A 65,633-nucleotide genomic window follows, 5' to 3' on the forward strand; every position below is an offset into this window, starting at 1 on the left:
TAGATTCTTTTCACTAGGCGATTTATTTTCAGTGATGTGACCTACGTAGCTGAATAGTAGATAGAAAATAGGTAGAATGGCTGAAAATTTCCATGCATAAAAATGTTACTGAGTAAGCTCTAAAAGGATAAAAGAATAAACACACAAAATTCAATCAGTGTAGCCTCATAAGCCTAAAATCTAATATATGTTATTTTAATAGAAATATCAGTATCAGTAAAGTAATATGTATTATTTGAAATATGTTTTAGAGAAGTGTATTGACATTGAATATGAACACATATGGTTAAGTATCAAAGACATACATAAATACTACTGCTCACAATTTTTAAATTACATATATTTCTCAAGTTATGATGAATTTATGCTGATAAACCTGTCCTAAGTTCAAAGTATATTTTCTCAAAACACTATCAATGAAGTCTAAATCATTTACCTTAGTATTAATAACTTGGTGACATAAATTTGCTGTGAAAATGACCCAATGAGATGTATTAATGTTAAGTAAAATTAAGAATCTAATATTTGTTCACAATTTATCTACTGTACAAAATTAAATGCTCTTCAAATAATGAGTATATTAGAAATTTGGCAGCAATCATTAAAACATTAATTGACTGCTTTTAAATCATGTGATTGTACCAAAAGAAAGACAACTATGTTATGGAAATTAATGAACAAGGTAGGTTTGGTGCAATTTGGTAAAACAGAAGTAATAAAGTTCTACAAATTATTATTTTAATAATACAGAAAATTTGGAAAAATACCTAAGCATAATGATCTACAATATTACTAGTCGTACTGAAGCAAAATAATATTATCTGCATATTTATAAAAGCATTTGATTTGATGGACATTTTTTGTCTCATTAAAATTTTGTGACCAGATTTAATTATGGTTATCAATAAAAATCTAAAATAAGATGCATCATATGAAATAACTGCTTTTCACTATGTATAATAACCATTTCAAGTAAGATAGTCCATATCTTATGTTAGAATAAATAATACCTCTGTTATTACTTGTATCTTGAACTGGAGAAAAAAATGTGGTAGAATTACATTATAATAACCATGTTTCTGCTGCATTTCTTGGGTGAATCATCATCATATAGATTAGCAAGACCCTTGATCTGGAAACAATGTGAAGTTAGTAGAAAATACTATCATGTCAGTGTTTTGGTTTTTTTCATCTGATTCAAAAGCTCAGACTAGCGAGGTTGTACAGGTGCCTAAGGTACTTGCCTTCCAAGCACCACCAAGAGTGATCCCTGAGTAAAGCTAGGAGTAAGTTCTGGGCATTACCAGTCGTGGCCCCAGAGCAAATAAAATTATGTCTACTTACAAAAGAAAGATTTAAATGAATTCAGAAACAAAGTTGGCTAAATGACAAAATCATGTTAAAATATTGTATATCCACCTGAAAATTAAACTACTTATATAAAAAGAGGTAAAGGAGAGGAAGCTTAGTAGAATATAATATCTTTTTTTTTTGCTTTTTGGGTCACACCCAGCGCTGCTCAGGGGTTACTCCTGGCTTTGCACTCAGGAATCACTCCTGGCGGTGCTTGGGGGACCATATGGGATGCCGGGGATCGAACCCGGGTCAGCCGCGTGCAAGGCAAACGCCCTACCCGCTGTGCTATCGCTCCGGCCCCAGAATATAATATCTTATGAGCCCCAAATGAAATAAATAACCATAGTTTTTACTGACTTCCAGCTCTAAGGAATCTATCACACTTTGACCCTTGACAAACTGTTGTAGAAGAATGGGAGGCAACCAATCATGGTTCCCAGAGTTCATCTTGGTGGGATTCCAGATCAGTGAGGAAACAGAAGTGCTCCTTTTCTACATCTTCTCCCTGCTTTACTTGTCTAACCTGCTGGCAAATGGCATGATCTTGGCACTTATTTGGTTAGACCCCAACTTACACACCCCTATGTATTTCTTCCTTTCTCACCTGGCCATCATCGACATAGCCTATGCTTCCAGTAACTTGCCCAAATTTCTGCAAAACTTAGTGATGCATAAAAAAACAATCCCCTATGTCTCGTGTGCTATGGAAATGATCTTGTATTTGGCTCTCGCTTCTACGGAATGCATGATCTTGTTGGCGATGTCTTACGACAGGTACGTGGCCATCTGCCACCCCCTCCAGTACACTCTCATCATGAGTTGGAGAAAGTGCACGGTCCTGGCCATCATTTCTTGGTTATGTGGTTTTTCAGTGGCCCTAGGAAATCTACTTTTCTTTCTGAGATTTCAGTTCTGTGGGTCTCTGCATGTGAACCACTTCTATTGTGAAATCCTAGCTGTCCTGAAGTTGGTCTGTGGTGACACGTGGATGAACAAAACGTATGTGCTTACTGGTGGTGTGTTCATCTTAATTGGACCTCTTTTCCTGATGCTGGTTTCTTATATGCACATCCTCTGGGCCATCCTGAAGATCCAGTCGAAAGAGGGTCGCAAAAAGGCCTTCTATACTTGTTCTTCCCATCTCTGCGTGGTTGGGTTCTACTTTGGCATAGCCATGATGTTCTACTTGGTTCCAGACAGTGGACAGCAAGATGAGCAAAAGAAGATCCTTTCCCTGTTTTATGACCTCTTTAATCCATTGCTGAATCCTCTTGTTTACAGCCTAAGGAATGCTCAGGTGAAGGCTGCCTTCAAGAAAGTCATACAGAGGCAGAGAACAATATAAAAGGGGACTGAACTATGATTCAGTTGATATTGCTGGTGTATTATGGGTTTTTTTTTTTACTAGAGCAATAAAACTGAAGGAAAATCCTCCAAATGGGCATGACTGATTATGAGTTACACATGAATATCACTAATAGGGTAGAAAAGTTGATTTTCCTGGAATTCCAGAAAGGAAAATCAACTTTTCTTACATGAGGAAATTCCTATATGAACACAGGATTTTTCTGCAGACAGGGTATAGGCTGTAGGAAGCAAGGTGATATTTTTAAACCGTTTAAAGAAAAACCATGAGATAAGAACCTGGTGGTGTGACCCAAAAGTCAAAAAGAAGAAAAAAGGAAAAAAATCAAGTCATCAAATCATGACAATATATTTTTAAAAAATCAGTGAAACTGGAGTAAGTCTGTAAGAGACAAAAAAAATTAACATGTACCTAAAAAATGCAGGATGTAGTTTTCAAATAAGAATAAGTAGTCATTTCCTACAAGCTATTTTAATTGATCTATGTTAAATGTCTCAATCAAAGGTTGAGATCAAATATACCCAATGTATTTAAGATACTAAGATACAGGTATATCTATACTAGGCTCATATTTATTGTAAGAGCACATGTAAGATGAAAGTGAAAGAATGAAAAAATAGATGTTACACTTAAAAACTGTTAAAAGACAGATAACTTATAATAGAAATAGTTTTCATTAAAACTATGTAGCATATATTATATATTAACCGATTATAGAAAACCCCAAATTTATGAAGCATAGAGTGACAACTGAAAAATGACATAAATAGCATCACAATATGGATATATCAACCTACTTTCAATAGTAAATTAAACAATGACATAGAAATATAATGGTAAACAAAGAACCTGAAGAACACATTAGAAAAACAGAGCCATACACAGATAATCAAACAACCAACAGAGTACAAGTTGTTCTAAAGTAGGCATGGGATATTTGCCAGGCTGATTCAAATATTAGACCACAACACAACTCTTCATAAATTAAAGATAAAATCTTACAATGCAACTTTTCTTAATGCATTAAGAAAACCAGAGATCAGTATCAGAAGGAAAAGTGGAATCTTTGAAAAAGTTAAATCTTTAACTATATAATGACATACTTTCAACAAATCAATAGGTCAAAGAAAAATTACTAAGCAAACTAAATAGTAACTGGAGAAACAAAGGAAGTAAATATGACATAAGATTCTGAAAAATTGCAAAAGCAAATTGTATCTAAAATAATCATCTAAAAGGGCTAGGTACTTTTCTAGAAACATGCAAAGTACACAAATGTATCATATTTAAATAAGAAATCTCAGTGCAATGTAACTATAAACAATATAGAAAAATAATCAAAAGCTCCTAAATATATAAACTCAGATATCACATATTTCTATTAAATCTCTCAATAGAATTTAATATAATCTTCAAATTTCCTTTCAAATTTAAAGAAAAGAAACATTTATGAATACTTTTTATGAAAGTGGGCTAGGTATCTTATGAAAACAAAATATATACACACAAAATATACAATACCTTAACAAATATTAATAATTATATTTAACAGGGGCTAAGGAAATAGTACACCAGATAAGATGATTGTCTTGCACACAACAGCCACTGGTTCGATCCCTGGAATCCAATGTGGTGTCTTGAGTTCCACCAGGAATAATCCCTGACTGAGAGTGAGGAATAAGCCCTAATCACAGCTGGGAGTGACTCCAAACAAACTAAAAATATACTCAACAAAATAATAGCAAACCAAATTCAACAACAATAAAACTATACGTCATATATTCTTGAATTCAAGGATAAGTCAACCGACAAATTATAGCCATTTTAATATACCACATTAACATAATTTAGAACAAAGTTTATAATATGGTCATCTTAAATGATGTAGAAAAGCAGTCATCCCGTTGTTCATCGATTTGCTCAAGTGACACAAGTAGAAAGTAACTGAGAAAATTGAACACCTCTCAATTTTAACAACAAAGCCAATATATATATATAAGAACAGTCCTGAAATGTAAAAGACCATTCATGGAAAAAATTACAGCTAACTTCATAATGATGAAAAAGTGAAAGTGTTTTCTATGATCAAGAAGGCAAGCTTTCCCACTATTTCCAATTCTATTAAACATAGAACTATGACTTTTAGCCAGAAAAATAAGTAAAATAATTCAAATTATATGGGGTAAAGCATCCATTTTTCCGACTCATAAAATTGACATTTGCCTACCTATACTAGCCTATTTAGTGAATTCAAATACATTTTCTCATCCAAAAATCAATCCAATAAGTACTTGCATTTCTAATAATTAACAAAAGAAAATTTGGAAAAATTTTCATTTACAAAACTGAAAAGAAAAAAAACACTTTAAGACATACGCTCAACCAGGAAAATTGAAATTTTTACACTGAAAAATGTTATTGATGAAATAATAGCATATAAGCAAATAAATAATTTCTCTGCACTCAAGGACAAGAATATCTGATGTTATAAAATGTCCTTATTTCCCAAGGTGGTCTACAGATTAAATGCAATCTCAATAAATGATTTATTTGCAGAAATAGAAAAAAATCCTATAATTCACATGGAATATTAGGCACTCCCAAACTGACAGAACAATTTTAGTAATAATTAAAAAAAACCACTTTCCGATCTGAAACCATAATAAAGGAGTATCACCAATATATCACACTTAGGTGAATTTTTAAACAATGCAAATTGTATGGTTTTGAATTTCATATAAAAATGTTTACAGTGCAGTCTTAATAGAAATAGTGTTATTATAAATTAAAAATAATCTATATTTCTAACGTAAAATATTTCATTGTTAGGAAAATGCTTATTATTATTTCAGATTTGCGCAGACCTAATATTTTGATGGCAAAATTCTTGACTGGAAGTCAAGCAAAATGATCACCATTGTTCAGGCTGCAATGGTTGTGGTCATGTCTCAATGTAAGACAACAACAAAGTTTGCTACATCCACTTGCAATTATTATTTATTACTTCCTTTCTTGAAAGATATCTCTGTAGCATATAATGTGTTTTTGAGTGTTTTTCCTGAGTTGATCAAAGACACAACAAAAGGTTATGTAATGCTACATAAAAAAGTTTGTGTAATGCTACAAAGTTTATGTAATGCTGAAAATCTTTTGTTTCATTTCAACCTGCTCATTGCATCTCTATCAGAGATAGATTCCATCTCAAGGAAAACTATCTTTGCTCTTCTACAACCAACCCCTCTTTCCTTCAAATTTCACTCTTTGTGGCATCTATAGACTTACAATGTGTTTCTTCAGAAGATTTGAAAATAAAAATTTCTCCTTTATCAGTTCATGAGCTGAAAAATGTCTCTATTAGTACGAGGGAAAAAAACCATTTTCTCCTTGTACATGAGAACTCAGAAGAGCATTGTCTGGGAGCAGTAATACTTTGAAGGGAACCTTTTATTCTGAGAATGATGAGAATTAGTAATGTACTTAGTATGTCCAGTAAACTATACTGTAAAGAGACAAGCTGTCTCTGGGCTTTATTGTTCCATTAATAGAGAAGTGATAGAGTAAACATAGCCTGAGTCTGAAGGACTTTAGAAGTTTGGGGACCATTAATTAGTAATGGCTCCAACTTTAAGTCAACAGCTGTGTTGCCCCTCATAGAGTTGGCCTGACCCTCAAAGCTTGGAAGCAACATTTCACTTTCACAACACTTTCTCAATATGATAAAGCCTTAGATAGCAACTTCTACCAACGTAAGGTTTGTCTTATATAACATTAATATTAATGCAGACAGTTAAGTAGTGTCTGTAGTATAATATTTTCTAATAGAAAAGTCAACATTCCCTTTTTTAGGATAAAATTCTTGGTACATTTTAGATCTATTTAGATTTTCCCCTTTAAGTTTTCTTAAATCTCTTCAATTTCACTAAATTTTACATCTATGGGTTTTATGTATTTTATATAAATTATAAAATATTTGCAAATAATTTTTAAAATAAAGTCTTATAAATAAGAGGGAAGACATGATAATTGCAAATAGATAAGAATAAAAGATAATATTTAGTGCAATGTATACTAGAGATGCCAGAATTGGACACTTACTACTATAAAGGAGAATAATCATCATATTAAATGCACTAAATGACTTCAATTTTTTTTATTTATGTTGTTATTTATTATGTTATTTATATTGTTCAAAATCAATCAATCACAAGTTGATTTTTGTTGACATATTTTCTGATAATTCCATTTCTTACCTTTTTAACTTTTGTTGAAACAAGCAATATGAAAATACATTTGTTATGTGTCTTCCAAAAAGCCAGGCTGCGGGGTGGAAGTGAACTGGGGAACATTGATAAAGGGCAGGTCACACTGGTGGTAGAATCATTCTTGGAACATTGTATACATGGAACAAGTCAATTATGAACAACTTTGTAAATCATGATATAAAAACTTAAAAGTAGATGCATGTAGCACTGCACTGTAGCAGTGTCATCCTGTTGTCCATTGATTTGCTCGAGCGGGCACCGGTAATGTCTCTATTTCGAAACAGCACAACGGGTAGGGTGTTTGCCTTGCATGCAGCCGACCCAGGTTCGATTCTTCAATCCCTCTTGGAGAGCCCAGCAAGCTACTGAGAGCATCCTGCCCACATGACAGAACCTGGCAAGCTACCCTTGGCGTATTCAATATGCCAAAAACAGTAACAACAAGATGTATGTAAAGAAATTGAAATAGATGCCTGTGAAACTGGAATCCACAGATATACTTATGCTCCGATGATCATTGCATCTTTATTAAAAAGCAGTCAAGATGTGCTCATTTGTGTAACATAATGTGAGACTGACACCCAAGGACAGTAGACACAAGGGCCAGGAATATTGCTCCATAGTTGGAAGCCTGCCTCATGAGTTGGGGGAGCAGGTAGTTGGAATAGAGAAGGGATCACTAAGTCAATGATGGTTGGAGGGATCATTTGGGATTGGAAATGTGTGCTGAGAGTAGATAAAGGACCAAACATGATAGCCCCTCAGTATCTATATTGCAAACATAATGCCTCGAAGTAGAGAAAGAGTATGGGGGAAGTTGTCTGCCATAGAGGCAGGGGAAGGGTTAATGGGGGGTGTACTAGGGACGTTGGTGATAGAGAATGTGCACTGGCGGAGGGATGGGTGTTCAATCATTGTATGACTTAAACTCAAACATGAAAGCTTTGTAATTATCTCATGATGATTCAATAAAAAAATTTTAAAAATAAAAAGCAGTCAAGATGCAACAAAAAGTAAATTGTCTGAAAATAGATGAGTTATGGTGTAGGTATGTGACACAAATTTTTTTCTCATAAAAATTGAGAGACTAAACAGTTTGAATTATTAAAATGGAAATGTAAAGATCTGTGTACTGTAATGCTATAATTTGTGCAGTGTCTCTCAGGATAATGACCCTTGAGATGTTTGCAAATCTGTTGGCTACGGTATGATGCCAAAAAGTGACCTTACTCTTGGCTAGAACATTTCCCCAAGGGAATAAATTTTTGCTCTCCTCCAGAGGGAGGATTCAAGACTTTTTCTCTTGCCTTATAGAGAAGGCAGATACATATAAGCAAGTATTCTTATTGTTCTGGGAATCATAGTTCTTTCTTAGCTGAGTTTTGATAAAAACTTTACTCCTGATGGTGTAACTTAGAACTCCAGAATCTGTTGAAAATCATAGTATGACAATTACTCTCAATCCAAAATTATCTGAATTGGTGTTTTTGAGCTTAACATTCACTTTTGAAGGGGCTTATCATAGTCAAAGAGATTTCTGGGGAAAGATCATTGCTGACAACTTTTAAAAGAGCAGAAACTTCTTTGTGCTCAGATTATTTCATTTCAGAGAACTGAGGCCAAAGAAGGAGGTAGCAGAAATTAGCATGGCTCTGTGGAGAGGAATGACATTCCTGGGTGAATTATCCTGAGTGCCCCACCCCTCACTCAAGAGAATCTGACAGATAGATGGAATCCATCCTCAAACCAGATCTAGAAGCTTCTGCCTGCTGAACTGTGGCAAGAATTTCTGATCCCATGAGTGTCTTTTCTCTATGGTATGGTGGAGTGGTGGCCATCCAACTCACACCAATTCTATTGTTTCACAAATATGATAGTAGGAGAGGCTGTCCATGTAGGCATTGCCTCTAAATAAAGGCAGCGATGAGGTTAAATGAAAGAAAAAAAATTTGTCTTCCTCACACAGATGAAGATATTGATAGAGTAACCTGGTACTGGAAAAGAACAACCTCATAACAATAGAGAAAAGTCTTTTCTTGCTGATCAGTGAAAAGGTAAGTTTACCAGAGTTACTCCTTATTGAAACTTCTGTAAACTATCATGAACTCCTAATTATAATTCACTGTCACTGACACAGTCATCCCGTTGTTCATCAATTTGTTTGAGCAGGTACCAGTAACGTCTCTCAATGTGAGACTTATTGTTACTGTTTTTGGCATATCAAATACGCCACCGGTAGGTTGTCAGGCTCTGCCGTGCGGGTGGGATACTCTCGGTAGCTTGCCGGGCTCTCCGAGAGGGGCTGAGGAATCAAACATGGGTCGGCTGCATGAAAGGCAAATGCCCTACCGCTGTGCTATTGCTCCAGCCCCCTGATTATAATTAGACACATAAATTACTGTATTAGTACAAATAGCCATTCTATCACAAAGTACACTACAGTGAGGACTATTGCTATTAACTGAAGAATAAATTAATAGCATACAAAGTTCCCTAGTTTCCTTGCAGGACTACCTGGCTAGAAAATTGCTCTTGCTGGCAGCAAATTAATGTTTTCTGTTTTATGTCCTGCTGATATTTTACAGACCTTATTGGGAAGAGGAAATTTGTTTTTGACTTAAAATTTTACTCAAACTATCAATGTTCCTTTATCTTATATATTTAATCTGTCACTACTATGATTATTTCAAAGTATATAATTGAAGTGGAAAGAAAAACTAGTTCAAACACTAAAATATGGCCTCTAAAGTGTAAAGAAAGACATGAATATACCCATTTGTATGCTACATTGTATACTATAGGTGAGTACTAAGTGTTATTAAAATAATGTTCATTTATATCCACCAGTTGAAATGTCTTTCAGATTTCTTTCAGACATAGTTTATAAAGGACCCCGCTTTCAAAATTGATGTTTCATTTAGGCTGATATCTTGTGAAAATTCAAAACATTGCTCTGTGAGTCTTCAAAAGAACCATATTTGGTTATTTTAATTTTACATAAATTATTTTTTCATTTTATAAACAATGTTGGGCTGGAGTGATAGCTCAGCAGGTAAGGCGTTTGCCTTGCACATGGCCGACCCAGGTTTTATTCCTCCGTCCCTCTCAGAGAGCCAGGCAAGCTCCCCGTGGCATATTCGATATGCCAAAACCAGTAACAAGTCTCACAATGGAGACATTACTGGTGTCCGCTCTAGTAAATCAATGAGCAATGGGATGACAGTGATAGTGACAGTGATAAAACAATGTTGCTGAGACTTACATATTAAGTATCTTTCAAAAGAGCAATAAGACCTAATTCACTCACATGCTGCCATTTTTTCTATGCCTTAATGCAATCCTTAACTTCAAGAGTACTCCAGTGTACCCTATAAAAACACTAGTTTTAGAGCACATGAACTTTTCATAGATTTTTCTATAAAGAAGCTTTCACATGGTTAATTGTAATGGTGGAGTAGAATATATGTCTTGCTCATATATAGATAAAGCCTGATAATAGAAGAAAAATTACTTGCATATGTAAGACTAGAGAGAAACCCCAACTCATGAAACTAATAATTTTTAGGGTTTATAATATAATTTCTGTATAGTTTTCAAAATTTTGACCCTTGAAAACTGTTTTGTGTGGATGGAGGATAATGTCAATGTATGTACACTCTGATATGTGTGCGAACATATGTATTCATAAACAATATATATGTCACAAGCTACTTTTATTTAGCAGAGATATGTTGGCAATACTCATCTAGCACTTTCCTTTGTAAGAGGACACATCAACATGTACATTACATATTACTCCTGAAACTCTTGAATTAAAAGATGCATGTCAGTTAAAAGACATGACAGGATAATATCCTACTTTACCTTTGAATTTGACTTAATTATTACACAGATACACATAGTGACATAATTGCTATTATCACAACCTAACCATATAAATTTATATAACTTTACATGAATCATTTTATATTTATGTGAAAAACCACATTCCATTAATCTACTCTAATTCCTCATGTAGAAAAGATCACTCCTAGTGGTAGAAATTTCTGAAAAGTGACAGACACATTTATGGTGTAGGTTATAGTAATAGTTTTTCAGGGCACAGTTATTCCAAACGCATCAGGTCATACACATTAAATACTTTGGCTTACTTCTGTTATCCCAACAACATAAAACTGAGAAAAGCTCTTCTTCATAGAACGGCTGTCAGTCAACTTTTTTCATGGAATAGCAGGAAAAAGTGAGTAGATGCTCACCTTCATTTTCATATCAGATTATGTGGGCATACAAGAAATTCCTCAAATAAGAAACTTAAAAACCTGTTGCTTTCAGAGTCCTGTGTTAGGCTAATGAGTGTGTAGACTAGAATTCTTGAATCATCTTTATGCATTTTTCTGCTCACTATATTTATGCATTAGAATTTACACTGTCCTAAAATTGGTATTTTCTACAACCGTGGTTACAGTTTCTCATCCTTCTCCTCACAGATATGATCCCAAACCCCAAAGTAGATACCAGAAGCTACAAGATAGAATCACTCCTATGTTTATGTGCTATACTTCTTTCTATCCACAGAGTTTTATTTCCAATAAGAGATTAACAAAATAACTCGTAATATAGTAGATCAATTTAATAATGTACTGTAGAATATCCCACCTGCACGGCAGAGCCTGGGAAGCTACCCGTGGCATACCCAATATGCCAAAAACAACAAGTCTCAGAATTGGAGACGTTACTAGTGCCCACTCGAGCAAATTGATGAACAACTGGATGACAGTGCTACAGTGCTATTATAGATGTTAGCCAATGTGATTTGGGTCTTTCTCACTTTTCCACATCTCTCCTAAGATCTTATCATGCATGACGTTTTCAGAGCAGTATTGACCATGGGAACCATACTATGCTTATTTGAAACTACACATACATTGACGCTACTATAGAATAATGTACTTTTAACATTAATATTTTCCATAAGCTTGAAAGACAAAGTATGAAATAAAACTATCATCAATCTTTTAAAAACTATATTAAATTATCTGAAAATGAAATTATCCGTGTAGAAAACAGGTAAACCATGAGTTATGCAAGTCATATTAGATATGTAGCATTTCATATTTTTTAACAGCAGGAATTGTTTTGAATAATGGCTAACTTACAATGATGATACATTTAGTGATATCTTTAAATTGACTGCATTAGGCTTTAAAGCAATTATTCAGAGCAATTACTATTTCCTGGATGACCCAAGAATTCCTGGATAAATACTATCTGGAAGATGGAATTCCTCTTGTGCCATGAATTGGAATTAAGAAAAAAGCATGTTCGAAATCCTCCTTAATAATGCACTCTAGGATGGATACTTCTCCTTGGTTTTCTTTGGAGCTCTGGCAATAAGAAATACTAGCCAATACTGGATACGGTTGTAATCAATTCTTTTAGAGCAGTGATTGTCAACTATTTTATACCTATTAACTGGTGATAACAGAATAATTCCCTGACCACTAAGATCGAAGCATAAAACAACATACACTGGTGTTTCTTTGCATTTATTTTTAAATTAATGCTATAAATCTAATGTTATAAAATGAAGAGAAAGTGGCAATAACTTTGTGAACTGGCAGGAAACATCTATGGAGCAAATCTGGTCCATGAAACCATGGTTGAAAGTAACTGTTGGAGAGTTACTAACTAGACTGCAAACAGAGTTAGATGAATATGGCCAGACAAAACCCTACCTCCATTGTGGTTATATGACACTTAAGTTTAATGAAGTCTCACTTTGTAGTCAGTTTTCTCATTTTTGGCTTTTAATATGAAACAATGATTAAAAGCAGCTTAAGAAAGTTCCTTTTAGAGCAGGTGTGGATAAGGTATATGAAAACATCAGAGCTGGTATGCTAAACTAAAATCCTAACGGTATGGTACATTGGAACATTATGGTAAGAGGGAACTTGTTACAGAGTCAGGGTTCTTAAATTATAAATTAAATTATGTGGAGAGATAGTAGAATCCACAGTGTACCTGCCTTGCATTTAGCGAACCCTGTTTTATCCTAAACAATGCAAAATGGATCTCTACGGTCAGAGCCAGTAGTGGCCCTGAAAAATTCCAGGGATGAACCCCCTCAAAATTACAGCTTTCTGTGATGTGGTATCTTCCAGGGATAATGTCATTGTTTGCTTTCTAGATGGATGCAAAGATTATATTAATTATATGAGAGAAATAATAGATGTATAACTATACAGATAAATTGATAATTTCCATGACTAAGAATTTGGTATAAAATATATGAAATGATATATGTACGAAATTTAATCACTTGAGCATTATTTTATACATCCTAGATAGAATATAATAAAACAACTAAAATATTAATATGAATATAATTGTATGTCTGTTTAAAGCATTTTATAGAAAATATATTGGCATGGAAAGTATATACTATGCTTCTATACGAAAGAAACAGTGATGTTGATACTATTTTAATTATATATAGAAGTATGTGTACAATATAATACAACATTATATAAACAAATATCAATTACCATGTTTACTATATAGTTTAAAATTTCAACATTTTAAAATATATATTTTTCAGATACTTTGAGAATGTAATGCAAAAATCTCTTGTGGGGCAGGTACCATTTTATTCAAGCAATAATTCAGACAGACAGAAGTTTAATCTTTAAATACAAAAAATTCAGTTAGTTGTGGTAACCTAAATATTTACAACACAGAGAAAATTAGAATATAATTCATTAGATTCTTGTATTATAGTGATTATAATTGACTTCTTTATTTTTTAATTAATTTATTTTTAATTACTGAATCACCGTGAGGGTACAGTTACAGATTTATACATTTTTGTGCTCTTGTTTCCCTCATACAAAGTTCAAGAACCTATCCCTTCACCAGTGCCCATTCTCCACCACCAATAAACCCAGCATCCCTCCTACCCTCCCCAATCCCATCTCCCCCCACCCCACCCTGCCACTGTGGCAGGGCATTTCCTTTTGTTCTCTCTCTCTCTAATTAGGTGTTGTGGTTTGCAATAGAGGTGTTGAGTGGCCACTGTGTTCAGTCTCTAGTCTACATTCAGCCCGCATCACCCTTCCCCCGCATGGCCTCCGACCGCATTATACTTGGTGATCCCTTCTCTGAGTTGCCCTCTCCCCAGAATGTGAGGCCAGCTTCCAAACCATGGAGTCAACCTCCTTGTACTTATTTCTACTATTCTCCTATTCTTGGGTGTTTAAAATGTTTAATTGAATCACCATGAGCTAGTTACAAATCTTTCTTTTGAGTTTTAGTCATACACCAAAATGTACCCAGTATCCCTACTCACCGTCTCACCCCTCCCATTGTATTTATGGTGGAGAATTTCCCTCCTTCTCTCTACTTATGGGTATTATGGTTTGTATTACAGATAGTGAGAGGCCATCATGTTTGGTTCACAATAGCCAGAATCTGGAAACAACCTGAGTGCCCTAGAACAGAAGACTGGTTAAAGAAACTTTGGTACATCTACACAATGGAATACTATGCAGCTGTTAGGAAAGATGAAATCATGAAATTTGCTTATAAATGGATGCTCATGGAGAGTATCATGAGAAGTGAAATGAGTCAGAAAGAGAGGGACAGACATAGAATGACTGCACTCACTTGTGGAATGTAAAATATCATAGTAGGAGACTAACACCCAAGGACAATAGAGATGAGGGCCAGAAAGTGCTCCATGGTTGGCAGCCTGCCTTATGAGCTGCGGGAGAAGGCAGCTGAAATAGAGAAGGGTGTCTAAGTCAATGGTGGCTGGAGAGATCACTCAGAATGGGAGATGTGTGCTGAAAGATTATAATATACTATTGCCTAAGAATAAACTGACATAATTTTGAGATATTTTCTGTAATAATAATGTTAACTTGGTGAAATATATTTAAGTCTGAAAGGACATTTAAATGTAGAAGTTTAAAAAGTAATTTTAAGAATTCAAATTTTTCTTTATACTTTATGTAGTATCCCAAGTTATGTGATTATCTCCAAATTAAATAGGATACTACAAATTAGCAATAGTTACATTAAAAATATTAATTATTGACTATTTAAGAATAATCAATTACTTACATTTAAAATGATTCTCCAGTGAATGGAATCAGGCCATTTGTGAAAATAATTGATGCTGTCCTAAGCTAATCATGTACAAGATGAGCATAAAACAAATTGTTTAGGCAGAAATAACATAGTGCCTAAAAGTTATTTATTTTATAATGCAGAGAGCTTGGAGATAACAACTCAGCCTAGTTATTACATCAATATCAATTGTATTTGGGCTAAATAATATTGCCTACATAGTAATGATAGCACTAATACCTTTCTTCACATTATGAAAAAGCTATAATTTGATATAAACATTGTCATTGGAAAATAAATTGAAAGAATATACACAAATTATAGTTTATGTCTTCACCATGTAGAATATGTACTAAGGCAAAGAAAAATTGAATCAATATATTAGTAGATATAAAATATGTTTTATTGAACTTAATTTTGGATCAGAGAGTAAGATAATGTTGTACATATAATAAAAATTATGTTGTTATAGTACTGTTTTAGGTAGTACTCTTAAAAGTAAAAAAAGTGTATATATTATTTTGAGAAATGATGACTTGAGAGATACAACAGTATAATGACTTACGTTTACTATATTGCTCAAAACCTTGACCAGAAAGTTCTGCAGGTAAGGCAAAATAAGGCCTTTCATGTAACCTATCAAGATTCAATCATTCATACGACATATGTGCCCAGAGCACAACCAGATATGATCCCCCACCAAAAAACCCAAAAATAAACAAATCTTAGAATATCTGTATATGAAGAAAAATACACATGATAAAACAAAGGTGAAATAAATTTGGTGAAATGTTTGTAGCATCATTTATATAGATGTAACAATGTGATGAATAAAGTACATAAAATAAAGTAACAAAAATAGCAGTGAAAGTAAAAAGAAATGATGGGAGAAATCTCTTAGATAAGCAGAATTCCACAAGTAGGCATTTGTATGTGCTTTAACATAAATAACTCGAACTCTCATTCACTTCCAGCTCTGATCCGACCATTCTGTCACACTTCAGCACTTAACCTGTCATTCAGGAATGGGAGGCAACCAGTCATGGTTTCCAGATTTCATCCTGGTGGGATTCCAGCTCAGTGCAAAACTGGAAGTGTTCTTGTTCTGTATCTTTTGCCTATTATACATGTCAAACTTGCTGGCAAATGGCATGATCTTGACACTCATCTGGCTGGACCCCAGGCTGCACTCGCCCATGTATTTCTTCCTGTCTCATCTGGCCGTCATTGACATATCCTATGCTTCCAGCAATTTGCCCAAATTGCTGGAGAACCTAATAAGACACAAGAAAACGATCTCCTTTGTCTCATGTGCTACGGAGATGGTCTTATATTTGGGTTTTGCATCTACAGAGTGCATGATCTTGGTGGTGATGTCCTATGATAGGTACGTGGCCATCTGTCACCCCCTCCAATACACTCTCATCATGAGCTGGACAAAGTGCAAGGTCCTGGCTATCATTTCCTGGTCCTGTGGGTTTTCTCTGGGCATAGGAAATCTTATTTTCTTTCTGAGAATTTCCTTCTGTGGGTCCCCAGAAGTAAACCACTTCTTGTGTGAAGTCCTGTCTGTCCTGAAAGCTGCCTGTGGTGATACTTGGATGAACAAACTGTATGTGTTTGCTGGCGGTGTGTTCATCATTTTTGGACCCCTTTCCTTAATGCTCGTATCCTATATGCGAATCCTCTGGGCCATCCTGAAGATCCAGTCGAAGGAGGGTCGCAAGAAAGCTTTCTCCACCTGTTCCTCCCACCTCTGCGTGGTTGGGTTCTACTTTGGAATAGGCATGACGGTGTATGTGGCCCCAGACAATGGTCAACAAGATGAGCAGAAGAAAATCATTTCTTTGTTTTATACCCTCTTCAATCCGTTGCTGAACCCTCTTGTCTACAGTCTGAGGAATGAGCAGGTGAAGGCTGGCTTCAAGAGAGTATTTCAGAAACAGAGGGCATTATAAAGTAAAGGAAGTTTTCGTAGGGTTTTATCCTTGAATAATATTTGCTGGAGCAATGCAGCTCAGTTCTAGGAGAAGAATAGTTTCAAATCAAATATTATCTAAGAGAAACATCAGCGGATGGTTGAAGAGGAAATCCAAGACTTTCTTTTCTGTTAACAACCCAATAGCTACCATGAGAACATCAGAAACCATTGGAGAGATTTCTAGACTCTGGACAAGCACAGCTTACAGAACAAATAGGGTCTAGTGGAAGGAGAAAAATCATGGCTTGTCACCTTCCCTCTGCATCACTTCCCAAGTCCACTGTGGTACGATCAAAAGAAAATCACCAACTTCCATCTCTTCCTAATGACCTAAGAAAAGAGAAACCATCTGTGGAATTCCATAGGCGTCTTATCATAGGAATGTATTTTGTCCTGACTAACAGAACACTGATGGAAAAGGCAGTGTCGATAAGATTGGGAACACTGAGATCAAAGAGAGCTGTGAACTCCAGGCTTTTCCAAAAGTAGGCATACCATCTCAACACCAGGGTAACGAGGGATTCACGATCCCTTAGAGCCTGTAACTAAATAACTGAACAAGCCTCTTTGGCAGGGGGGAGGAATGGGAAGGAGAAATGGGCCAAGCACAGAGGTATTTAGGGGTTACTTCTTAGTACTCAGGGATTTCTCCAGTTAAGTGCTCAACATGGTTCAGGGATCAAATCTGGACCTCCTGTAGGCAGAACATGTGCTCTGGCCCTTTGCACTCTCTCCCTGGTTCTGATAATACCTTTCACTGTAATCACTGTAATCACTGTCCCATTGCTCATCGATTTGTTCGAGCGGGCACCAGTAACGTCTCTCATTGGGAGACTTATTGTTACTGTTTTTGGCATATCCAATACGCACAGGTAGCTTGCCAGGCTCTGCCGCGCAGGTTCGATACTCTCGGTAGCTTGCCAGGCTCTCTGAGAGGGTCGGAGGAATCCAACTCAGTTCGGCCGCATGAAAGGCGAAAGCCCAACCGCTGTGCTATCACTCCAGAGAATATCTTTAAAATGCAGAAAATGCAAATATAAATACATAGATCCAGAGAAGCTGTATCCCTTGGAAAGCTTGGTGAGATCTCCACTTTCTCTAGCTGGGCTGAGTTCTAAAGCTTTTCAGCACTTAGTACACTTAATATAGACAAGGCGAGGCCACAGTATCCAAGCCCAAATATTGACCAACGATCATATGACATATGAAGAAGTGGGAAACATAGGCCACGTAAAGTGGCAAACTAAATGTTTAGAGTTCATTCCTAAAGAAATACGGATTTATGAATTATATGACAAATAATTTCAGATAGCCAGCCACTTAAACAATATTTATTGGCCCAAAAGAAAGCACACATAACTGACCAAATCAGGAAAATGAAGCATGGACAAAACTGAAATACCACAAACAGGTAAAATCTATTTTTAAAAAATAATACCAAATTTATGAAATGGAAAATAAATGGTGAGGTATAGAAACTATCTAGAGATTGAGGAAAACAACCGATAAAGACACATAATGGGGTGTATCAAAACAAATACCTATAAAACACTTATAACATCTAATTTAAAATGAAGATGGAAAGTTAACAACTTCATCAAACTCAAATTAGAAAAATACAAAACAAACTCAAAGTTAGCAGTAGGAATGAAATAAGTATTAGAACACAAATCACTGTTACTGTATCACTGTCATCCCGTTGTTCATCGATTTACTCGAGCGGGCACCAGTAATGTCTCCATTCATCCCAGCCCTGAGATTTTAGCAGCCTCTCCTTACTTGTTTTCCCCATCAATTGGAGGCTCTTTTCAGGGTCAGGGGAATGAGACCTGTTATTGTTACTGTATTTGGCATATGGAATACGCCACAGGGAGCTTGCCAGCTTGCCAGCTCTTCCGTGATCTTCCCTACTTCTACCAGGAGTAATTCCTGAGCACCACCCAAAATCCGAAACACACAGCTTGAATGATTATTACAGCAGGTAGGCCATCTTTCTTGCACGTGGCTGACTGAGGTTCAATTCCTGGCATCCCATGATTCCTGTGGTCTGGACCTGGCACATGATAAAGCTTTTCATTGTCTACACTGAATGTGAAATAACTGAGCAATTCTCATTATGCCATGAGTATGAAATTATTAAAGGCTCCCTTTTAACAGGTTTTAGTTAATCATTTCCTTTAGTTTTAAAATGATTTTTATTATGAATTTTATCTAAATAACAGATTAAATGCTATCTCAATTTTATCAGCTAAATCAATAATGTCCCCTTTCATTTCAGTGGCCATATTTTCGGTGCAATTTTGGATTCAGAGAAAAGTATCTCTGTGAGATACTTTTCAAGTGAGGACTCTCTCATCCTTTCTCACTCCTTATCCTTTTATTAATATTTTACATTATGTGTGGCACATTTGCTAAAATTGATAACCAAACATTAATGCATTATTAATAACTAAAGTATATAGTTTATAAGGACTGGAGCGATAGCACAGCGAGTAGGGTGTTTGCCTTGCATGCAGCCGACCTGGGTTCCATTCCTCCTTCTCTCTCTTGAGTGGTGGTATCTTGAACTAAAGGTTTTCAATTATTTGGGTGAAGACCAAGGAACATGATTTTGCCTGACTTTAGTTTAGTTGTTATTTAGTTGCAGGGCTCCAGAGAGAGAAGCAGAAGGGTTCCGGAGAGAGAGATTGGAAGAAGAGAGATAGGAAGGGAGATTGGTAGAGAGATCGAAAGAGCCCAGAGGAGAGATGACAGAGACAGAGAGAGGTTGACAGAGAGGGGTCGGAAGAGACCAGAAGAGAGACTACAGAGACAGAGTCAGAGGTAGAGAGACAGACAGAGGAGAGCACATACAGAAGCAGAGCACAAAGGAGGAGCCATCCCGATCTGGTCCATAAACATCGACTCGAGAGCACTGAACATGAGCAGTGAGAGAGAGCCGCCCGGAGAGCCCGCGAACACACATCACCCTTCCGTGCGTCTATATATTTTTTACACTTAACCTATTTACTCTGCTACTGAGAGGCCATTATTTTCTCAAGTAGTTCTACCAGTACTAAATTTCACATAGAAAAATTTCACAAAATCACAGTACACAACAAAAGTAAAATAAATGAGAGAAAGCCATTTCAGGACTGGCACCCATAGGAAATATGACAAGCTGTCAGGCAGTTCAGCCACATCTTTTGGTACTATTTTAAATCACCTTAATTACTATGAAATACCAGTATTTGCCAGACTAGAGCAATAGCACAGTGGGTACGTTGTTTGCCTTGCATACACCTGACCTGGGTTCGATTTCTGTCAGAGAGCCTGGCAAGCTACGGAGAGTATCCTGCCTGCACAGCAGAGCCTGGCAAGCTACCCATGGCGTATTCGATATGCCAAAAACAGTAACATCAAGTCTCACAATGGAAACATTGCTGGTGCCCGCTTGAGCAAATGATGAAAAACAGGACAACAGTGCGACAGTGCTACAGTGCTTAGTTGTTATTGTATCCTGTGACTTCATTGTCCTCATTGTCCATGACGCCTCTGCATTTCTTGATTTTAGATCACATATCATGGGATTTATGATATCAAATGACATTGGTAAATCATGACAACAATGTTAAAAAATAAAAGCATGTACGCATCTGGTGATTGACCAAAAGATTAGTAAATTAGTAAATCACTTCTATGTGTGTCAACTTTAGAAATAAAAGAATAGCAAGACCATTTCCTCATTTGGTCAAGATATCCATTCAATATGCCTCAGAGACCTGGGCCCTACGCAAGCAGGATGAGAATGCTATTAGGGTATCCCAAAGAGGAATCGAAAGAGCTATGCTGGGAATATCATATCTCACTGAATATCATATCTCACTTAAGTGAGAGAAGGGATCCAGAGTTCTGACCTCTGTCGACAGTCAAAAATCAGGGATGCTGTCTTGTTTGCCAAGGTATCAAAAATCAGATGGGTCGGTCATGTAATGTGATTCAGAGACGACCGCTGGACTAGAGCTGTAACCGACTGGATTCCACGGGACGTCAGAAGACCTCGTGGCCGCCCTCCAACTAGATGATCAGATTTCTTCGTAAAATCCCTGAATGAACGATTTGAGACTCTGTTCCTGGAGTGAGCAGGTATCATTGGGCTACACTAGCTCGCAACAGGGACAAATGGAGATGTTACTGGCGCCTGCTCGAGCAAATTGAAGATCAACGGGACTACAAGTGATACAAGTGATCCATTCAATATATAGCCCATGAATCTCTAAAAAATATTTCTTAATCTACAGAATTTTACTATTTTTCCAGCTCTACAATGTTTCAGGGAAAATTCTGTATCTCTGGGGCTGGAGTGATAGCACCGTGGGTAGGGCGTTTGCCTTGCACGCAGCCGGCCGGGGTTTGATATATTTACAAGTGTGAGTTATCTATAGCTACACAGAGCTATCCTCATCCTCCCAGTGTTTTTTTTTATAATAAGTTCCATAATATTTGTGTAATCAGGAGGCGACTGGGAATTCCCGTAGCTCTCTCTCACTACCTGCATTCAGTAGTCTTGGGTCACTCCCCCACAAGGGACAGACAATGCCATGGGCAGAAGAAGGAGACGAGGGCCAGGTTGGTTGGTCGTCAGTTGCCATTTATTCCATTCTCCCCACGCGCCTCTTCCAATCTCACTAAACCCCTCATTCCCGTCTCCTCCTGTCCTCCTTGCTCGTCTCTCTGCCTTGGTCTCTCTCTAGTCTCCCTCCAGCTCTCAGCATCCAGGGGTAGCAACCACACCTTGAGTTGCACAATCAACATACGAAAGCCCTTCCTGATTGCTGATCAGGCTCAAGGGCAAAATGCCACTTAGGGTTTTTTCTTTCCTTGCCTTAGTCCAACAATCATTTCATTAACATCGTAACATCTTAACTCTACTTCTTTTTTTTTTTCTGCTTTTTGGGTCACACCAGGAAATGCACAGGGGTCATTCCTGGCTCTGCACTCAGGAATGACCCCTGGCCGTGCTCAGAGGACCATGTGGGATGCTAGGATTCAAAACCGGGTAGGCCGCATGCAAGGCAAACGCCCTCCCTGCTGTGCTATCACTCCAGCTCCTTATTCTACTTCTTAGTACTAGTTATTTTGTATGGACACAGTAAGAGCGTGTTAGAGTCCAGAGTCAATCACCCCTCAAGGACAGGAAAGAGAACCAATAACGCAAATTACATAGCCAGGTTTATTGCTCCGGCTAGCTGGGGTCCAAGTATCCACCCCGTTCAGCCGGGGGGATTTAACAAAGACTCGAGCACTTGGTTCAGCAAGTTCTTATACTTTCATTTTGGCAAGTCAGCATTACTCAGCAAATTTCTATTACCTAGAGTACACATATCCTTTTGTTGTTGTTTTGGCCCGCAACATCCAGCCCATTCCCTGACAGTTACATTCCAGAGACCTAATCTCATTCCGGGGATGGAATCTTTGACACGAGAATCTGGTTTTTCTGCTTTTCTTGTTCCTGGAAGAGGCCTGAGTCACTCAGAGCCTGTCATGGCAGTTCTCTGGCTAAGCAGGTCCTAAGGAGACACATTAAGCATATAGGGTGGCTCTCCTGGGGGCACCTCACTATAGATCTCAGACTACAGTGCTCAAGCCAGATAAATTTTTCCTAACCCTAGTAGAGTCCTAATCTAGTTGTTAGGACTAGATTTTTGGATTGTGACAGAATTTGTCCAAGAGCATGCTTTTAACTTATAATTAAGTATTATGGCTCTTTGGCCTGGCCCATTTCAATGCCAGGGTAGCTCACAGCTTGCCCTGGGTCCATCCAGTCCCTCTTCACGACCCTGCTTTTGGGGTGCTAGGTAGTAAGGACAATTGAGGCTTAAGTCGAGAGAACAGATGCCTCAGAATGAATATTATTCAGAGTCAATTAACTCCCAAGTTACAAAAGCATAGCATTCACTGTATTCTTGTGTCCATACAAAAACAATATTACTCTGAATTAACTATGCAAAGGACTTAAGGAGAAGAAAAAAAACAGTATTTACAAGTTAACAGAGTCTGATTAGGAGATAACGGTCATTGACTATTTGGGGAAGCAGAGCACAAAGAAAGAGGTTACAAATGAACTCAGAGGAAAGGGAGCACTGTAATGGGAGTAATTCAATAACCCTAAGGTCATTGTAGCAAGGCAGAATGGACAAACCAATGTTATCCTACAAGTGTTGCAGTATCTTTGGCTGAATTCAGAGTGGTGTTCATAAAGGTGACAGTCTGAACAGCTGTCTCTCCATCTATTTGTTTTGTAATCAGTTTTTCACTCGTGCTAATTGTGGCCTCTTCCCTAATCACATTATGGAGCCCAAGGTCAAATGGAATCATGGTGCCCATGCTCTCAACCCAGCTAGGACGAATTCCTTGGAGAATTTTTTTGCTTGCCAACCCAGCTGCCTTGAATGCAAACTCAAAAAACTTGACTGTTCCTTCACCCACACCGAGATGACTACTACTTTCTAGGACATGCTTTGGAAATTGTTCATACCCAGAATGACCTCTCGTGTGAAGAGAACTCTTCTAGATATAGTTCTGGCTGATTCCTTAGTCAAGTTAGAGGCAGCCCCACATAAGCACTCATTTTCCTCTTCTAACAATTTCCTTATGACATAACACTTGGGTATAAAATCACTTTGCTCTTTCACACATCTTACCTCAAAGTACTAAGCTTTCTGTTTGCCTAATATCAGATAAATATGAGGCAAAAACTATAGAGCCTAGTTGTCACCACTGTAGCACTGCACTGTAGTACTGCCGTTCCTTTGTTCATCGATTTGCTCAAGGGGGCACCAGTAACATCTCCAAAGTGAGATTTGTTGTTACTGTTTTTGGCATATCGAATACGCCATGGGTAGTTTGCCAGGCTTGATTCCTCCGTCCCTCTCAAAGAGCCCAGCAAGCTACCGAGAGTATCCCACCTGCACGGCAGAGTCTGGCAAGCTACCCGTGGCGTATTCTATATACAAAAAACAGTAACAACAAATAACAGTAAGTCTCACAATGGAGACATTACTGGTGCCTGCTCGAGCAAATCACTGAGCAACGGGATGACAGTGCTACAACAGTGCAGTACAGTGCAGTCCCGATCATATTTTGTATCAGACTAATATTTTCTGTCTAAAAGTTGGAAGCATCTCCTCCTCTTTGACTTTTGGTTGTGTTTGAGAATGGGTACTATGTCACTGGATGTTGGGTAGAATTCACCAGTTGACCCATTTGATCCTGGCTTTCATTTGTTGAGAGAATTTTTATTACTATTTCCACTTATTTACATTTGACAAGTCTGTCCAGAGTTTTTTGTGTCTTCATGATTCAGTGTGGGTGGCAATACAAGTCAAGAACTTTTCCCATTCCTTTTAAGTTGTCTTATTTGTTGGCATACAAATGTTTGTAGTAGTCCAAGTCTTTCATAATCTTTTCTCTTTCCATGTTGTTTATTGCACTCTCATTCATAAGTTTGTTCTAGTCTTTTCTCTCTTCTTTCTAGTCAAAGTTGTGCATATTGTCCCCACTATACACACTGCTAAATAGCTCTTCATTTCGTCAACCTTCTGTATTTTGTTGTTATAGTTTCTACATTATTTCTGACATGATTTTATTATTTCTGTTCACCTACTGATCAGAATTTGTTTCTTTATATGCAGAGTTATCTTATGTGAGTTTTATATCTTTATTATTGAAATAAGCAAGTGTTTCTATAATCTTTCCTAGTGTGCTATTTTTTTTTATTTAATCACTGTGAGATACAGTTACAAAGCTTTCATGCTTGAGTTTCAGTCATACAATGATTGAACACCCATTCCTCCACCAGTGCACATTCTCCACCACCAATATCCCCAGTATCCCCCCACCTCACTCCTCCCCTCTGCTTCTATGGCAGACATGATTTCAGTACAGAATTTTCATTGATCTAAGATAAGTTTTTGTTTCCCCTTTGATTTGTTGATACCTAATAGTTGTTCAGTAACATGTTTAATCTCTCTTTTATCTTTATGTTTGTTATTAGTATTAGGCACTGTGATTTGCTATCAGTTAATAATGGGGTTTTGTGCATACAATGTTCCAGCAACACACTCTCCACCAGACTTCCTACTGCCTTCCCTGACTAACCTACACACTGTACCCCTCCATGGTAAGTTCTAGAAACAAGTTCTCAGACTCTGTTACCTTTGTTATTCCCCTTTTTATTTATATTCCACGTATGAGGAAAATAACTCTGAATCTGTATTTCTCCTTCTGTCTTCACTTATTGTTATACTCTCCAGATTTATCCATATACTAGAAATTGTAAAATTTTGTCTTTTCTTGTTGCTAAATTGTATTCTACTTGTGTATTTAGACCATAGTCTCTTTTTCCAGTTACCTTTTCTTGGACATAGATTATTTCCATACTTGGGCTATTGTAAATAGTGTTTCAATGAACGTAGGGGCACAAATGTCTTTCCTGAATAAGCTTTTTGGCCCTTGTGTAGAGACTAAGAAATACAATTGCTGAGTCCTGTGAAATCTCAATTCTTTCAGTTTTGTTTTGTTTGGGGGCCACACCTGCAATGCTCAGGACAGGAGTCACTTCCTTCTTAGGGGTCACTCCTAGGGGGCTAGGGGATTATATGGGATGCTGAGGACCAAACCCGGGTCCGCCACATGGAAAGTAAGCGCCCTACCCACTGGACTGTCCCTCTGTACCCTCAACTTCTTAATATATATGAGAAGTGGCTTTCCATACTGTTTTCCAAACTGATTGAACTAGTTGACATTCCCTTCAGTAGTGGATGAGGGATCCTTTTCTTCACTCTCTGATAAGCGGTCATCTAGACCTTGTTGTTCCATTAATAGAGCCCTGGTAGAGTGAAAATAGCATGATTCCTAAGGACTTTACAAATCTGGGAATCATCAATTAGTATTGGCTGCAACTTAGAATCAATCGCTGCATTAATCCTAGTGGAGCTGGCCTTTCCCTCAGAGTATGGAGCAGCAGGACTTTTCAATGCAAGTCTTAGGTAGTAGCTCCTCCCAGTAGGAGGCTGTTTGATCTGTACTGAACATCTGTTCAGTGCTGCCTCTTTCATTGATTATATTAGCTGAATTTTCTGGATAACTTGCTGTATGTGTTTTCTGTGCATTTCTATGGTTTCATTCCTTTACCCCATGAACTAACTTAAGCTGCTTCAAACTTCTACTGCTTACCTACCTCTCTCCGCCTACATATAGTTGAAAAGAGATAGATCAGTTCCTAGATTAGACTTTGGCTAAAGTGAATATTGTAGCTGATATAATATTTTATCTTGATCACTAAAAATGTCTTCATATCAGCAATAAGTCTTGTATTTCTCTGTGATTCATGGAGATTCCCTATTAATTTCCTTCAAAAGTTTTCCCTTGCATTTACAAACTGGCAAACTTTATCATCAAAAAGCTAGCTTTGAGCCTATCCCATTTTTAGAAATGCTTTCTTCACAAAGTTAATGACCTTTAGTTTGGATATAGAGTGAGAGAGTGGAACTCCTCCTTTCACTTGAATTAGAAGTCACTGCAGTGGTTCTTTGCTGGTTTCATCCAGGGTTAGGAATGGGATAGGATAAAGATGGAACACCTGGGTCATGGGACAATTTATTAAGTTTACCATCTTACATGTGTACAATTTGTGATGTCCCACAGCAATCATAATAGTGGCATCAAAGTTCTCTGATCACTCAAAAAATTCATAAAGAAAAAGTTTAAAGTATTGCAACAATGATCATTGGTGGAACAAAGACACAAAATGATACAATTCTTGAAATGGTGCTAATAGTCTTGCTGCGTTTAAGATTGACACAAACAGGCAATTTATTTTAAAAGATACAGTATAGGGGCTGGAGCAATAGCACAGCAGGTGGGGCATTTGCCTTGCATGCGGCTGACCCAGGTTTGAAGGCATCATATTATTACAACACCTAAAAGAAAAGTCAGGGAAAACCTGCCCATATTGGCTTTGGCAATGCTTTCTTGCATGTGATCTCCAAAGCATTGGCAACAAAAGCCAAAATAAAGCAAGAGGACAATATCAAACTCAAATATCCTACATCTCAATGTTAATAATCAAGACAGTAAGGAAACTGTCTTTGGAATGAGGGAAAGTATTTATAAGTCATACGTCTGCTGAGATTAGCATTAAGGCTGTGTAAATATATACAACTTCACATTACAAGCTTATTTCAGTAAGCAATTAGAGTCCCGAATGAATATTTTGATAAAGAATACATACAAATCGTCAACAGGCATAAAAAATCAAATCACAATGAAATAGATAAATTTATACCTACTAGGATGACAGATGGCAAAGAAAAAATAGGAAAGTTTTTCCTAGGGATTGAAGATAAGGAAGTCTATGAACTGTGGGTGGGGATATAAATTAGTAGTGCCATTAAGGGCAATATGGAAAATTCTCTAAAATAAATGAACAATATATAAATAAATATACACATATGTATACACACCAATAAAAGAGAAACTGGCATATACAGCTATGCCTCTTTGCCATGAATATTACATATTATCAAATTTAGTCAAGATACAACAAAAGTCAAGTTATCTGAAAATAGATTTGAGTGTTGGCATACATGTATATGTACATGTGTAATGCAAATTTTTTCTCATAAAATTTTGAGAGTTATAGAACAGTTTGAATTTGTAAAATGAAAATATAAAAATATTATGATATAAATAAATATAAAGATGCTGTAAAGCTACAATGTGTACTGCTGTAATAGCGTCTCTCAGGTTTATGACCCTTGAGATACTTGCAAATCTGTTGGATAGCGTATGATGCCAAAAAGTGACCTTACTTTTGGCTAGAATATTCCTCCAAGGAAAAGACTGATGAAATTTTTACTTTCCTCTAGAGAGAAGATTCAGGGATCTCTTTCTTTTATCTTATAAAGAAGGCAGATAAATATTAGCAAATGTTCCTAGCAGAGTTTCAAGAATACCTTTACTCCTAATGGTGCAATTCAGAACTGCAGAATCTGTTGAATACCTGCTCTCGACCTAAGATCAAAATCCTCTGAACTGGTATCTTAGTGCTTGTCACTCATTTTTGAAGGGGCTTATCATGGTAAAAGATATTTTTCAGAAAAGCCCATTGTTGATGGTTTCTGATATAGTAGAGACTTATTTGCACTCAGTTGATTTTCGACTCAAAGAATTGAGGCAGAACAACGTGGTATCAGAAGTTAGCATGGCTTCTCTGTGGAGAGGGATGACATTCCTGGGTGAACTATCCTGAGTCCCCCAGCCCTGACTCAAGAGAATCTGACAGATAGATGGAATCCATCCTCAAACCAGATCTAGCAGCTTCTGTCTGCTGAAGATTTCTGATCCCTTGTGTGTCTTGTCTTCTACAGTGTGATGGAGTGATGGTCATCTAAATTATACCAATTCTATTGTGTGGCAAATAATATGACAGTAGGAGAGGCTGTCCATGTAGGCATTGACTCTACATAAAGACAGTGATGAGGCAAAATGAATGGAAAAAAAGTCTTCCTCACACAGATGAAGACACTGATAGAGTAACCTATTACTGGAAAAGAACAATCTCATAACAATAGCAGAAAAGTCTTTTCCTTGCTGATTGGTGAAAGGTAAGTTTACCAGAGTAACTTCTTATTGAAACTTCATAAGATATCATAAACTCTTGATTATTACTAAACACATAAATTACTATATTGATACAAATATCACAAAATACACTATACTAAGGGCTATCACTATTAACTGAAGAATGAATTAATAGCATACAAAGTTTCCCAGTTCCGTTGCAAGACTTACCTAGTCAGAAAATTGCTCATGCTGGCAACAAATTAATGTTTTCTACTTTATTTCCTCCTAATATTTTACTGACACCATTGAGAAGAGAAAATTTCTCTTAGGTTATCTTAAAATTGTGTTCACTATTACAGTATTCCATTATTTACAAAATCTCATCTGTTATCACTACTACAATTATTTTATGGTACTTCAGTTGAAATAAAAATTACAGAAATGGAAATACAAAATTGTTTATTAATTCAAACACTAAATTATGATCTTTAAAACACAAATATGTAAATACACCTATTTACATGACCTATTGTAGATATTATAGATGCAGTACTTAATGTTACTAACTTAATGCTCATTTATATCAACCCTTCCAGATTTGATCATGTTGATAGAAACAGAATGCTATGAATGTCTCTCAGATTTGTTTCAGACAGATTATAATGAGCCCTGCTTTCAAATTTGATGTCTCACTTAAGCTGATATCTAGAGAAAATTTAAAATGTTGATCTGCATGTCTTAAAAAATCACTTTAGTTTATTCTAATTTCCTATAAATTCTTTTTTAATTAACACTGTCTCTGAAACTTGCACATATGTATCATTTCAAAAGAGGTATAAGACATGAGTTCACTCCTATGTTGCCATTTTTATGTCGATTTGATGCTTTACTTAACTTCAAGAGTATTCAAGGATACCCTAAGAATCACTGTATCTAGATTACATAAACTACTCATAGCATTTTCTGTAAAGCAACTTTCACATGTTTACTTGTTATGGTGGAGTACAACTCAGCTCTTGATCAATAGATAGGAACTGATGATAGAAAGCACACAAAAAAATACTCACATAGAAAGAGATTAGAGAGAAACTCAAACTTATAAACTGTAATATTTTTTAAGGAATCAATAACAATTTCTGTAACTCAAATTTTTGACCCTTGAAAAAGTTTTTGTGTGGATAGAGGGTAAAACCAACAGGTAACCTGCTATATATGCAAATATGTTTACCTATACAATATCATAAGTTGCTTATATTGAGCAGACATATGTTGACATTCCCTCTCATCTAGAATTATACTATTATAGGAGAAATAGGCATATACATGAAATATTACTCCTGAAACTTTTGAATTAAAGGAGTCATCTCAGTTAAAAAGTATGACAGGATCATACATAATTTCATGTTTGATTTATCATCAATATTAAACAACTCTACATAGTGAGAAAATAAATTTACTGTTATCACCACCAAACCCTATACATTTAGTTGGTGTCTTAAAAACCTCACCCTATGAGTCTACTTTGATTCTTAGCATGCAAAAGGTCACTCTTGGTGGTGAGAACTTTTGCAAAGTGACAGACTCATGCATGACATAGATTAGAGCAATAGTTTCATAGGACACAGTTATCTCCAAGTGCATCCAGTAAAATACAATAAATATGTATGGCTTAATTCTGTTACAACAACAACAAAAAGCAGAAAGCTGGTCTTCTTCATCGGCTGATGATCAACCACACCAAAATTCTTTGTTTTTGTCTTTGGATCATACTCGGCTTTGGTCAGGCTTACTCCTGCCTCTGCACGCAGGGTTTATTCCTGGTGATCTCAGAGAACCACATGGGATGCCCAGATTGAACACAGGTCAACTGCATGCAAAGCATGTGTCTTAACCACTGTATTTCTGGTCCCACAATTGAATTCTTGAATGATCCTTACATATTTTTCAGATCAAGATATTTCTGCTTTAGAGTTTATGCTTGCATACATTTCTCACTCCCCACAGTTTCACTGCCTTATCTACCATGACCTCAAACCTCAAGAGGATGCCTGAATTCACCGAGAGGACTGCACTAAGTATATATGATATATATTTTTTCTATACATGAGTAGCTTTGATAAAGTTTCATTATAATGATATAAGAGTTTGACAAAAAAGAGTTTTTGTCATATATATAACATATATAAACCATTATATATACCATATATACCATTATAGTATACCATTATTACATATATTATATATTATATATACCATATAATAATGGTATACTATAATGAATGTTAGTCAATGTGACTCTCTTTTCACTCTCTCCTCTAATATCTTATTATGTATACTATTTTCAGACCGGCACTGAGTACAGAAACGAGATTTTGAATAGTTGAAACTAAATTATTTGGAGACTACTATGGAATAGCATATTTTAATTTTATTTTTTCTTTTATTTTGTTCTATTGCAGGAGAACTTATTTTTGCATTTTTCTTTTAATTTTTTTAAGACATCATGATTTACACCATTGTCCATAATCCATTTGCTTCAGGAATACAATATTCTAACACCAATTTCACCACCGACGTGCCCCTTCTTCCACCCCTATCCCCAGCATGCCCCCTTGACAGACATATAACAAGCTTATTTCATATTCATTGCTCCAACAAAACTTAAAGGCAAATAAAATTATCAGAAAAATAAATCAATAAAAGTCAATTTGTGACACCTGATTGTTAAGTGATTTTAGCCCATGTAAATCAGACATCGATTCATTCTTGAAACTGGATACATTCCCTTAGCAAATTAAGAGTAGATTTACCTTTCCTAATCTTGTAGAGGGCAACTGTACACACATGGAGAGTGCCATACTCAATGCCACGTGTTGGGAAGTTTGTCTTGGACTTTAGAGAAGCTCTTTTAACGTTTCTTACAAAACTGGTTTCAAGTCTATGAAGTCCATAAGCTGTCGCCTCTCCATGAAGCTCTGCATTGTTCCTTCAAACTTGAATGATAATCTAGCTGGAGAGAGCATTTTTTCTACATTCTTTAAATTTAGGCACTATGGTTTATGAAGTAATTCATAGTTGAGTTTTAGACATACAATATTGCAACACCCATCTCAGCACCAGTGTCAACTTCCCTCCACCAGTGTCCCAGGTTCCCTCCCCTATCCCACCAGCCCACTGGCAACCCCACTCCCGCCTGCCCTCTTGACAGGCACCTTTCTAAGTTTGGTTGTTAACATTTGGATCTCTTGACTTTAGTCTTGAATAACATACTTTTAATACTAGTATTTTCCATAAATTTGGAAGACCGTCAAAAGTATTACATAAAACTAGTCATCATCAATCTTAAGAAAATAATCTAAGACTACTCTGTAGAAAATGGACAGACCATGACTGATGCAAGTCAGATCAGATATGCAGCATTTTATCTGTTTCATAACAATGGTAAGAATTATATTAAATATTTTAAAATTTGCCATGAACATATATATATATATATACTTAATGATATCTGTGAATTGGATTAGTCAGACTTTCAGTCATTCCACATAATTTAAGAGAGATTCCTATTACGTGGATGACCCAATCACTCTTCAAAATTATTATCTAGGAATCAGAAATTCTCCTTGGACTACACGTTGGAATTAAAAAGAAAACAGTGTTTGAAGCCAAAGGAGAAATGTACGTATTTTAGTCTGTATTAACATATTAAAAGATGCCTAAGAAGAAAATCCTCAATAGTGGTTTTTGACATAGCTGCTTCTCCCTGGTTTTATTTGAGGCACTGGTAGTAAGAAATACAGGTCAATCCTTTAGATTCATGCAGTAATTTTCAACCACTTCACCCGTGGGGACTGGAGGAAACAGAATAAATCCTTGGTCACAATGGCCGACATGTAGAACAATGACCATTAAAGTTTCTTGTATTCATTTATTCTTTGTATTCATATTAATGATAGCATAAAATATAGCTATCCTCACCTTAACAATAAGCACTAACTTTATATAAATGTGAACAATTAATGAAAAATGAATTTAAAAGAATATTCAAAGTAGAGTTGTTATCTCCACTATGTAGAATATAGATTAAGGCAAAGAAAATCTGAGTCAATATATTAGTGGAGATTAAAGTTATAATAGCACTATCATAGTACTGTCATCCCGTTGTTCATTGATTTGCTTGAGCGGGCACCAGTAATGTCTCCATTGTAAGACTTGTTGTTACTCTTTTTGGCATATCGAATATGCCACAAGTAGCTTGACAGGCTCTGCCATGCGGGCAGGATACTCTCGGTAGCTTGCAGGGCTTTCCAAGAGGGATGGATGAATCAAACCCGGTCGGCCGCATACAAGGCAAATGCCCTAACCACTGTGCTATCACTCCAGTGCAAAGTTATAATACTGTACTAAATTTGTGATCAGAGAGGAAGAAAATACTGTGTGGACAATTAAAAATTATGTTGTTAGAGTTTCTGTTTAGGTAGTAATCCTGAGGATAAAAAAAAGTGAATATCTTTGATTTTGGAAAAAAAAAGTAACAAAATATAAAACAGTGTGATGACTTAACTTTACTATTTATATTTCAAAACCTTAGAATATCTGGCCAAACAGATAGTTTATTGGGTAAGTAAGGCACTTGCCTTGCATGCAATTAATTAAGTTTTAATCCCTGGCAAAATGTATGTTTTCAGGAGCACTGCCTGATGTAAGCTCTCCTCCAAAAAAGAGCTTATTTGCATACAAAGAAAAGGACATGATAAAACAGTTAAAAAACAATTTAGCAAACTTTTTACAGGTTGCTTATATCTGTAATGACATGGTAAATATAGTAACTATAATAAAGTTTCTTTTTAAAATGACAACGAAAATAAAAGAAAATAGTGAGGAAAATCAGAGTTAAGCAGAATTCAGCAAACAAGCTCCTTCAGAGTTTGTTTTAACATAAATAACTCTAATTCTCATTTACCTCCAGTCCTGACCATTCTGTCACACTTCAGCCCTTAACCTGTCATTCAGGAATGGGAGGCAACCAGTCATGGTTTCCAGATTTCATCCTGGTAGGATTCCAACTCAGTGCAAAACTGGAAGTGTTCTTCTTCTGTATCTTTTGCCTATTATACATGTCAAACTTGTTGGCAAATGGCATGATCTTGGCTCTCATTTGGCTGGACCCCAGGCTGCACTCGCCCATGTATTTCTTCCTGTCTCATCTGGCCGTCATTGACATATCCTATGCTTCCAGCAATTTGCCCAAATTGCTAGAGAACCTAATAAGACACAAGAAAACGATCTCTTTTGTCTCGTGTGCCATGGAGATGGTCTTATATTTGGGCTTTGCTTCAACAGAGTGCATGATATTGGTGGTGATGTCCTATGATAGGTACGTGGCCATCTGTCACCCCCTCCAATACACTCTCATCATGAGCTGGACAAAGTGCAAGGTCCTGGCCATCATTTCCTGGTCCTGTGGGTTTTCTGTGGCCATAGGAAATCTAATTTTCTTCCTGAGACTTCCTTACTGTGGGTCCCAGAAGATAAACCACTTCTTATGTGAAATCCTAGCGGTCCTAAAAGTGGCCTGTGTTGACACTTCACTCAACAGAACATTTCTCTTTGCTGGAGGCGTGTTCATCTTAGTCGGACCCCTTTCCTTCATGCTGGTTTCCTATATGCACATCCTCGGGGCCATCCTGAAGATCCAGTCCAAGGAGGGTCGCAAGAAAGCTTTCTCCACCTGCTCCTCCCACCTCTGCGTGGTTGGGTTCTACTTTGGAATAGCCATGACGGTTTATCTGGTCCCAGACAATGGTCAGCATGATGAACAGAATAAAATCATTTCTCTGTTTTATACCCTATTCAATCCGTTGCTGAACCCTCTTGTCTACAGTCTGAGAAATGCTCAGGTGAAGGCTGCCATCAAGAGAGTATTGCAGAAACAGAGGGCATTATCAAGCAAACTTTCATAGGGTAGATATTTTTTTTCTTCAACATCATGCTTACTGGGACAATAAAACACAATTCCAGAAGGCATAATTACAGGTGAAGAGAAACATCAGCATGATGGTGAAATAAGGAATCCTAGATTTGCTGCTATGCTGAGATAACAACCAAATTTTTTCATGAAAACTTCAGAAACCAGCTATACCAACAATGCCAATTGCAAATACAGTCGATGGATCGATAAACTCATGGTTTGTAATCTCCCCTCTTCATTGCTTCCCTGGTTCAATATGGCATGATCAAGAGAAAACTGTCAACTTCTGTCTCCCTCATGAAGAAAGAACTGAGTAGATCATCTGTGAGTCATCATAGATGTTTTTCCTTAGAAATATTTTCTGTCTCACCTGCCCCAGAACACTGATGGGAATGGCAGTTTATAGCAATTGCTACAATAAAGGCAATCTGATTGCCGCCTTCAACCTCAATCTAGATGGGGTCAGTCATAGAGAAGGACACAAGGAGATGAGCAATTGCACAAGGACTGTCCAAGATTAGGGTAGCCTGGTAGCTATCAGTCAACTCCCAGAATGGCCATTTATTCAGTGTGTAGCATCTCATTGCTTCCCCGCTCTGGCTCTCAGCTCAGGATTCGTTGTTTAAGTAGACAGATTAAGGACAGTTCACAATTACATCAAAAGTCAATGGGGCAGGAGGCTGGAGCAATAGCACAGCGGGTAAGGTGTTTGCCTTGTACACGGCTGACCCAGGTTCGATTCCCAGCTTCAATTCCCAGCATCCCATATGGTCCCCCGAGCACTGCCAGGAGTAATTCCTGAGTGCATTAGCCGGCAGTAATCCCTGTGCAATGCCAGGTGTGAGCCAAAAAGAAAAAAAAAGTCAACGGGTACATTAAGAGCAGAGCTAAGATATTTCACACAGCCAAATGGCAGATATCTTTAAAGTACAGAGTAAAACCATGAAAATTTCTCATTCAATTTTTGCCTATGTTGTCCTCCTATTTAAAGATCCTGCAGTGTTTTATTCTATTCTTTCCTGGGCACATGTTTACTGGCCTCCTGGGCACACATCAGTTTGTCCGATAATTGTCTAAGACCTGAGCTGTTTTGGGGACTCCGTGCCAGGCTATTTTCACTCGAGGCACTCCAGAGAGGGGCAGGTGAGAACCCTTCCCGTGCCAAGGGACCCAGCCCCGGCAGCCGACCTCCACTACCCAACCGCCACCATGCTCCGGCCGCGCCTCACGCATGAACAAAGTCTCACGAACTCAGATAATGCGGAACTTTGTGACCTTGGACTCTGGACTCAATGGGACCCAGAAGCGGAGATCCTCTGCCTGCTGTCCCCCAATCCCCAGTGACCCAGGGATCACACCCCTAAGCCACACCCTGCCACACCCTGCCTCCTCATGGCCACCCTCCAGATCTCAACAGCTGCTCCTCCCAGACGGGAGTATAAAATGAGGGCCCCATAGCCATGCCACCTAACTCCATGCCAGGCTGTTTTCACTCAGGGTGCCCCGAGGGGTGGTAAGAACCCTCCCTGCTCCAAGGGACTCAGCCCCAGCAGCCAATCTCCACTACCCAACCTCGCTCCAGGCCACTTTCTGAACTGGATGGCCGCTTTGAGGCTGAGCGACACATTATAAGACACTTCCTACCCATTTTCCATAATTACCTCACCATATTTGATGGAGTTCAGACAGTAGGCAACAAATCATAGAGAGTTATATATATATAACTCTATATAAATATATATATTTATTCACCTCTCAGAGAGTCCGGCAAGCTACTGAGAGTGTCCCGCCCATGTGGGCAGAGCCTGGCAAACTACCCATGGCATATTCCATATGCCAAAAACAGTAACAATAGGTCTCATTCCCCTGACCCTGAAAGAGCCTCCAATCGTTGGGAAAGATGAGTAAGGAGGGGTTGCTACAATCTCAGGGCTGGGAGGAATAGAGAAGTTACTGGTGCCTGCTTGAGTAAATCGATGAACAACGGGATGACAGTGATATAGTGAAGCTGTTTTTGCCTAGTGGGTTCTATCAACCTGGATGCTTTGTTAGGGGACAGTTTCACACCGCAGTGTAGATCACAGGTTGCAAACTGAATGCAAATCGCTGAGCACTTCAACTTTTCACGAGAGCAAACACACAATCTCAAAGAAATACCAGGAGAACAACTGTTTACGGGTCCCAAAAATCCAGCAACATATTTAACTAAACAGACTTCCTTTTAGTGGGGGGAGGAGGAACGGTGATATTTAGGGTCTACTTCTGCCTTGAAACTCAAGAATTTCTCCAGTTGAGTGTTCAGTTGTAAAAAATATTAACATGCGCGTGAGGAAGGGTGATTGATGTGTGTTCGCAGGCTCACCGGGTGGCTCTCTCTCCCCGCCCACGTTAGGTGCTCTCGAGCCGCTGCATATGGGCTGGGTCAGGACAGCTGTTTGCAGTGGGCAGGTGAAGGAAGGACGAGGACCAAGCTGGTTGCTGATTAGTTGCTGGTTATTCAATCTCTTGTCTCTCCCATCTCACACTCTCTTCCTTCCTCGCCCCTCATCCCTCCATTCCAGCTCTCCGGATTCTCTCTCTGACTCTGACCTCTGGGTTCTGACTCTGCTTCTCTCCCGACGGCTCCCAAACTCTCTTGTTTTGAAAACTGCAGCTTTATGTGATAATTTGAAATCAGGGAAAATAATTCTTTCCTCTTGTTTTTGTTTTTTTCCTCAGGGTTATTTTGGCTTTTGTGTTCTATAATAAATTGAAGCCCTTTCCCCCACTACTTCGGTGAAAATGCCATTAGGATTTTTAAAATAATTTTATTGGCTCAGCCTTGCTCTTCAAGCCCCTGTTTTCTCTTTAACTGTATCTCATTTGCCTACCTCTGTTTCTTTGCTTGCCTGTTTCCCCTCTGGAGAAGCCTGTGTTCTCTCTCGAACACATGCGTCTCTTTTTCTCTCTTCTCACATCTTTCAAAAAATATATATTCAATTAAAAATGATCATGCTTCATGAAGGGAAAAAGAATCTTGTTGGAAGGGGGGCAGGAGTCACAGTTCTGTGGGTACGGTGATTGCCTTGCACGCAGCTGACCTGGGTCTAATATAGCAGTGACTTGCCATTTGCAATGATCTGTCTCTGTCTCCCAATGCTATATTTTCATAGTTCACTCCTATGTGAGCACTCTTAGTGGTTCAGTGAGGGGGGTACCCAGTATTGTAGACTTCCACTGGTGTCTTTATTTATTTATTTATTTATTTATTTTTGCTTTTTATGTCACACCCGGCAATGCTCATAGGTTACTCCTGGCTCTACACTCAGGAATTACCCCAGCGGTGCTCAGGGGACCATATGGGATGCTGGGAATCGAACCCGGGTTGGCTGCATGCAAGGCAAATGCTCTACCCACTGTGCTATTGTTCCAGCCCCTCCCTCCCTTGGTGTCTTGCGTGTGAAGCTATGTAATAGATACCTCATTGCAGCCATGCAGTAAATGATACCGGCAGTGGAAATTGAAGTCAGTGCTCTACTTGGTTCTCCTTGGATCTCTCTTACTTGGTTCTACTGTGGGGGCCACAGGAAGCTCAGGCAGGCCTCCCAGAACAACCATAACTCTGCCGGGGCAGGGACTGGGCTGGGCCTGCAAACTGGGGTCCTGTCATCCACAGCTCCAGATTAGCTGTGCAGGGTGTTTGTGTTCAAGGGGGTCTCTCCTGTTCGTTGAATGGGCTGCAGAAGCCACTGCATAGCCACAGGTTGACCACTGGGAAAACTATAGCATCACTCAAAACTCACATTCTATGCCTGCTCTCTCTTGCCTTGCTGAGATGCAAAAGCACATTTTTTTAAATTGGTCTGGGCCTAGGAGAGAGTGCAGTGTTTTGGCTGAATATCTCTTTGAACATAGCTTGCTGAGTATCTCTTTTGTCAGCATTTAAGACCAATACTGGACCCTCAATATATAGTTCCGTTTTGTGGAAATCAATTTTGATTTTTTTCACCCTGTGTAAGACAATGATCCACTGTGATTATAGGTGATAAATATTACAAACATAAATTTTTTCATTTTTGTCTTGTAGTACCTTAACTAGTGTCACTACTGATGAACTGTTAAGAGATTAGGTTTCTAATATTAATTTCCATATAGCATCACCTCAAATAAAGTCATGTTATAGCAGGGCAATAATAGGTTAACATTCGAAGGATTCTTAGTCCCATACATATAGCATTACTAATAAATTGTTGAATTAATAACAGTTATGATCTGACACATATGTTAAGGACACTGAGCTATTGACAATGTCTGAATAATTGAGGTATCTTTCTCCCAAATTATACCACAATAGTAATATATATATATATATACACACATATATATACATATATATGTGTGTATATATATATATATATATTGCTTTTTTGGGTCACACCAGGCAATGCACAGGGGTTACTCCTGGCTCTGCACTCAGGAATTACTCCTGGAAGTGTTCAGGGGACCATATGGGATGCTGGGAATCGAGCCTGGGTCAGCTGTGTGCAAGGCAAATGCCCTACTCACTGTGCTATTGCCCCAGCCTGGCAATCTACCTGTGGCGTATTGGATGTGCCAAAAACAGTAACAAATAAATCTCACAATTGAGAGACATTACTGGTGCCTGCTCGAACTAATCGATGAGCAATGGGATGAGAGTGACAGTGACAGTAATATGTTCCTATTATGATAGGTTGCCTATATCCACCCCCATCTCTGAAATTAGAATTTGGAGGCTTCACTTCACCAGATTAAAGACTTCACACAGTAAAGACTATCTTCTCTGACCTTTACAAAATTCATATCTTTCCCATCAGAACTTGACATATAGGAAAGAAAAATTCAAGAGTGATAAGGTGGAACCAAGATGGGCAAATAGGGGAAATCTGTGTAGCATTCTCCTATTCTCCCAAAATCTACAGCAAAACTGGGTTACATATAGAAAATTGTGACACTTCATCAAATCAGACTCTGGGAGCTGGAGAGACTCACCAGCAGAATAACCTTCCCATGGAGATTACCAAGCAGCAGTTTGGAGGAGAAAGTTAAATGTGCAACCCCATTTCCTTGTGGGAAATTGGGGGCGGGGATCAATGACCTCCGGAAGAGATCTCTTACGTGTGAAGATACCTGTCATTGTGTCCTAGTCATGGGGCTTAAGCAGCAGACCAGAACACCAACCCTACAATTCTACTTCTTTAACACCATACTGGGAGGCAAGAAGCTCGAAGACAAATAGGTGTCTGAATCAGCACAGAGATCTCTTGCAGGGGCTGGAGCTATAGTACAGGGGGTAGGCCGTTTGCCTTGCACATGGTTGGCCTAGGTTCAATTCCCAGCATCCCATATGGTCCCTTGAGCACCGCCAGAAGTAATTCCTGAGTGCAGAGCCAGGAGTAACCCCTGTGCATTGCATTACACAAAAAGCAAAAATAAATAAATAAATAAATATTTTTTTTTAAAGAGAGAGAGATCTCTTGCAGTATTCCTTGCATGGGAGTGTCATCTCTGATCTCTCTAAAAACAGAAATATCCAGAGACTGGAGAGATAGCACAGTAGGTAGGGCAGAGCATGTGGCCAATCTGGGTTCAATCCCCAGCATCCCATATGATCCCTCAAGCTTGAAAATGGACATAGTCCTTATTCCTCAAAGACCCTTCTTTATTTCCTATTAAGGAAATATTTGTGCACCATAAGTCTGACAAAGAATTAATAGACAAAATATATAAAACACTCACAAAACTAATAAAATGAGAATAACTGAATAGGTGCCTTTCCAAAGAATCCATATATATGGCTAACAGGCACGTGAAAATTCCTCAATAACCCGAATTCCTAGGGAAATTTAAACCAAAACAAAAGTGAGAAATCACCTCATACCATTGAAAATGACCTATATTTCCAAAATACAGAAGGTAACCAGAGAGATAGTAGTGTGTCTACACACTTGTTTTATACATGATTCACCCCAGTTTGATCCCTGGCAGTACCTATGGTCCCCTGAGGACTGCTAAATGTAATCCCTAAGTATGGAGCCAAGAGCAAGCCTGAGAGATCACCACTGTGTGTGTGTGTGTGGGGGGGGGAAATCCTAAAAATACAGAAGCAACAGTAATGACAGAGATGTGGAGGAAAGGGAACTCACTCTCATTGTTGGCTAGAAGGTCTATCGACTATGGAAAATAGCATGGAAATTTCTCCAAAAATAAGCAGAAGAGTAAATGACCATATGATCCAGTCCTTCAATGCTTGGTCTTTATCCTAAGGGGAAAAAATCACTGTATCACTGTCATCCCGTTGTTCATCGATTTGCTGGAGCGGGCACCAGGAACATCTCCATTGTGAGACTTGTTACTGTTTTTGGCATATCTAATATGCCATGGGTAGCTGCCAGGCTCTGCTATGCGGGTGAGATACCCTCGGTAGCTTTTCGGTTTATCCAAGAGGGATGGAGGAATCGAACCCAGGTCGGCCCCGTGCAAGGCAAATGCCCTACCCGCTGTGCTATCGCTCCAGCTTAAGAACAAAAAATACCAACTCAAAACAGTATGTATATATTGTGTATATATATATACAATATGTATATGTGTACATACATATATCCAGGGGCTGGAGCGATAACACAGTGGGTAGGGCGTTTTCCTTACACGCAGACATCCCGGGTTTGATTCCTCCGCCCCTCTTGGAGAGCCCGGCAAGCTACCGAGAGTATCTAGCCAGCACGGCAAAGCCTGGCAAGCTACCCGTGGTGTATTTGATATGCCAAAAACAGTAACAAATCTCACAATGGAGACGTTATTGGTGCCCGCTCGAGCAAATCGATGAGCACTGGAATGACAGTGACAGTGACGTATATCCAATGCAGTAGAATTTATAAGTCAAGATCTAGACACACAAGTATTGAATAACAGACAAGTGGATAAAGATGTGATATATCTACACAAAGAAATATAACTAAGATGTAAGAAAAGATGAAATTTGCCCATTTCCACAATGGAGCTGTAGAGCATCCTGACAAGTGAAATAAGTCAAAGAAGAATGACAAATACTGGATAATCTCAATGATGTGCTGGATATAAAGAAACAGATCAAAGAACAGACAACGACCAATGAAAATAAAGCCTTAACCACATAGCCTAGGTTATCTAAGTAGTGAAGTGTAAGTGAAGGGTTCTATGGACAGTGGTGAAGGGATATTGGTACCTTGGCGATGGGCATGCTGTGGTAACATTGAACCCCTAAAACATGTTTTAAAAATTGCACGCTGGTTAGTCAATGTTGTCTTAAGAAGTCAGAGCTAGGTAGTAAGAAAAATGCCAAAGTATGGGGCTGAAGAGATAACACAGCAATCGGGCACTAACATAGGTTTGATTCCCAACACCCTGTAGGTTCCCCAAGCTTCCAGGAGTGACCCCTGAGCATAGAGTCAGGAGTAATCCCTGGACACCACCAGGTGTGGACCCAAAACCTAAATGGACAAAAGCAAAAGCAAACTTCGCTTGTACTTTGTGCCTCATCCGTTCTTCTATCAAAGAAGTCTCCATGCCCTAAGTCATGCAGGAGCCTCTAGTATGGACGCATCTCCAGATTTGTGCTCAAGGACATTGGGTGTCTGTGACTGAAAAAAAAAATAGCTCATGATTAAGACCCTGAAATTTAAATCTGTTTTCCTACCAACTTTAAATAATGGAAAATCAGACGGCATTAAATAAATACAAATACAAGAGAATGTGAGGATTCTGTTTCATATTCAAACAGGCACAAATCTTTGCCTCTCCCAAGTGCCTTTGGAATGGTTAGGAAGAACATTTTAAAATCATAAAACTGTGCATGTAGGTAGCGGCACCATTTGTGTGGTCCCAAACTATGATTTTACGTGTATATACGTCCTCTTAGTTACAAGGGGACTCCACGTTCTTAACCTCTAAGAGACCTTGCTCTTTGGCGTCCTGAGAAACAGAAATTGAGACTTCCTATTGTTCTCCTCCCAGAAGGATAAGGATGGCTGTGTTCTTGCTCTCTGCAGGGAGCGCGCTATTGCATTTGAGACCTTCTGTCTCATGCCCTGTGCAGACACCTTATGTTAATTGGCAAGGTACCCTGTGGAGTTGAGACAGTAATAAAACCTTCTCTTCAAAGGCAGCTTGGAAAGTCAGAATCTTTCCTTGACAGTTCTCTGATGAGTCGGGTGTTCAATCCCATGAGTAAATGCAGCCATGCCAAATATTCCTGCTTTTCCTGCGTGAAGATGTGTTGAGGTCTTCATACTACAATCATCTCTTGACATAGATTTTTTGAAACTGATTATGTGAGTTCTTTTCAAACATATGTAAGCATTTTAATTCCTGTTGGCTTTTAGGGCCAGCTTTAAATATGCAGAAGAAGATATCTTATTAATAAAAACTTTTTGTCCCTTAATATTTTTTATAACAAGCTACCTAAGTAAAATTTGCTATTAATTAAATGTACCAAATAGATTGCTAGAATAAATGTTTTGTGATTCCTTTTTTACTGGTAGCTGTTTTAAATGTATGGGATAAGTACGTGCAAATAAACATCTGAAAATTATTTTATTTTTAATTTTCTGGCATGATAGTCACTGAATATCAATAGCAAATGGGGTGATTTTTAATAGACATAACTTTATTGACTTATTGAGGATTATTGTTTTTCTTTGTAATCTTCAGGACATTTTTTTTCTTTATTTGGTTCTGGGGACACTCCTGGCAGTGCTCATGGTTTGGCACTCGGGTTCTATTCCTGGGGAACTTGGGGGATCATATATGGTGCCCAAAACTAAATCCTGGTCAGCACATGCAAGGCAAGAACCTACCCTCTGTGCTGTCTCTTTGCTTCCAGTATTGTCCTTTCTGTTTGAATTTCTATTTCCATATTTTATGTAAAATCATCTTGCCAGGCTGGAATGTCCCTTGTACCCAGACTCAGGAGTCCTCCCTCAGTACTGCCAGAAACACCAAAATAAGAAAATGCTAACGATAATATTTTATTTGTACTTAAATTTTAATTGTAGGATCAAAGACTAAAAAAGATGATTTTTATCTCTTGAGGAACTCAGAAACTATTTGTACAACATCCCTTATTGAACTCATATTAATTATTGTCAATTGCTGCAGAGACAAAATCTAGTACTGAGTATTTCTAGAGTGTTCATCAATATCGAGTCAAGAATCTACTGAGAATATTGGGTTTTTTATATTTAATTTTATTTTTACAAAGCAGTTCACAATATTTGATGGTTTTATATTTAGATAAATTAAATTAAGAATCTATTGAGTCATGAGTACTGTTATTCACAAAAAATAATAATAAAAATTCTGGGGGCATTTGGGCCATACCAGAATGTGCTCATGGCTTACTCCTAGCTCCAAGGCTAGTGCTATTCTCTGGCCCTCAATAAAAATAAATTTATACTGGAAAATATTAGTAGCCATTTTTCTTCTTTAGGTATGGGTTAAATTGTAATTAATGACAAATTAATCATTTTAAAGCTACTCAGGCATACAGTTATGTGAAGAGAGAAAGGGTGGGTGGAAAGCTTTGTAGTTGAACAGATAGTTTACTTGTATAGTTATTTTAGCTCAATTCCTTACCATAGACTGCTTTTTTATTGTTTAAAAAATATAAAATGATAGAAAATATCATTTCTATAAAAAAGTGTGTGTGTGTGTGTGTGTTTGTGTGTGTGTGTGTGTGTGTGTGTAGTGCAAAAGTGCCCAGTCGGAATCTGGGTCATGGATATATGTATATAAACTACATGGGACCACGGCCTAATGTGGTTACTGTGGTGACAGATGATTAAAGTTTTATATTCTGAATGTCCAGAAAACACCATAGTTACACTTTTGGATACTGTTACTCCTTTTTTTTGAAAAATATTTTTCCCTTTAAACCATAAATAAAAATAACCTTTTCATTACTGGAATAAAATTATTTTGGGGGTATTAAAAGGCAATTTTATAATTGAAAACTACATTTCAAATCCTACTTTTAGATATATATTAAAATATAGTACGTATAGAAGACATATGATGCATGTAATATAGGTTTACATGTTGACCATTTACATAAACAACATTGTTAAATGAACTGATTAGCTATAATTCTATAGCTAATGTTTATGTAACAATTTTTCAGATTTTAAAAGAATATTAAAAATAAGCCGTGAGGGCAAGATACTCTTGGTAGCTTGCTGGGCTCTCTGAGCTACCGAGAATATCTTGCCAGCATGGCAGAGCCTGGCAAGGTACCCGTGGCCTATTTGATATGCCAAAAACCGTAACAAGTCTCACATTCGAGCCGTTACTGGTGCCCCCTCGAGCAAATCAAGGAACAACGGATGACAGTGATACAGAATAGGTCTTCACATTTGAATAAAAAATACATTGTCAAGATCTGTTATCGATGTAACAAGAGTTACAGGCGTTGGACATGGGAAGGGTTCATAAGTAGTAACATACTGATTAATCATTTACCTAGTCTTGTATACCCTGTATTTAATGAACCATCCAATTCAAAATTAGATTTATTTCAATTTTAGGACTTCAGCATGCTTATCCGGGTCATTGTTTGGGGAAACAAAACAGAATAATATAAAGAAAGAAGAAGCAGAATTAATTTTAAAGACATTAAGAACATTTTGAAAAAAATGTGGTCAGCAAATGTGTGACAGTATTTTATTTAGGAATTTTAGTCTCTTAAAATTAGCAACACAAAGAATGTGTTTTTAAAATTTCTATTGACTTATTAAGTAAAGTCTTTAAACAAACTTATTTTAAATCATAAAATTCATTGAAAGTGTTTTGAACAATGTTTTTATACCAGGAAAAGTTATCCAAGAAATTGATTTTTTAAAATATCTCTCTTAGACCATGAACATAAACTCAGTTTTCTTCTCTCATAGGGACGCGGGAGGCAATATGACATTTATCACAGAGTTTACACTATTGGGATTTCCCCTTGACCCAAAGGTTCAAGCGTTTCTCTTTGGCCTCTTCTCCCTGTTCTATGCCTTCACCCTGCTGGGGAACGGGGTCATCCTGGGGCTCATCTCCCTGGACCCCAGACTGCACACCCCCATGTACTTCTTCCTGTCCCACCTGGCCGTCGTGGACATCGCCTACGCCTGCAACACGGTGCCCCAGATGCTGGTCAACCTCCTGGATCCAGCCAAGCCCATCTCCTACGCCGGCTGCCTCACACAGACTTTTCTCTTTCTAACATTTGCAGTCACAGAATGTCTTCTTTTGGTGGTGATGTCCTATGACCGGTATGTAGCCATCTGCCACCCCCTCCGCTACTCCGTCATCATGAGCTGGAGGGTGTGTAACGTCCTGGCAGTGGCCTCCTGGACCTTTGGAGTCCTTTTATCCTTGGTTCACCTAGTGTTACTGCTCCCCTTACCCTTCTGTAGACCTCAGAAAATCAATCACTTTTTCTGTGAAATTATGGCTGTCCTCAAACTTGCCTGTGCAGACACGCATGTCAATGAGATCATGGTGTTGGCTGGAGCAACTTCCGTGCTGGTGGGACCCTTTTCCTTCATTGTAATCTCATACACGTGCATCCTCTGTGCCATCCTTAGGATACAGTCAGGGGAGGGTCAGAGGAAAGCCTTCTCCACCTGCTCCTCGCACCTCTGTGTGGTCGGACTCTTTTATGGGACCGCCATCATCATGTATGTGGGGCCCAGATATGGGAACCCAAAAGAGCAAAAGAAATATCTACTCTTGTTTCACAGTCTTTTCAATCCCATGCTCAATCCTCTGATCTATAGTCTTAGGAACTCTGAAGTGAAGAACGCCTTGAAGCGTGTTCTGGGGAGAGAGAGTGCTTCATGAGAGCATGATCGTCTCATGGCTGATCGTGACCTGAGAAAACATTATCTCCATAGACTCCAAATTCAACGCAGCATGAGAATGATCTGAAATATTTATTTAAAAGAGAACTGTCACCTTTTCCACTTCTGGAGAAGCCTGTGTTCTCTCTCACAAATATTCCTCTTTCTCATCTCTCTATGTTTTTTTCTACACTTGATCTTAGCCAAAAGGCCGAGAAGCGATCTCTATGTTTTTTTCATATAAACTATTTTGCCTCACTGAAAAATAATAAAATACAATAGAGCTAACTTTGGCGACATATTAATATCACTGATTTCATAAACATGAATGTATGTTGTAAATATCTTCAGATATCAATAGCAAGGAAGATGGTAGATGGAACATGAATCTGGAAAATTATCCTAAATAGCACTCTCAGCAAATTCTGGTTCCTACCCCATATCTTCAAAAATGTTTTAGGCAAATACCGTATCCTCAAGAGGATAACTAAATGATGATCAATTAAGGTTGAGAATTATTATATTTTTTAGATATCTCATCTTAGGATTCACAATCCCTTTGTGTTGTGAAAATTATAAAATTTACTGTGGTAAAATATAATTGTATTCTAACTTCTGTTTCCAGATATATTTGATTGCATGCATGTTTATCATACAGGGAACTGTAAGAAATTCTTGATTTTGATACTCATCATAAATCAGTAATGTCCTCCTCAAAGAAAATACTTTATTTCTACAAGGGGAATTTCTGAATAGGATGTAAATCTAAACATAAGACACTAAATCATCTATGAAAATCTTTACATTCTTGGGTGCAGAAGGCCAATACTACTCTCACAGAATAATCTTATCTTTGATCAGCATTTTTACATATATTTCAAAGGATGACCTTGTTCAAGTTCACAATCTTCTAACCCTGACATGAAAAATCATTCTGTATATATTTTCCTGTTTATGATTGTATGACTCAAATCTATTTATTTTCTGCCTTGGTCTTTAATGATAAAGCCACATTTTTTTCAGGGAAATCAAAAAGTCTTTTCTAATTCCACAACCAGCTTACTGTATAATCCTTTAAAAGATTTTTCAATTGGTGAATTTTAAAAATAGACATATAGGAGAAGCTCTATAAAGTCATGTTCACAGGAATATGTACAAGATGAATGAAGTAGATTTTTAAAAAGGAAATAAATGCAAAATACAATGAAAAATACAAGATAAGAACTACTTAATCTTTGGGATATTTAGAAGAAAAAGAACTAAGAGAAAATGCATGATTTACTAATCTATATTCGTATTTTCAATTAATATATCTCAAGAGATATATTTAAAAACAGAAATTTGCTGATACTTTGTATAGAATACTGCATACATTACTGTGTGTTTTTTTAATATGTTAAGTGAAGTTCCTGTGCATTTGCAAAGATTTTTTCCTAATGATTTTTCTAAATGATGGATCAAGTTTTTCTGTGGCTAAAATAATCAATAAAATAATATCAGATCCTCTTGTCTACTCCTGGGAAATAAAAATTAGTTTAAAGTGATTTAAAACAGTGATCTCATCTCATTGAAAAGTAATAAGACTTGGAAATAAGTTAGAAATTTTAAGAATATAAAAATATATTTATTATAACAAACCCTGGAGTCATTTTTTTGGTGGGGGAGGTACCATCAGATCATCGTTAAACAGTGTCAGTTAGTTTTAGGAACTGGGGATTAAGAGGAACTACGTAATTGCACTAAAAGTATTTTCTGTTATTGAACAAGTGTAACTTCAATCAAAATATTAGTGGTCTTGTTTTGGGGATTAATGTTTAGTCATTAATAGACTAAGGCTTACTTGAGCCAGGAGGGAAAAAGAATACAAAGTTCTATGCAAGTCCCGATAATCAGTTTATTAAATTATCATTTGAGCGTCAGTGTTTCTCTCTTGCTGCCTTTACTTCTTATGGCCACTGTGGAGTCCTGGCAGTATCCTGTGGCCCAGTGCATCCTGGGAACGTAAGCAGAGATCTGGACGTCTTAGTTGCATGTCTCCCTAGAGAGGGCCATGAGGAGGTCCATGACTTCATGACATGTTAAACACAGATGCATTAATGAAAGATTTTGTAATCTGAGCATTGCAAGGAGCAGCCCTGAGCACCACAGTGTATAGCCCAACCCTCTCCCCCAAAGACAAGCAAAACAGAAGCTGACATTGCATTCTTTGTACCAGAAAATGTTACAAAAGAAAAAAAGAATCACAATGGCAAAAAAAAAAAAAACCCTCAACTTCTCTTCAAAACAGCTATCGAGATTTAAAACCCCAATTAATTGGATAGGCACACTTTTCTTTCAGTTAACCTGAAATTGATCATGATTGAGAAAAAAATTTTTTTTTGCTTTTTGGGTCACACCCAGCGATGCTCAGGGGTTACTCCTGACATTGCACTCAGGAAATACTCCTGGCAGTGCTTGGGGGACCATATGGGATGCCGGGGATTGAACCCGGGTCAGCTGAGTGCAAGGCAAATGCCCTACCCACTGTCCTATCGCTCCGGCCCTGAGAAAAAAAAAATTTAATAATGTAGGAGTACTTCTATTTGTTCAGCCATTGATTGCACAGTTGCACTGTCATTCTATTGCTCATCGATTTGCTCGAGCAGGCACCAGTAACATCTCCATTGTGAGACTTGTTGTTACTGCTTTTGGCATATCGAATACGCCACGGGTAGTTTGCCAGGCTCCGCCCCGCAGGTGGGATACTCTCGGAAGCTTGCTGGGCTCTCTGAGATGGACAGAGGAATTAAACTCGGGTCAGCCGCGTGCAAGGCAAACTCCCTACCCGCTGTGCTATCGCTCTGATGATTAAATTGGGTATGAACTCCACATTACTTTTTATTTTTATTTTATCACCGTGGGATAGAGGTACAAAGCTTTCATGTTTGAGATTCAGCCATATAATGATGGAACACCCATCCTACTCTAGTGCACATTTTCCACCACAATACTCCCCTCCCCCAAAATCCCAGTCCTCACCTTGCCTCTATGGCAGACAATTTCCCCAATACTCTCTCTCTAACTTGGGGGATTATGTTTTGCTCGAATTTTCCCACCACCATTCAAGCCTACCGCCGGGGACAGAAGCTAGCTAATTTATTTTCCATTGCTCATTTTGAATATCATGAGAGCGCATGCGACTGGAATTGTAAATGTAAACTTCTAGATTGTAAATGGCTGGGTTCCAGAGACATCTCTGTGTGGCACTAATCCATTTTGAGACTCCCTTGGGAGTCTCTGGGTCAGGGCCTGATGGTTAGCTAAGTGGCACCCAGAGGCAAATTATGGGCGTGACAGCCAGTCTCCTGGGTGGGGAGGTATAGCCCAGGTCCTCTGCTGCCATGCAGCCTGGAGATTTAGTCCTGGAACCTGCATCCCAGGGGCCTTGCTTGTGAAAGCTCTTGGTGCCAGGATTCCATTTGGAGCAGGCGGGGAGACTGCACCTGCTCCGTCTGGGGTGCCAGTGGCATTGGCTTGGTATGGGGCCCAGAGAGATCTCTGGCACTGTGTTGTCTTCACGGACTTGCTGCTGTGTCTCTGGATCGGGGCTTTTGGGGCACTAAGATGGCTACCAGAGGCAAATTGTGGACGTGACAGCCAGTCTGCTGGATGGGTGGGGCCCAAGGGAGGGACAGTCTGGGTCCCCTGCCACCATGAGACATGAGAGTCAGTCCTGGAACCCATACACCTGGGTCTTGCTTGTGGAAGCTCTTGGTCGCCAGGATTCCATCTGGAGCAAGCGGCGAGACTGCATCTGCTCCATCTAGGGTACCCTGGTGAGATTGGCTCGGTATGGGACCTGGAGAGATCTCTGGCACTGTGGTGCCTTCTGGACACACTTGCTGCTGTGTCTCTGGACCAGGACTGTTGGTGCGCTAAGATCCACATTACAAACTTTTCAGCAGTTACAGATTGGCGCTGGCGTTGGTTCATGGGGGTGACTGCCAGTGATTCATGTGTATTGGGAAGTGGGGGGAGGTAGCCCACCCCAACTCGGAGAAAGCCTGGAGATTTCCGTTGCATAACCCGCATACCAGAATTTTCAGCAGATTATATCTTGGTGAGGTCCATCCTGAAACAGTGGAGTCAGGCTGGGGATATGGCGGCGATTTTGGATTGTGGGAGCAAGTGTTGGCTAAGGGTTTCTTCTTGGGCAGACCACCAGACCAACCTGCCCACTTCCATTTTACCCCAGTCTGTTCAGCCACGCATCGGTCCAAGATTAACTGTGGTTTTTGATCTCTTTTGAAATTTATCTATGGGTCTCTGAAATATGGCCAATAAATGAGCTTGCATAGCTGAGCCAGAGGTGGTCTGTGCATGTGGCTCCCACATACCTAACTTTTGGCCATTTCATTTCTTGGTGAACTTGGTCTCAAGGATTTGGGGTCTGGTCAAAGTTCACAGAGGAAATTTTGGAGTATCAGGAAGCCTGAAGGCACCATCAGGATGCTGATGCACTCACCTGCAGGTACAGGTTAACCTGCTAGTAGCACCATACCCCCACGATTGAGAAAATTGACTGTAATCAATCACAAGATTATCATGTGTTACCCAGATGACAATTTCAAACCTTATAATGAAAAACATTATGTGTTTTTTCATGAAAAGAAGTTCCTACACTCATTATCCACGGTGTCCCAGTTGGCTTAAAAAATAAGTATAAGTAGTGAATTAAATTATATTCATTATGTATGAATATAAGAACCCAGAATTATAAAAACTAATATTAATGTCAAGCTTTCTAAATTTCAGTGGGTAAACTCTTTAAAAATATATATCAACTGAAGTTTCTATGACTTGCGTTGTGTTTATTAAGATTTTACAAATCCAACCTCTTTATTTTCCCATTTTTCAAGGTACAAGTGAAGCATCAAGCTTTTCACCATTCAACATAAAATTATGCCACACAATCAAAATAATTCTATGGTGTATCTATCATTTGCCTTTTAAGACTTTCTGAAGTATTTTCATCATTGATTCGTATTACTATTTCAACAAAAGATATTTTGAAAATTGATTTTTTTTTCTTCTTTGGGTCACAACCAGCATTGCACAGGGGCAATGAATGAATCAGGGGCCACTCCTGATTCATGCACTCAGGAATTACCCCTGGCGGTGCTCAGGGGACCGCATGGGATGCTGGGAATCGAACCCGGGTCGGCCGCGTGCAAGGCAAACACCCTACCCGCTGTGCTATCGCTCTAACCCCTGAAACTTGATGTTTGAGATATTTAGTTGGAAGGTGTTTAAATAAACAAGCATTGATTTTTATTTATTCTTTGTGGAAATTATATCAAATTATAGTGAACCTTGCTATAATCATAAGTCATAAACATAGGTTGAAATGAGATCAGTGATTATACAAAACATCTAATAGAGTGTCAAAAATGTGTTGGATATGTATGCACTTATGTCTTGTAAGTTTATGTTTTATTGAACCACTTTAGAAGTTGTCCCCAAGTTAAAAGCTGTATGATGTGCCATAGAGCTAGCTCAAAGGATTGCAACACACGCTTTGCATGTCAGCATCTCTGTTTCTCTAATGAGTTCCCAGAGGCATTTTGCCCTCTCGTTGGAACTATTAATGCATCTCATGCTTCCATAACCAGCATCTCCACGTGGACCCTCAGTTCTTACTTGGAATTATTTCCAAGGAAATTTCTTCCCACTTCTGTTGCAACACAGAGACCCAGAACCCCATGGGGAGAAGTTCGATGACATAGGCTAATGCCTGAGTTTATTCGTTCTTCCATGTAATTCTGTTCCCTGATAGGCTCAGCTGAACCGTCTGGAGATTTGGAACTGGGACAGTTCTGGAATTCCTGTAATTTAAATAGTGCTGAATACTCAGGAGTTCCATCGAATGATACTGTCTTGGAAGTATACTCTGTGGCTGTCTGTTTTCTGATTGCGTGTCCCTCTGTGGATGAGAGAAGTAGGGCATAGTAGGTTACTGTGTCCCTCCTTCCCAGTGACAGAGCACACACTCTACACTTCACACTCCTCTCCCTTCGTTAAGCCACAAGAGTTACCAGGTCCCCACGAGAATAAAGTCTCAGGAAGGTAAGTGAGGGCTCTGCATTTCCCACAGAAGCTTCCAGAAGTCTGGACACCAATAGCCTGCAAGTCCCATTCTAGATGATTGAGTTCACGTACAGGTGCTCACCGGATTGTCTTACTTTTTTCTTTTTACCGTTAGTTCTTTCTCTATTTGTAGCCTCTGGTCTTTGCTATATACCACCCTGTTATGGGTAATCTATCTTTAGGTATTTGGAGAAAAGAAATAGATTTAAAACATATATGACCATGTTATATTTTGTAAGAATGATGTAAAGGAAAAATTAAGAGTATACTTCATAGACAATAATATAAAGCTGTATAAACTTTAGTTAATTTTTTGTTCTTGATAAGGACAAATCCATGTGATAACAATTTTCTTGCAATTGATGACACTTTTTTAAAAAAGTATAAAATTTCTACATTATGCATTAAATGTAATGGATGATATAATTTTCCTAGAACAAGAACATTATGACAGGTTACATTAGAGAGGGATGTTATATTTTAAGAAAATTGACATGCTTGCTATCCTATAATTTAGGAACTTAATTCTTAATAAACTTAATCTGTAGCACTGTAGCACTGTCATCCCATTGTTCATCAAATTGCCCGAATGGGCAGCAGTAACGTTTCCATTGTGAGATTTTTTTGTTACTGTTTTTGGAATATCTAATACATCACAGGTAGCTTGCCAGGCTCTGCTGTGTGGGCGGGATACTCTCAGTAGCTTGTTTGGCCCTCCACAAGGGGCAGAGGAATTGAACCCTGGTCAGCCACATGCAAGGCAAATGCCCTACCCGCTGTGCTATCACTCCAGTCCAACATGATTTATACTAAACCTATAAGAACATATTTATTACTATTGAATATGATGTGAAATTAATTATTAACCCCCATCTCATATTTCCTTTGCACTAAATGTAGCATTAAGCACAATATGAGGTGTCTAGAAAGTAAGTACTCAATAAATGTCTAAGTGTCTGTTTGGAGAGTAAGTCATTATAGTGGGGATGGAAAAGTTATAAAATATGAGACCATATAGGTGATTATTTGATAATGTAGGAGGAGAGAATGACAGTTCATCATACGTTAAATTTTCTTTTCATAGAATTTTTATATGCAATGTTCTTTTGGTTTCTCCTCTCTTTTTCTGATGCGCATTTCAGTCAAATCTTCACAAAGCTCTGAACTCTCTAGCTACTTCACTCTATGCTTTAGCGCCCAGCCCATAGCAAGAACTCAGTAGTAAGATTATTGTTATAATTTGTTCAGATTCTTGAATGTATTGTGATTAGACTCTGACAAGTCTTCTTGGATGGTCCACAACAGTTGGAATAGCTGGAAGATGGATATATCCCATCAAACCGTATCTCCTCAGACAGCTTTCCAAAGTCTTGTTATATAAGCACACCATCCACATGATGGATAGACTTTCAGCTCTCTTGCTTGCAAGCAATATGCTCATTTCAGCTGAACTTTGACTTACCAATCACCAGAATTTTAAAATTCTGCTTTACTTATGACCACTATGGGTCTGACTTCTAAAATTACAGGTTCAATAAGTACAGCTGTTTTGTTTACATATGGAGAAATTATTTTCTTCTCAGACATTTACTTTAGAATTTTAATTACCTATTCACCAAGTAACAAATTATCAATTTTGAAATATTAAAATTGTACATGTATAAAATAATATCTATCAAATATCTCTCAATTTGGAATTGATATGCTTTTAATATTAAATGTTCTCACTTCACATAATTTCATAAGAAACAATCTGTTTACATTAATTTGTTTTTAACCAACATGTTCATATGTCTAATTAAGAGGAAAATAAAAGAGAAGTATATCCATTTTTTTCAAAACTAAAACAGCCATTCAGTTATTCCTTTGTTTATTTTCTTTATTTGTTTTTTAAAAACTTGGGGGGCATAAAGAGGTTGAACTGGAATTTACACTGTCACTGTCACTGTCATCCCGTTGCTCATTGATTTGCTCGAGCAGCCATCAGTAATGTCTCCATCATGAGACTTCTTGTTACTATTTTTGGCATATCGAATCTGCCAGGGGTAGCTTGCCAGGCTCTGCCAAGTGGGCGAGATACCCTCAGTAGCTTGCTGGGCTCTCCAAGATGGGTGGAGAGCCTGGGTTGGCTGCGTGCAAGGCGAACGCCTACCTGCTGGGCTATCGCTCCAGCCTGGAATTTACACGTGAAAAGTAAATCCTTCTTCAATTATTCTCTTTCATTTTTTTTCTGCTCTTTGGTTTTGGGGTCACACTCAGTGATCTCAGGGGTTACTCCTTGCTCTGCAGTCAGGAATTACTCTTTGTGGTGCTTGGACTATATGGGATGCCAAAGATTGAACCAGGGCCAGCCATGTGCAAGGCAAACACCCATCTGCTGTGCTATTGCTCCAGCCCCTTTTTCAGTTATTCTTGTCCAAACAAATTTTTTTTGTTTTGGGGGGGTCACACCCAGCTGTGCTCAGGACTTTTCTCCTGGCTCTATGCTCAGGAATTACTCCTGGAAGGGTACAAAAGACCAGATGTAGCTTTTTTTTTTTTAATTTATTCTTTTATTGAATCACCATGTGGAAAAAAAGTTACAAAGCTTTCAGGTTTAAGTCTCAGTTATACAATGCTTGAACACCCATCCCTTCACCAGTGCACATATTCCACCACCAAGAATCACAGTATACCTCCCCCCTCCCCCCCACCTCCCCAGCCCCCCATCCCGCATGTGTAACTGGTAATTTTCACTTTACTTCGATTACATTCAATATTTCAACAAAAAACTCACTATTATTGATTTGGAGTTTCTCCCCCCTAAAGTTGACCTGCTGAAAAGAAAGCATTTGATAATTTGTTTTCCATTGCTGAGAATGAAGAGATATGAGGTCGAGAGGCCACACTAGCAGCCGCACATGTAGTTTGTTATCAAACCTGGCTCAGCTGTGTGGAAGGCCTTACCCACTGTACTTTCTCTCTGTCCTTCTTATCAAAATTTTAAAATATTTAATACATATAACGAGAGAATTCTCCTGAAATGCTGTCTGTTACTATTGTGTGGAGAAAGAAACTGAATTTGGCAAAATTAAATGGGATTTATCTTTAAAATAACTAGATCTGATATAGGATACCAAATTTTATGTATTTGTTTATTTGCTTCATTTATTCATATATCATTCAACAAATCTTCATTAATGGCAAGGTATATAAAGATGAATGTCTATTCTACTGCTTTACAATGATTTAAAATTTAAACTAATAGGAGTGTTGTACTAAATGAATGTTAATGCATTCTTCACTTTGGCTATCAAAAAGCGTTAAGTTTTACTGTATTTCTTTTAGCAGTTATACATTAATCATGAGGGAAATTAAGAAAATAGGTATTAATAAGGGAGTGAATTTAAGCCTATTTCTTAAATCCGTTTTCCCATGCTTCATGTGTTTAAAAAAATCAATCAAAAAAGTTCATTTGGCAAAGAAATTTTATCTATACACCTAAAACTAAATAAGTCCTGGTCATCTATAAAATATCTTACTTTATATTTCTATCTTAGAAATATAATATTTTAATAATAAAACTAATATGACATAATATTTTATATTTCTAAAATATATTACTTTCTTGTCCAACTTATTTCAAAATATATTAGTAATGCTTATTAGAAAACAGACATCCACTGATACTAGGAATAGATCTATTTATGGGGTCTTGTGTTTATAGAATAACTGTCCAGTCTTTGGCTCTCACTTTTTAGATCCAACTTTAGAAATTTTTGTTTAGGATCTCTGTCATGCTTCCCAAAGCAAACTAAAAATATGTATAAATAAGAATATTCAAATGCTGATCTACGTAAAATTTAACTGTACCTGCAGAATGAGTTAAATTTTGCTGATAAACGAACATCTTTGTAGAAACAACTGCTCAAGAAGGCAACGTTGTGGCTAAGTGAAGACAAGAGAGGCTAATCAGAAACTCTATGATGAGAGTAATTGATACCTGGTCACCAAAGGAATCCTTTCTAGATTTTAGGCATAGAACCACCAGGTGACATACGTCTTGAGCCAACCGGTCATGTTTCTTCTCTTATAAAAATTATCAAAGATACACTGGCTAATGTTATCCTCTGATCTTATTTCTTTACTATAGTAGATCTCCTTTTTCCCAATACCTTCTGCAAATAGCCCAGATCACAAACTATGTTAGAATTCAACATCAAAGCATCACCTTTAATGGACTCCTGGAACCCCCCTCCCAAAATCTCCAGTCATTTATTGTCTTTGTTTTTATTATGTTTATTTTCCCACCATCTGTTTCTCAGAATGCTTTGCTGCCTCTTTTATTCAATTTCCTAAGGGAGCATCTCTTGAACATCCCCCATTGGTATTAATAACGGCTAAGCTGGAGAACTTCGAAAACAATTCTTTTCATCTTTGAAATCAAATATTCTCTATTTTCTGTTTAAGATTTAATTCCTATAAAGAAGTCAGTTATAAATTTTATTGAATCAAAATTGTTCATTTGCTTCAGGACTATTCTCATTTGTACAATCCTTCCATTTCTAATTATTATAGCAATAAAATAATTCTCTTACACATCTAGACATAGCACTGTAGCAGTGTCATCCCGTTGCTCATCGATTTGCTCCAGTGGACACCAGTAATGTCTCTATGTTGTGAGACTTGTTGCTGTTTTTGGCATATCGAATATACCAGGGGTAGCTTGCCAGACTCTGCCATGCAGGTGGGATAGTCCTGGTAGCTCATGCACTCCAAGAGGGACAGAGAAATCAAACCTGGCTCATCCGCATGTAAGGCAAATGCCCTACCAGCTGTGCTATTGCTAGACGTATGCAGCTATAAAATGATCCACATTTTAAAGATAATTTCCTTCATATTCTGTTTTAGAGTTTTTTGTTTGTTTGTTTGTTTGTTTTGGGAGCCAAACTCAGCAGTTCTCAGACCTTACTCCTGGCACTGTACTCAGGGATCACTCCTGCCACTGCACTCCTAATCCCAGGCAGTGCTCTGTGGACCAGATGGGATGTCAGAAATTAAGCCCAGGTTAGCCGTATGCCAGGCAAGAACCAGGCCCTCTTTAATATCTCTCTAGCTCCTGGTATTGCTGAATTTTATCCCTGTCAATAGTACTAGGTAGGTATTCATTGGTGACATATTACTGTCCTATAAAATTCTGAAGTCAGTTTATTTAATGCTTACGGGGCAACACTTAAATGTGTAAAATAAATTAGACTCTACATCATACACCCTTTCTTGTTTCCTCTTTCTGAATTCTGATTTTGATAAATTTTGAAGCATTCGAATTTTATAAGCATTTAAGAAAAAAAGGTTTGGAAGTATTGTCACATCGCATTCTTGTTGTCTCTGTAATAGCGAAATGAAGGCAAATCAGACAACGGTCACAGAGTTTATTCTACTGGGATTTGGTCTTGGTGTAAAGATTCAAATTTGCCTCTTTGGCCTCTTCTCTCTGTTCTATATCATCACCCTGTTGGGGAACGGGGTCATCCTGGGGCTCATCTCCCTGGACCCCAGACTGCACACCCCCATGTACTTCTTCCTGTCCCACCTGGCCATCGTGGACATCGCCTACGCCTGCAACACGGTGCCCCAGATGCTGGTCAACCTCTTGGATCCAGCCAAGCCCATCTCCTTTGCCGGCTGCCTCACGCAGACTTTTCTCTTTTTGGCCTTTGCTCTCACCGAATGCCTCCTCCTGGTGGTGATGTCCTATGACCGGTTCGTGGCCATCTGCCACCCCCTCCGCTACTCCGTCATCATGAGCTGGAGGGTGTGCATCGCCCTGGTGCTCACCTCCTGGGTCTGCGGCTCGCTCCTAGCGCTGGTCCACGTGGCTCTCATCCTGAGGCTGCCCTTCTGTGGGCCCCGGGAGATCAATCACTTCTTCTGCGAGATCCTGGCTGTCCTCAAGCTGGCCTGCGCCGACACCACGCTCAACAAAATCGTCATCTTCGCGGCTTGTGTCTTCATCCTGGTGGGGCCGCTCAGCCTGGTGCTGGTGTCCTACACGCGCATCCTCACGGCCATCCTGGGGATCCAGTCCGGGGAGGGCCGCAGAAAGGCCTTCTCCACCTGCTCCTCCCACCTCTGCGTGGTCGGGCTCTTCTTCGGCAGCGCCATCGTCATGTACATGGCCCCCAAGTCCCGCCACCCCGAGGAGCAGCAGAAGATCCTCTTCCTGTTCTACAGTTTTTTCAACCCGATGTTGAACCCTCTGATCTACAGCCTGAGGAATGCTGAGGTCAAGGGCGCCCTGAGGAGAGTGCTGGGCAAGGGAGGCCACTCCCAGTGAAATGTGAGGCACTCACCTGAGTGATCCTGCCAACTTCACCACTCTCTCAAGTACTTCAGTGCCACACCAGCGAGCTTCCCTCTCCCTTGGAAGGACCTGGATGGCATTCACTGACATTTAAACTTCATGTGATTTTTCTCACATGTAACTTGTTTTTTTCTTTTTTATGCATTGAATTCATTACATACAAAATTAAATTTTATCTTCATTCCTTTTTCTGGATCCCCAGAATTAAGAATCTATCATTTCCTCTATTCTGATTATATAAATTCACTCACTGCATATGCCATAAGGCGTAGTTGTTAAAAAACAATGCTGCAGTAAAAAACCTGCCCCCCACAAACAAACCCACAGCTTCTCTTGTTCTCCCATAATTTCCCTTGTTCTGTTAATGCATAATGCCAGAATATTTAGTAAATTTTGTTGCATGATATTGAGATATAGCTTATGGAAGTTATTGACGCACTTTAGGGAGTTAACATGTAAGAGGGAAACAAGAGTACAAGACTTCTTGGTAAATAGGAAAAGGATAAAGGAGAAGGGAACTTTGCAAATTGAAGGGAACAGTGTGCCTGATCACAGCTGGTGCAGGCGATTTAGGTGAAGTGAGAATCGAGGGAGGGAATAACCTTGAAAGGTGACAGCACTACTGCTATCTTGCTCAACTAACCTTGGTCACCTGGACAAAGTGCTTAAGAAGACCAGAAAAGGCTGCCATGAGCACCTGTGCATTGAGGTAGTAGCCAAACTAGGCAGCAGTTTGTCTGTGAAAACCCAAGATCCATTTGGGTGTTTTCATGTTGTTTTTTACAAATTTTTTATTAGAAAATCACTGTGATGTAGTTACAAACTTATGAACTTTTGTGTTTGCATTTCACTCATACAGTGACCATTTACCCATCCCTCCACCAGTGCCCATTCTCCGCCACCAATGATCCCAGTATCCCTCTCACCACCCCCACCCCATCCCCCACCACCCCACCCTGCCTCTGCAGCAAGGCATTCCCTTTTATTCTCTCTCCTTTTGGGTGTTGTAGTTTGCAATAGAGGTATTGAGTGGCCTTCATGTTCGGTCTATAGTCTACTTTCAGCTCGCATCTTCCAACCCGAATGGGTCCTCCCGATATCCTCTACTAGGTGGTCCCTTCTCTATCTCAGCTGCCTTTTCCCCCAGCATGTGAGGCCAGTTTCCAATCTGTGGGGCAGACCTCCTTGTCCTTATCTCTACTACTCTTGAGTATATCCTGGAGAGGCAAAAAGGTATAGTAGAAATGACATCTGCATTTGTATGTTCATTGCAGCACTGTTTACAATAGCCAAAACCTGAGAAAAAATGGAGTGCCCAAAAACAGATGACTGGTTAAAGAAACTTTGGTACATCTATCAAGATTCATTTGTTATTCACAATAGAAAAATTTGTCCCAACCACCTTATTTCTTGTGGAGCCTCAGGGCAGTGCAAGGACATGCTTTCTGCAGAAAAGGAAAACCAGATAGTACAGTGGCTAAGGTTCTTGCCTTGCATGTGACCAACATGAGTTCAACCCCTAGACCCCATATGGTCCCCCAAGCTTGCACTCAGAAGTGATCCCTGAGTGCTGAGCCAGGAATAAGCCCTGAGCACAGCTGAGTGTGGTCCAAAAAAAGAGAAATAAAGGAAAATCAGGCCTGACCTCTGTCCATGTTCCTGGCTTCATGATCTATGTTCATAGAAACAAATTTCAAGATAAAGATGAATCGTGAGGTAGACATGTTTATTTGGGAAATAACACTCCCAAAATTGGGAGCGAAGGAGGAAGGAATATGTTCCAAGAAAAGATGGTCTTTGAGGGGAGTGATTCTGCAGTGGTTTCGGAAGCAGAGGGTGTATATGTTTATCACCTAAAATGACCTAGATCTCCTGTTCTACAAGTAGGAGTTAAATAGCAGTATTTTCATGGTGAAGAAATTTGAACTTTTAGTGAAGTTCCTATAGTCTTATCACAGCCTTTGTTCTGCTGGAGGTGTCTCTCCAGGTGGTAAAGCTGATGCAGGTAACTATCCTTTCTGAATCTCAAAAGGGTCCCCAGCCTTTGGGCTGGTTTCTGTATCTCAAAGGCCTCCATGCCTTGGGACCAGTTGGATTTGGAGTTCCAGTGACTTCTTTTTAAAGCAGGTGCCATGTCTGCCTGTCTGTCTGCAACATGACATGGTGGGAAAATATTAATTTATAGTCAATGTATTGGCAAAAAAGGTACATTATCTTTGAATAGACTGATAAAATATATCAGAAATAGCATGTTGGATTGATTACAAATTTATGTGCAGTTATCAAACAGTGCTCAGATAGATTGCTCAGTTTTGAGACAGAAGTTGGGGACTGTTCCATTGCAGTTACTGACATCTCCCCACCACTGTTTCATCAGCACCTCTACAAAGTCAGTTCTCAACTGATATTATCAATATTCACAAACCTTTCACCATCAGTTAATTCTTTACACAATATGTTCATTTCATGTTCACTGTTAGACACACATTGATCCTTTTGTTAAAATGGTTTTTATTAATTATATACAGTGATATGTCGATAATAGTTAAAGCCATAAACCCATATGCTTTAGGCTGCATAATAAACAATATGTTGAATTCCTTAGATGAAATACATCAGTAATCTGATGTTCAGTAAGGGAATTGAGGATTTGAGAGTTAATTACCACACTCAATGTCACAAAAATATCAAGTAGTAAAAATGAGAATTCAAGACTAGTCAGTTTGATTGAGGTGAACTCTAAATCATTCTTTGAAAAGGGATGCTATGTACTTTTATATTCTCTTTAATAGGCTGTTAATATCTGATTGTTGCATAATCAGATATTATGCAATAGCTAGGCCATGACTTATTTCATAAATGTCCATCAATGGTGACTGGATAAATAAATGATTAATTAGTCAAACTTGTATCTAAGGAAATATGTATAACTTTGTAAATTATGCAATATATTGCAGTAATCTTTATTTTTTTTAGTCTTCCAAGGTTGCATATTTTATTTTTTGTTAATTTCTTTTAGAAAGTTTTTGAGGTAAGCATAAATAATCTGGAGTTGCTATGATCACCAACATATGAGTTTTATTATTATTAACTTTGTTAATTATTACCTTCAAAAATTAATAATCATCAATATTTATTTTAAAATCACAGGAGAACTGTAACATATTAGGAGATTTTTAGTGCTATTATTTTTTAAATTGGGAGTTTTATATATATACATTTCTATATATTACAGATGTGACTAATATCTATACTTTCCTCCAGTATAACCTGAACCAATGAAGTTTCTTCTATCTTTGATTAACCAAAACTATAAAAGAATAACTTCAGGGCTAGTGTTGTAAATGTTGAGACATCTATTCCAGAAATCACTGATTTATTTAGGGAGTCAACCCTCAGGCTGAGTAAAAGGAAAACATGAAGATAAGACTTCTTGATAAATAGAAATAAGATAAAGGAGAAGGAAAAACTTTCAACTAGCAGAGAACTGTGTACCTGGTTCCAGCTACTACAGAGGACTGGGGTGGGCGATGAGGGAAGGACTAATCTCTCCCAGCAAACGCCATGTAATCTGGATTCCAGAGAGAGAAGAAAGAGAAAGGGGAAGAATGGTTTATAGAAGAGTTAATAGCTGAGAACTTCACTAATCTGAGGAGGGAGATTTGTGCACAGATTGAGGAGACCCAAGGAGTACAACACAAAGCAAAACAAACAAACAAAAATAACAACATGATGATACAATTTTGTCCAATGGGGAGAAAAAAAGAAACAAAGAAAAAGACAATCTCCCTAAGTGGCAAGAGAGAAGCAAGGAATCACATACAAGAGAAATGTTAGATTTCTACCAGATTTACCAAATGAAAGTTTATAAGCAAGAGTATGGAATGATGTCTTCAGAGTTCTGAACGATAAGCACTCATGCCAAGACTCTTCCACCGCAGAGTTAGCACTGAGGTCTGAGAGAGTGATGAAAACATTTACAGACAAACCATCAATGAAGGCATTTGCTACACCTAAACTAGCACCTAAACCAGCCCAGCAAGGAATAATGACTGGTCTTTTATAACAATTAGTGGGAAAATGGCAAAAATAACCAAAATTCTCGTAGAAAATGGCAACAAATTCCTTCATATCAGTAAGTTCCTAAAAATGTCGGTGGACTAAACATTCCTATTAAAAGGCACAGGGAGCAAGATGGATTAGGAAAAAGAAACCCAACCTCATCAACCTCAGCTCTGCTGCTCATCAGAGACACACGGGAACTCTCTCAAAAACACAGATTCCAATTTAAAGGTTGGAAAACAATCATACAGGTTAATGACAGACTCAAAAAGTCAGAGGTAGTCATACCTAAATCAAATACCATGCAACTACTTAAACTAAGAAGATACAAATTGAAGAAGATACTACATATTTGTTAAGAGAAAATTAGCCTAGAGGGTTTATAAATTTTTACTTTAATTTTTTTATTAAGTCACCATGAGTTATTCATAGTTGGGTTTGGGACACTATTTTAGCACCAATCCCACCACCAGTCCCAACTTCCTCCCACCAGTGATACCAAGTTCCCTCCCACCCCACCCCGTCCCACCCCAGCCTATCATCTTGACAGGCACCATTTTAAGTTTGGTTGTTAAAATGTGGGTCTCATGTTTTCAGTGTTGTTGATTTATATATTTAGTTATATCACCCCTTTATATACCACCATTGTATCCTAATCCCCTTAACCTTTATCCTCAATTAATGAATGACCTTCTATAACAATTAGTAGAAAATGGCAAAAATAATCGCTTCCCATCTGTATTTTCTTCTGCCCCCCTCAAGTTGTTTCCTTCTTTTTATTCTCCTTATGCTCTGGAACCAAGGGTGATTGGGGTATCCCCCTTTATAACATTACATTCCCTCACGCATTTATTCTAAATACCACATATAAATGAGCTCATCTTGTTTGTCCTTCTTTTCTGGGTTACATCATTAAACATGGTATCTTCCAGATCCAGGAACTGCATTCTTTATGGCTTTGGAGTATTCTATTGCGTATATATACCACATCTTCATGATCCCTATCATTGGACATCTATATGATGTCCAAAGAGATGATTCTATCTCTTTGTTATTGTACTAAGTGTTGCAGTGAATAATGATTTTCATACATCCTTTTGAATAAATGCTTTTGAGTCCTGGAGGTAGATACCCTGAAACTGAATTGTTGGAACATACAACAGCTCAATTCTTAGTTTGCGGAGAAATCTCCAACTTAATGTTTATAGAAATCTTCTATAAAGATTGAATCACTCATTTCCACCAGCAGTGGATAAGAGTTCTTTTTTTTCATTGCAACACCACCAACACGGATTGTTCCCAGCATGTTTGATATGTGCCATTCTCACTGGTGTGAAATATGTCATGTTGCCTTGATTTGGATTCCCTTAATAAGTAATGATGAACATTTGAATGCACCTATTGGCCATCCATTGGCCTTCCCCAGAGAAATCCCTGTTCATTTTCTCCCCTCATTTTTTTGGGTCTTTTAATTTCAGAGGGTTGACCTTTGTGAGGACTTAATACATCTTGGATATCAACCCTTGGGTATATTGTTGAATGGATACCAACCCATTCAACACATCTGATGTGTCGGATGCAAATTTTTCTCCCATTCAGTTAGCTATCTTTTGGGTTTAGCCTGTGTTTCTATGGCGATGCAGAAATCTTTTAATTTGATGTGTCCTATTTATTTATTTATTTTATTGTATTTCCTTTTCCAATGGTATTGTATCACTGAAGACACTTTTAAGGTCCAGATCTTGGAGCACCCTGCCTACATTTTCTTCAAAGTAACTTTTATGTTCCAGTCAGAATTCAAAAGTCACTAAAATCAACTCAAAGTGGGTCAAAGATATGTTTGTATTTGAATACAAACATTGAAACAGCAGCCTTGAAGGAAGAAATAGGATGAACTTTACAGACATCTATAAGACTATTTTCAATAATTTCTGCTTTTAACATGAGCTTCTAGAGTCTCGGTAATTCCAGTGATGTGGAAGTGAGGTAGCTATTACATCAAAACCAAAAGTGTGAAAACAAGTATATGCACATGACCTAAAGTCTAATGATTAATATTTTTAAAAGAGTTTTCTAAGGAGACAGGGTGAGGAGAAGGAGGAAAACTTGCTCATTGATGGAGAGACACTCTGGTGGTGAGTTTAAAGTTGTGATATTAAATCCCTGGACTTTTGTTGTCAATGACTTTGTAAATCACAGTGAGTAATTTAAAAATAAGATTTTTTTTTAGTTTTGGTTTTATCTCATACTAAATAGGTCTATATGGTGTTGGAACACAGGGGAGAAAGCTGTAAAACAGTATTTTCACAAGATTTCACAAAGCGTTTGTAATTTACAACCTTTTTCTTTTTTTTTTTTTTTTGCTTTTTGGGTCACACCCGGGGATGCACAGGGGTCACTCCTGGCTCTGCACTCAGGAATTACCCCTGGCGGTGCTCGGAGGACCATATGGGATGCTGGAAATCGAACCCGGGTCGGCCGCATGCAAGGCAAACACCCTCTCCGCTGTGCTATCACTCCAGCCCCTAATTTACAACCCTTTCCTAATTTCTACAC

At 38.2% G+C, this 65,633-nt stretch overlaps 5 protein-coding genes and 1 pseudogene across 5 annotated transcripts; 5 read left to right on the plus strand and 1 right to left on the minus strand.

Annotated features, from left to right (window-relative positions):
• Positions 1-1,768: 1,768 nt before the first annotated feature.
• On the plus strand, positions 1,769-2,701 carry LOC101545850 (olfactory receptor 2A2-like). Its single transcript, XM_004608200.2, has one exon. The coding sequence runs from the start codon at positions 1,769-1,771 to the stop codon at positions 2,699-2,701; it is 933 nt and encodes a 310-aa protein (XP_004608257.2).
• A 13,435-nt stretch (positions 2,702-16,136) lies between these two features.
• On the plus strand, positions 16,137-17,069 carry LOC101545578 (olfactory receptor 2A5-like). The gene has a single exon (XM_004608199.2). The coding sequence runs from the start codon at positions 16,137-16,139 to the stop codon at positions 17,067-17,069; it is 933 nt and encodes a 310-aa protein (XP_004608256.2).
• A 16,645-nt stretch (positions 17,070-33,714) lies between these two features.
• Positions 33,715-34,662, plus strand: LOC101553159 (olfactory receptor 2A2-like). The gene has a single exon (XM_004608314.2). It carries the CDS (start codon positions 33,715-33,717, stop codon positions 34,660-34,662), a length of 948 nt encoding a protein of 315 aa, XP_004608371.1.
• A 10,916-nt stretch (positions 34,663-45,578) lies between these two features.
• On the plus strand, positions 45,579-46,547 carry LOC129403070 (olfactory receptor 13). The gene has a single exon (XM_055129773.1). It carries the CDS (start codon positions 45,579-45,581, stop codon positions 46,545-46,547), a length of 969 nt encoding a protein of 322 aa, XP_054985748.1.
• LOC129401156 (U2 spliceosomal RNA) lies at positions 46,545-46,769 on the minus strand (annotated as a pseudogene).
• Positions 46,770-58,052: 11,283 nt separating this feature from the next.
• Positions 58,053-58,988, plus strand: LOC101552895 (olfactory receptor 2A1/2A42-like). The gene has a single exon (XM_004608313.2). It carries the CDS (start codon positions 58,053-58,055, stop codon positions 58,986-58,988), a length of 936 nt encoding a protein of 311 aa, XP_004608370.2.
• The last annotated feature ends 6,645 nt before the right edge of the window (positions 58,989-65,633 follow it).

This window comes from Sorex araneus, chromosome 1 (assembly GCF_027595985.1).
Source record: "Sorex araneus isolate mSorAra2 chromosome 1, mSorAra2.pri, whole genome shotgun sequence".
NCBI classification, from domain to species: Eukaryota; Metazoa; Chordata; class Mammalia; order Eulipotyphla; family Soricidae; genus Sorex; species Sorex araneus.

Coding starts and splice junctions, on each gene's coding strand:
- LOC101545850 (XM_004608200.2), top strand. CDS start 1,769: ATGGGAGGCAACCAATCATGGTTCCCAGAGTTCATCTTGGTGGGATTC.
- LOC101545578 (XM_004608199.2), top strand. CDS start 16,137: ATGGGAGGCAACCAGTCATGGTTTCCAGATTTCATCCTGGTGGGATTC.
- LOC101553159 (XM_004608314.2), top strand. CDS start 33,715: ATGGGAGGCAACCAGTCATGGTTTCCAGATTTCATCCTGGTAGGATTC.
- LOC129403070 (XM_055129773.1), top strand. CDS start 45,579: ATGAACATAAACTCAGTTTTCTTCTCTCATAGGGACGCGGGAGGCAAT.
- LOC101552895 (XM_004608313.2), top strand. CDS start 58,053: ATGAAGGCAAATCAGACAACGGTCACAGAGTTTATTCTACTGGGATTT.